Raw genomic sequence first — 72,089 nt, forward strand, 5'->3', positions numbered from 1 at the left:
GATCACAAAGCGAGTGTGAATAACCATGCAAACTTACATGGTGCCCTCACATGTTACGGTCACCTATTCGATGTGCCGGTAAACCACACACGTTGCACCGAACTATGACAAACATTGAGTCACCCTTTGCTACCTTTGCTTAGAACCATTTAGTGTGCCGGTAAACCACACACGCTCCACCAATGTCTTCGCAAGGGCACAAAGTGTAATTTCATGGAATTGCATCAATTCACTTTTGCCTAAAGTAACTAAGATCGGGAATTTTATAAAACATTTAGTTACTTTTATACTTCATTATACTTATAATGGAAGGTTTCTGTCCTATCCTACCCGTTCGGCTAACGACCCTCCACTAGTCAAGAGTGCGGTGGGTAAGAGTGGATACCCATTTAACCACCATTTTATAGGCAATTTCCTTAAACAACCCTTATAGACTAGCTTCGTAAATGAGGCCTACTAACGGTAAGACTGACTTTTACTCATTCATGTTAGACTTTTAATGTTATATATAGTATAGGGTGTATTTTACACTTTTAAAATACTAGGTTGTCAAATTTAACAATTATACATTTAATTCAATTAAATTGTAAACCAAAACTTTTATGGATTTATTAAACCTCTTTTAATTATATACCTTAATTAATTAATAAAACCATAAGGGTGTGATTTGAACTTTTCAAAACAATACTAGGGTTTTAGAATTTAACATTTCTAAATTAAACTTTTAATCAACTTCTAAATTCCAAAACTTGAGGGCAAGTTTTGAAACATTTCAAAACATTTAGGTTTAGAATTTAAATATACATCAAAATTAAACTTTTAATCAAAATTTAAATTCCAAAACTTGAGGGCAAGTTTTGAAACATTTCAAAACATTAAGGTTTCAACTATTTAAATTTCAAAACTAAACTTTTGAGTTAAATTTAAACTATAAAACCTAAAGGGGAAAATTGAAACTTTTCATAACACAAGTATCAAATAACAAATAATATAAATTAAACAATTAATTTCCTCATTATCTATATTTGACCTAATTTCAATTTCTTGCAAAATAAGTTACCCAATTAATACAAATAACCAACTTTAATCACATAAGGAAGTTATTATCTAATTAATTGGTAATTATCTTGTGTTTTATCAAGGATATACTCAAAAATATGAATAAAATCGGATTTTAATCATCTAAAATAGATAAGGCAAGTATCCAAGAGAAAAACAGCAAGAAATCCCGAAATCCCCTCTTTCTGACGCTCGAACTCGCCGAGTACCCATATGGACTTGCTGAGTAGGGGCCTACTCGCCGAGTCCACAATGGGACTCGCCGAGTCCATCAGGCAGTTCCACAAAAATCGAATTTTTTCAACTTGAACAAACATACAATGCATCAATACAATAGAAACCAATCAAGGTTCTGATACCACTGATGGGTTTTAGCCATAAGAACATCCTATGTGCTCATACAAACTCTAATGTTTGGATCTAGGTTTCTCTATTGTACATGCGATTTATCCAAGACTATAAACCCTAGATCTAGCATATGATAATCAATATAACATATAATTAGGGTTTAGATCATACCTTGATTGTTATGTAGCAATAACAATCTCAAATCCTCCTTGTAATGACTTTAGAAAGCTTAGAGTCACAAATGTCACTCCTCTAATGGTTCACAAACACCAAGAGCAAGAGGATGAAGAAGAGAAGAGAAGGAGGCTCTCAAAAACGTGTGGAAACCCTAGAAAGAAGCTTATTCACGTTTTTAGGGCATAAGGGCTCTATATATAGTGATGCTATTAGGGTTATCTAACAAGGAAACCCTAATTAGGATACTTAAGCCCTAAGCAACCCATAGACTCCTTTCCTTAAAGGCCTTGGACGATTTCTAATGGGTTTCCCCATAGAATTCGTCCAACCTTATAATATAAGGCAATCCATAGCCCAATTGCAATTATCTTATAATTACAATTCCAGTCCCTTAAGTTTAATTAATCTCTTTTAGTCACAAACTTAATTCTTATTAATTCTTGACTAATATTAATTAAACAATATGATTTCTCCTTTAATATATTATTCCCATAATATATTAATAAATCATATTTAATCCTTTTTCTTCATAATTCGTCCTATCAAGTTGCTTTGGTGAAGGCAACCCAAAAGGACCATGCACCATTGGGTCAAGTACATACCAAAATAGTTATGGACTTAGACACTAATCCAACAGTAACACCTAAGTGAAGCATTTTAACACATTTAGAACAACATAAATCCATTACCTTGCATGGGATAGTTGGGTAGGGCCAATCAACTATTACAAGAAGAGCTTATTATAGTAAATTAAGAACATTAGGTTCTGAATATGTAACATTGTTTTGTATATTGATCACATTATTTTTGGTAAAAAAAATCCTTCAAAGGTTTCCTGGTAATGATCATTAGAAAGTACAAAACATGTCAAATAACATTTTAACATCATTACATAAGTTATTTCATATGCTATTTTGAGAGCATCTAAATGGTGTGTAAGCTACTAAAATGAATAAAGATTTTGAATAAATTGGGCTAGTCAAAACTTGGTTTTTCTTTTTCTTTTTCGGTTATCATATCAGGATTTTATCATTTTCCAAAAAGATTTCTCCACATATGTTCATCAAGGTAGACATTCAAGGGATTTACCTATAGTTAAAGAATTCCAAGAAAAGTTATTTTTAAATGTACGATGCTATTAATGATTTTTTTTTGCAAAGTTCAACGCTATTGATGAAATTCTCTTCCAGAACACTGTCCTACAAATGAGCTTCAATGTAGGAAAACATGAAATGTTTCAATATCATCTAAAAATAATCCAAAATAATATTTTTTTTAAAGTACAATGTCGTTAATGAACTTTTTTTTTGCAAAATTTAATACTAAAAACAAATTTTTCCTAGAAAATTGTCATATTAATGACCTACTAATTAACATTTAAATTTATATATTTCATAAATAGTTCACTTGTGAACAAAAGTACATAAATGGTCCATATTTGAAATGTTTTTTTACATAAAAGAAAATGAAAATGTACTTTCCATTAACAAAATATTTTCAAAAAAAAATCCTATTAATGAGCTCTAATATTCATAAAAATAAAACTTTTCTAGATTAGCCAAAAAGAACATGAAAACAATCCTTTTTTGAAACCACGATGCTATTAATGAATTTTTTTGCAAAGTTTAATGCTATTAATGAATTGTTTTTTTTTCCAGAAAAAAAATCCTTTAAATGGTCTTCAATACAAAAAAATGTAACCTTCCATATCAACTAAAAATAATCCAAAAAAATTATTTTTTAAGAATACGATGCTATATATGAATTTTTTTTTCAAAGTTCAATACTAAAATCAATTTTTTTCTAGAAAATGTCATAATATAAAGTTAAAAGAGCATATTATAAAATACTTATCGATCTACATGAGCAAGAATTAAACATTTTCATCAATACCCAATAAGGCATATAAATCATGCTTATTTTGTAATGAATTTCAACGCCCTACAATATGGAATTCTCTTAGTGGCAACATTCCAGAACTTAGACCACATTAGATAATCAATATGAATAGAAGCTGCAATAAAAAATAATAATTGTCACCATCTTATATAAATATTATAGATTATTGGGGTGTTAGATAGCGTAATAACTTGCCAGCAAAAAAATACCAACACCTTGTAGACATCACATGTACAACATTTAATAAAAATACAAAAAATGTTATAAAAATTAAACTATACTTATGATATATCTTCTACGGTACGTATGATTATTGAAATTAATGCCAACAAAAATCTTCAATATTTAAGTGGCTCTAAATACAACTACCCTCCGGTTTTAGGGCCCTTGACTTCACCTCACTCCCAAGTAGAAACAATCTCTCAAATACTCTAAAAAACCTGAAAGATTAAAATATACATAGAAAAAGATGAAAAGGGTAAAATAAACTTTCAAATATAACAATAATCTTTTATAGACATACTACAAACAAGCTAGAAACATGCAAATAGAGACGAAAGAACATCATAATTAGATTAACACCATACACTGTAACATCCCAAAAATACAGTCTGAAAATTTCGTTTTAAAATAGTAATAAAACCATGTTCATCAATCGTCATATAAGAATCATAAAGAATGTATCTCAAAATATCTTAACAATTGTCAAATATATCAGAGTATAAACATCCCAGGCTGAACAAATGGTGTGTGCACTGCAATCTTCCCGAGCTCCTCTTTTAAAAACTGAGTACCTGAAACCAAAACTAAAACTGTAATCACGAAGCTTAGTGAGCTCCCCTAAACTACCACATACCAAGCAATAACATATAAAGCACATACTGGGCCCTGCCCACTGCATCGGACCGCAGTCCGGGCTAACTGGGGCCTTGCCCCCTCCATCGAACCAAAGTCCGAAGCTGACTGACTGGGACCTTGTCCCCTACATCGGACCGAAGTCCAAAGCTGACTGACTGGGACCTTGTCCCCTACATCGGACCGAAGTCTGAAGCTGACTGACTGAACACAGCATAGCATAACATATCAATTAGCATAAACACATAAATCATGTCTGAGCCACGGAGGCGTCAAACATACTAACTATTGCATTGGAACGAAGTCCAAAAACTACGGCTAACTGAACGGGCCGACATTGTGGCCTTAGACCCGTTCCTACTGGAAGGAAACTCACCTCACACTGCTGAAGTCTCGTAGACACAATCTCACACTGCTGAAGTCCTGCAGACTCCACCCCAGCTGCTGGTTGACAGATTCCCGAACTGTCAACACCAAATAACACCCAATTAATAATTGGGTTCTAACACATAACTAAATAAAAAGAATACATGCTTTAGATAATTACTACATTACCCCTAGCTTGGCTTACCCAAGCCCAAGGCCCAATCCATAGGCCCAAAGTCAATTAGGGATCAAAGCCCAACATATGGCCCAATTTTCCAAATTGGGCCAAAATCTCTACATGGACTTCCCTTAAGGCCCAATTGATCAGTCCAGTCCAACATGTATCATTTTAGGGCCCAATATCATACAACCATCTATGGCCCAATTTTCCAAATTGGGCCCAATCCTACATTTGGGCCTTACCTTAAAGCCCAACTAATTACTCTAGTATTATTCTCGGATGGCCCAACACAAAGCCCAAGTGAAATTAGGGTTTCACATCAAATGATAACTAGGGTTAAGTGTTTCTTACTTAACCCACTAAGGACTTAACATACTAAGGACTTAATCCATTAAGGACTTAATCCATTAAGGACTTAATCCATTAAGTCCTTTATTGCTTAGATTAATGTCTGCCAAAGGTTATTATTTAATATTCACTTATTAAATAATTTTCGTGTGCGTGCTGATAATCTCTCAAATATTAGTATTCTCTTAATTAGCCCATTAAGGACTTAATCCATTAAGTCCTTTAATCTACTAGATAAATGGCATGGAATAATTTGGGCTTAATTCACAATCAAATCCCAATGGCCCACAAGTGGCCCAATTAGTCTAAGGCCCAAAACTCACAATTAGGGTTCTCTACCCAAACATGGTCCAAAAGGCCCAAAACCAATCTCTAAGCCCATTAGGGTTTGCTAGCGGGGCACCACCCACTATACCACGGGTAGTGGTGGTCAATGGCGGTTCGAGGCGACGGCCACCACCTTACGGTGGTGGTTACTACTATTTTTATTATTAATCAAATTAATTACAATTACAATGTTTGATCAAAACATAACCACACACACTAACACGCTAACTAACACACACACAACCACACCATGGTGGCCGGCGGTGGCTTGTGGTGGCGGCGGCTTTTCCCAAGGATTCCAACTAAGCAAGGCGCACACAACACACACTACCACAGAAAACACACCCATACATAAGTCTTGCTCGGAGCAGGAGCACCTCCCTCTCTTGGTGAAGTTTGGCAGCAGCTCCCGGCGACAGCCACCATGGTTGGCTGCCATGGTGGTCTTCAAGCATTTCCAGCCACCCTTTCACCCACACACTCCCATGGTGATGACGGAATACGCACAAACATCACATTCTTGGCTGAAAAACAGAAACACACGCATCACTGCCATCCTATGGCTGGAACACACACACGACAGCCACTCATATGGTGGTTTGCGGCGACCCGGAATAGGTATCATCGGAATGCGATAGCCATCGGGCAGAGATGGCGACGCACATGAGGAAAATGGTAGAAGAATGAGAGAGGGGAAAAAGGTTCACCATTACCGTAGAAGGAAGATGCACAACGGCCCTGACGTCGGCCTTTACTCCCGTATTCGCCGGCAACAAGGTTGTGACGACATCTCGATGGTGAGGCAGCAACCGGCGGTCGACGGAACTCTATCTGATCGGAACGCAAGAGGGGAAAACGGGATGATTGCGGCTGGAGGAGTGGAGAGATAAGGTTGGCGGCCGCTTCCATCGTTTAGGGTTGAAGATGCAATGTGGGGGGAAGGGATACGGGTATATATCCCGTGTCTCTTTCAAAATTATGCACAATATACACTTCTGGTCCCTCCTTCCCGATTTCTTATCAATATGAGGCTACAATTTACCTTTTAAACCCTGATCCCATAAATTCCTTTCATATCAGGTCCCTAAATTGCAATCAACCCCTTAAGCCTTCAAATATCTTCAATTTAAGTCCATAAATTACCAAACGCACCCTGACTTCTATAATTATGACTTTTAACTCCTCGAAACTAACGCCTCGCTCAAATATTATTCTTTTTAGGGCTTCTATACATTTATTTATTTATTTTATAAACGGGGTGTTACATACACCCATTTAGTCTTATCTTTCTTCTTCCCTTATAGGAGTTTATAAAACATTTTATATTGTATGATGGATTTCTGAATTACTTTTTTGAGATATGTGAGGCTGCAAAGAATGGAACAACAAAGAAATGGAATGGATATGTAATCATAAAAGCAAGATAATAGAATAAGTAATTCCATTCAAGAAACATGTTTGTGAGGCATGGAATGGAACATAATGAAAATTTTGTACGACTTTTATGTTATATATTGCAATTTAAATTATAAAGATAATCCTTCACATATATCTTTGTTTAGTTATTATTATGTAATTAAAAATGATTTATATTGCAACTTTTATACTAATATCTTCTCTTATACTGAGAAAACCTTGATACTCACAATGTTCCCAACTCTATTTTCAAGAGTGTATGGTGTACCCATTTATCCTTGAGAAAGTAAACTCAATAAGAAGATTCAAACCAGTTAAACGAAAGAATAAGGTTGTGAAAGGTTTTTACTATGCTTCTCGGCTTGCCCACACAACGAAAGTTAACCAAAAAAATCCTGCTAATTAACCAAAATTAATCAATCCCAAACATTTTCCAATAAGATTTACTGATGTAATCTATTTCCATGGTATACTAAAACTTTGTCTTTTTCTTTGCTATTGAGTCTAAAAGATGTTTTATTATAATATTAAAAAAGTATAGGTGAATAACTTATTTATGAGAGCCCAATTTGTATCTTTAAAATATGTTTTTTACAATAAATCAAAACACATATCACCACTGGGTTTTGTTGAGTTGTATAATATGTGGATCACTCACTAGTGACTAAATGCATATACAAAAATGTAAAAATAAAAAAGAAAATTGACATATACAAATTCACTACCTAGTGCACATATCTTCAAAATTGAAACAATGCATGAGAGGTAGCGGTGTTGCTGTGTCCATCCTTTTGCTCTCTAGATACCTATAACTTAAAAAATCAAAATCAATAATACCGATCATAAGAACAAAAATCGAAGTAGATTCAAAAAATGTAACCATTATGCATTTAAACTTAAATCGAAAGGTTTTATAGATTGGAACTTCATTGTTGAAACAAAATAAAAGAAACATAATCTAAAACGTACCAAAATCGATCTAAACTACAATCAAATTAAAGTAGAATCCAAAGAAATTTATCTCCATATCATTCCTCCTTCTTTCATGATGATCGAACACAAGACTGGTCTACACTGATCGAAGCTCACATATATTTTATTTCTTCTTTCCCCATTTTCTTTCCCACTACAAAACTTAGGTTAGATAAATTATGTAAAGAAAAAAGAGAGAGATGGTAGGGGTATTGGTAATAAGGGATGGGGCGAGACATTTTTCATTTTATTTTTGGTGAGATTTAATTGTTATTAATAAAATTCCCAATTTAATTTATTTTATTTTTCGTGAGATTTAATTGTCATTAATAGAATTCCTAATTTAATTCATTTTATTTTTGGTGAGAGTTAATTTTCATTAATAGACTTTCTAATTTAAAACGTAATATATGTTTTATAAAATTTGTGGACAAAAATAAAAGGGTTGACAAAGATGATGTCAGCAAATAATTCAATGGTAGAAAATATAAGATTGAAATGCAATCAATGTCCCTGATTTTCTTCAATTTAGAATTAAAAGTTCTTTTTTAATAATACTAGATTATAACCCGCGTTAAACGCGGAAGAACGTATAAAAAAATCATATAAAGTTATAAAAAGTCGACACAATAAAAAAAATGATAAAATAACCTAAAAAAATTAATATCATTAAACAAAATAAAACATGAGTTGAAGATTAAAATATATTTCTACTTGGCACAGTCATTATCTCAAAATCTAATTGAAATGAAAATACTTCTTGAGAAACGATGTGCCGGAACAACATACTTAATCGTATTTCCTTTAGACAATAAGATGTAAACCATATATGATGGATGAGTGATCTTGTGCATCATTACTTTTATTGCTTGAAGTGTAATCCATTATTGATTTGATAAATTGAAGTGATTTGATAAGTCGAACTGACAATTAGTAAACAAAACATCATGTAATAGCTGTCTTTCAATGTGTGTCAAGTAAAAAAATTGATATTGTATACACAAAAAGAATAAAATCACTAACCTTGTGTATTTCTCGGTATCTTGATTCCGATATTAGAGAGCTTTGATGCTCACAGTGAATAACAGTAATCGTTAAGGAAGTCATATACAATATATACAACAGAAGTTTAAAGACAATTTTGGAAATTATTACCCGTATATTATAGATGTCAACAAAATTGTTTTTATACTTAATTTCAAAGGATGCATAAATAGATTATATATTATTTACTATTAAATCAACCTAAAAGTATAATAAGATCATACCAAAATATTTTAAAATCATATCAAAATTAATCCGATTCTTATAACATAATATTTAAAAAAATCATAATCATCTCTAATATATAAAAATGATATTTTCGTAATTAGTATCAAATCCAAAGATAATTAACTTCGATGTTGTTAAAATTAATTAAAATTGAAATTTAATATACATCTAAAAAATTATACCAAAAATATTCAACATCATACCAAAATTAATAAAGATTTTATAATATTTTCATTAAAATAAAAAAAATGATATCATACCATATTTAGATAGAATCTTAACATATCTTTCAAATTATAATTAAATAATATCGATAAAATAAAAGTTATATCATTTAAAAATTCGTTTTTCTAAATGGTAATAAAATTTTAAAATAACCAATAGATTAAACGTAATTTCATATTTAGTTATAACTAATTGTAATAACTAAGTTTACACCAAAATTCTAATTTGACACTATGTTTATTTTTATCTCAAATTTGACACTGCGTTTTTCAATTTTTTTACAATTCTGACCACTTGACCGTTCAACCCGATTGGCTGCTGACGTGGCATGATAACGTGACAAGTTGACATGACATGTCAAAATTGAATTTACTTCCCACAAAAGACACTAATTTATTGTTTTTTTTTTTGAAATTTTGACACTAAATGTTTTTTTTTTTCCAGTTTTGACACTCTGCATTTTTGTTCCAAATCGAACATCATTTTATCCAATTTTATTCAATGTTGACCATTTTCCATTTGAAATCATATAAATATATTTTTATTACATTTTAAACCATATAAATATATATTTTTTGTTTAAAACCCACATTTTTATTTAAATAAAAGTTTTTTTCTATTATTATTTTTACATTCAAAGCATAATGTTATGCATAAATATACATTACTTATATCATGAGAACCAAACTAACCATAAGCTTCGAATAAAATGCAAAATTTTCACAGGTTGCAAACCTGACATCTGGGCCTTGATCGAATAGCCAAATAGGTAAAAATGTCTCTAATCATATTTTTATAATTTTAGATTAAAACCTTTTGCTATTTCAGATTAACAAAAATAATTCATTGAAGATCGAATCTCGCACAAACCAAAAAATAAAACTTTTTGTTTTTATAAAGACGTATACACAAATAGCATAGTACTTTGCTATAAATAAAAAAAAATGAAAAAAAAAACTATAAACCATACACTTGCACCAAAAGCCAAGAAAATTATCAAATTTTCACAAAGGAATCTGAAACTAACCAAATCAGTCAGCAAAAATGACCTAAAACAAAGGATTAATGTGTGTTATTGTATAAAAATTAACGAAAATGTCCGTATACTGTTTCCTAATAGATCGATATACTCCATCATAATCAGTTTATGCCATAATTCTATTGCAAATCGAATGACAAGAAACAAATAAATGTTCCTAATTCTCAATAAATAATAAGGAATAAGAGCTGATTAACGATTTTCAATAAATAATTAGAAAATAGGAGGTGTGATTTTATATTAAATTCAAATAATTGTCAAAAATAGATGAATTAGATGCATATTTAATGAGATTTGATTAAATGATGGTTTTGAACATTATAAGGGTCAACGATTTTAAATGATTTAAAGATATTATTTCCTTAATAAACATTTTAATCATAAATGTCGGAATCCAAAAAAAATAATTATTTCCTTAATCAACATTTGAAAGGATTTAAAAAAATCCTATTAACATTGATGACATCATCAAATTGATCTAAGGGTGGAAAACTATAAGGAAAAGCTAATCAACGGACCTGATTTTTTAAGACGATGTAATGAGGTTTCTTTAGAGATTTAAGGACAAGTAAGACAGCTGAAATATCAAAGTTCTAACATCATACATACAACGTAAGACAATTATCTACCGTCTAAAGATATATAAGAACATCTTTATTTATTATAAGCAACTTAATTATGCTCATTTTATACTATAAGCTTTGTTTATTTTTATTAATTTGGCACGTTATACAAGACTACCTGCTGTGAATGCAAACCACTGGTTATTACCCATAGTTCGCAACTTGTTTAATACCATACACCAAGGATACACCAAGGGGTTCCAAATTTCCAATGGTAAAGAAAAGACACGTAAACTTATCAGAAACCACAAACTCACACCCATTAATATCGACGTGCATCAACACACACCTTACCCCACTCCAAAAGGATTCTTCTATTCCCACATAAATCTTTATGGTCTTCTCCAAGACAACGAATGCATCACCAATTAAGAGTAGTATTTCTTGGAAAAACAAGCACATATTCTTCTGCATTTTGTTCATGATAAGTCATTGAAACCGAAAAGATCTTCAAGATTTCATCGTTTCAATGGATGCCCACAAACAACCTAATCTTGAGACCACCCACAACCACCACCACCTCATTCGCCGTAACCGTAACCCTAGTGTATCATCAACATCTTCTCAAGATCTCAAGAGAACCCATGAAGAGTTCATCAAGAATCTTGAAGGAGCTTGCGATGACAACCATAAAGTGATCACAAAAACGTCTTTGTTGGCGGCCGAAGAAGAAGGTAATCACAAGGCGGAGAGAAGTACCACGCCACCACCACCACCACAACAACAACAACAACCAGAAGCGTCAATGGTGGTGGAGGAGGAGAGTGGAAGAGAAAGACTAAAGAGACATCGGGTCGAGATGTCGGGTCGGGTGTGGATACCGGACATATGGGGGCAAGAGGATCTGCTGAAGAAATGGATAGATTGCACAGTGTTCGATTCGTCTCTAGAGAAGAATAGCGTTATGTCAGCCAGGGAAGCTCTGATTCAAGAAGGAAGATCAACTCTAAGGATAGAGAATAGTTGTTAATTAATATTTAATTAACAATTTATGTTGGGCACTTGGCCATGTATAATTGGTTTGGGAGTCAAACGGATTTTGAGGCTTGCCTTTTGGATACTGGTCGAAAATCGAAAATATTATCATTCAATTACAGAATTACTTGAAGTCTTGACTCTTGAATGATATTTGTTCTTGAGAGAAACAAATATCAAAGAAGTTTTGTAACATCTTAAAATTTTGGTTTTATTGTAATAAGTATTATTTTAATAATAAATAAAAAGGAAAACAAGATGACAACAATTTAACATTTTCAAATTTTATTTATTACATTTATTAACTTTTAAATATAAATAAAATATGATTCTAGCCCCTTAGTCAATATAATTGCAATTATCCATCAAATAAAAAATCTTTCATTCGTTTAGACAAAATGAGTTCTTACTTTGGAGAGGAAAGGAGATGACTGAGAGGGAGAAAGATTTTATTTTGTTTTTAATTAAAGGAGAAAGGAAAGGAAAGGGAAGAAATGGATTGGGAGGGGGAGGGAAGAAGAAAAAATTGATATTCATGAATTTGCCCCGCCTCTATAGCAACCATGAATTTTTCCCGATATAAATTCTATTCTTTTGGTTTCATCCATGAATTTGCCCCAATTGATATTCAACTCTTTTGAAATCTCTAACTATTTCTCTCTCGATGAAATTAGATTTCAAGTAAATTGCACGTTGAATCAGGCTTGAGCATCAATACATTTATACCACATATTTGACAATACATTGGTTTTCTAGCAGGTTTTGAGCATAATAGTTTTTATTGGTGTAATGGTTTTTGGTAGTGATGTTCGATGGAAATGGTGGTGGTCGCTGACGGAGGTGGTTGTGGTCGATGGCAAAGATGGTGGTGGTGGTGGTGGTCGATGGCTTGTAACCGGTGGTGGGATCATATATATAATTAAACAGTTTTATGATAAGTTAATAATAAATAAATCTAAAATAAATTAAAAAAGATATTTAAAAGCAATGTAGTTTTTTTTTAATCTGACAATGATGAAAATCAAAACAAAACACTAAGACAGTGCGAGTGCCAAAAAAAAAAGTTAGGGACTGAATATGCAATTTTAACTAAACAATGACAATTTCAGTATTTTACGTTAATTTAAATGACTACTAATTTTAAAATTTTGGTTGTTTTCAAAAAATATTTGAGTTGCATCAATGCTTGATGAAAAGTTGTTTCAAATTACCTTTTGAATTTTGATATACACTTCTAGGAAAAGTTACAGTTATCGATAGTTAATTTTGTGAGTTGTCAATTATCCTTAATTTCAAAACTTATTAGTTGCAAGTATACTCACCATCTTCATCTAGTGAGTATACAATCTTCAAATCTCCATCCTGAGTGACTTGATATATATTTTTACAAATAAACAAAATGAGTTCATCCTAACAATGTATAACATCTTATTGGTAAGATTATGTTATAAATTTGTTAACAGATCTTTTGATTTGGTTCGTTTGGTAGCTATCAAGACGGGTTTAGCATAAAGTCAGATATATTTATATCTCTAATCGCATTGAATAGATAATGTTAATGAGATAGTTGATGACAGTTATATGAGACACTTCGAGGGTTGCTAAGTTAGAAATGTTAATTGGGTGCAATTTTGGAGCAAAGTAAAAAAATAAAAGTTGAGGGACTAAAGTTGCCAATTGGTGAAGGTTTTACATATTTAAACCTTAACCTTAATTTTTTTTTTACCTCATTTGGGACCTTTTTACCATGGATAACAGAGGTAAATCGATTTTGATGAGAGAATTCGAGTTTGAGAAGAGTAATGAAGTTCTATTGGAGTTCTAACACCTAAAAAAAACTTGAGGTAGTAAATGTCATTTAAATTAAAGATTTAGGGTATCTTCTTAAATATGAATTTTAGATTGAAGATTAGTATAGAATTATGATTTTACACATTGCACGTTGTGGCGGCAGTAATGTATTTAAGAAGTAGTGGAAAATAAGTTACTACATGTGGAACATGAATTTAAAAAGACTTGATCCGACAAACCATAATAGTATGAGGCCAAAACCATGTCAAACAAAGAGAATAAAACCGTATTATATATGACATATATAAGTAAATAATATTTTTTAAGTTAACGAATGGAAGTTCAAATAATTAAAAACGTATCATATGTGATCTGGCTTACACGTATAAAAATAAGCATGGAAAAAAAAAAATTCATTTAAATATAGACGAACTCGAATTTATATCCTAACAGATACATTAATTTTTTTTTAAATAAACGAACTAAAATTCTAAATTTACGCCGAAACAATTTATGCCGAAACATTGACCACCTCTAATTTATACCGACACATATGAAAGGTTAGAAAAATCAAAGGGGTGATAACTATAGGAAAATCAGATTATACATATTATGAGGATAAAACAAAAGTTTAGAAAATAAAAATGATGAAATTGACATTTTCTAAAGTTCAAATAAAGGGGTGAATATGATATTTTAAAAGGTGAAGGGTTGAAAATGTTATTTACTAAAGTACGAGGATAATAGCAATAGAAACTTAGTAGGAGGATTTAAATTACCAAAAGCTAAAAATGATTAAAGAGTGAAAATGAAAAATAAGAAAAGTTGAAAGTAGTAAAAAGAAACGAAACCTTCTAGGGGGACCTAAATTGCCAAAAATTAAAAATGATTGAAGAGTTAAAATAGTCAAAAGTAGAATGGAAAAGTAGAATGGGGTAAAAGCAAAGTGGCCACCGACTTTGGTATTTAGAATAGATATAATTCGATGATTCTATTACTAATCTACAGATGAACACTCATTTGAATTTGAGTTTATGAGGTTTCAATGGAGTTTCTAACCCAAGATTTGGTGTAAGTTTGATTTAATCCATTAGATGAAACAATTTATGTTATTGGTCGAGCTCAAAATCGTTAATTATAATTATATTAGAATATGTTAAATTCAAATGTTAGTTTCTTCAGTCGAGGTAAATGAATATTTATCAAGTTTGAAGTGGATTTTTGAAATATAAAATGATCGAATATTCATTTAATTAGTTAATTATTGATTTAAAGATCTTGATTAAGTTGAATTACAGTAATGACTTAGATTTGCAATTAATTTAATGAAAGCAACTCCTAGACACAATTTTGAAGATTTGAAAATCAAACATGAAAATTAGAAGTTGGAAGTTTTAGATTTGTGATTTAATAATCTTAACGATGTTAATTAGGTTGTAATGTTATGTTTGAACAAAGTTTTGAAACCTATTTACTTAAATAAAAAATATTCTAATCTACTCCAAAGCCAAGAAAAGATGACAACACCCAAGAATTACATTAAAATTACTAATAAAATATAAGAAGCTTTACACAAATTCTCAAAATGTAAAACTCAGATTCAAGATATTCAGTTCTTAGATCATGTAATCAACAAATTCAAATCTGGTTTTTCAGGTTCGAAAAATATATCTGTTTATTGGCATATACCAAAAATACCGACAAAATCTGGTTATGAGGTTAATCAAGACACTAAAGATGAAATTTTAAGGAGTCTAGTTGCTGAAAAGAGTGTTGGGCAAATATGTAATTTAAGAAAAATAGTTTCCTTGACAAGAATGTTACAGTGTTCAAAAGTCAAAACGATTCCAACTTCCAGATCTTAATAGTCCCATCATCACTTGCTGAAGCAAGAAGCCTATCCCCCTGCAAAATACAATAAAACTATTAATGTAATACAAAGAAATGAAAGTATGTTGCTATAAATATAATTAAAAAAACAAAAAACAAAAAACAAAAGTAGGTTGCTATTTCTTGACTTACAGTAGAGCTCCATTGCACGGAATTTATGTCCATATCATGAGCCTTTTCCTTCTTGAGAAGCAACTTATACAAAGCTCCATCCACCTTAACAACCAAAAATCAATCCCGTTATGTAACCAGTACACAGTATACAGTACACAGTAACACAGGTAACCTACCGAATGATCTTGAGACTGTGCAAATAAGCGTATGGCGTCATCAGCAGCTCCAGTAGCTATTATCCCTTCCTTTGACCAATGGACAGAGAAAATTGTCCGATCATGATAACCAGACATCGTGCAAACATGTCTCCTGTCAAATACTTTTTATTTATTTATTTAACAAAATACATAACAGGAAATCATTTAAAAAAATTATTCTTACCAAGATGCATTGCCATCACCAGATTGCAAACTTATAATATCCACATCCCACACCTTAATGGTCAGATCATCACTGAAAATTTCACCAAAATTATTTTTTAAGTTATTTTAAATAGTTATATTAGCAATTAAATACTAGTATTACTAATTTACTATACCTGCATGTAACCATTTTATCTCCAGTGCTATTAAAAGATAACGCCCATACTGTAGATGAGTGTCCACTGAAAATCATTTGTAACTAATTCATTAAATTCAAGCATTCATCAAAATGTTAACAGAAAGAGAAGAGTGTTACCTACCTGTTTGATTCGCCTAAAGTCTGCACACAATGCCAATCATCACTATCACCATCATCTGCCCAAACCTGAAAACAACAAAATAATAGAATATCATGTGAATTTGTTTTGAATTATTTGTATGGAATTAAATAATGTTTACCTTAATGGTGTTATCGTAGCTACAAGAGAATAAAACATCAACAGTTGGATGCCACTGAACCATTTTAACATCTTGTGTATGTCCTTGAAGAACAGAGACACAGTCATATTCATTTCCTGGTAAAACTTCCCAAATCCAAACACATTTGTCTCGACTACAAGTTGCTAGAAGAGAACCAGATGCATTCCATGACACACTTTTCACTTCATTTTCATGCCCCTATACGATACTCATTCTCATATATAAGATAAACATTTGGTAGATAAGTAACATAAACAGATTATGAACAGCATCAGAATGATGAGGTGAGTACTGAGTAGTACCTCTAAAGTGGATACACATTCAAAGTCACTTCCATTCTGTTCCCAAATAGCGGTAGTGGCATCAAAACTTGCAGTTGCTAATTGTTTACCAGATGGCGACCAAGCACATGATCTAACTGTTCGACTATGCGTGTCTTCTAATACTGCCTAAACAAAATTCAAACATCACCCATTGAACATTTCTGTATCTTAAGTTGAAGCCCTAATTTTGTACAAATTTGAAAATTTTCAATCAAACCTTGCAATCAAAGGAAGTAGAGGAAGGGCTCCGTTGTTGCCAGATTCGAATAGTCTTATCCCCGCTACAAGAAGCGAGGACAGCAGGTACACCGTCGGCTCCAGTAGCCGGATTCCAAGCTAGACCCCATACCCTATCAGTATGACCTTCAAGCCTTTGAACTTCGGTAAGTTTTAAGCTCTCTTCTTCGAGTAAAGTCATGGCAGAAGTAGAGTCGAAACCGGTGTTCGGCGGTTGACGAATGAAGTTGAAGGTGAGATCCGCAGAGCGTTGGCCGGTGGTTTTGGTGAACACCGGAACTCTCGAGTCTTGACAGGGAGCGTGTGGCGGCTTCGTGTCTTTTCCGATATTCCAAATCGGCACACAGTTTTAAGCGTATCTTTCCCGAAGAAAATCAAAAAGTAGTTTGACTCAAAATAAGCAATTCTCGTGACAATTTGGAATCACGAGTTAGTTTTAGGCCCTATTAGGTAATAGACCTTTTTTTTAAAAAAAAAAAAAAATCTAAAATAATTTTAAAGTTATTTTAAATAGTTTTTGAAAACTTTTTAATTGTTATATAATTAGTTTTGTAAAACATAACTTTAACAAAAAATAATTGTAGAAATTTATTCAGCACTTTCCATCATTTAGTAAAACAAATTTGCTATCATAACCATCTTATATGCAGAATGTTTGCTATCAGATATATTTCACAAAAAAAAAAATGTCCATAAATATATAGTTAATTTTTCGGACTTTGTTCTTAAAAAAAATCTATTGCAAATTATTCTTTATTTTGAAGTTGCATAACAATTTTGGTACTTCTACCTAGAAGTGTTTTTTGAATAGATCTGTTCGATCCGATTAAATGAATCCGAATTGATTTTGATTTTTAAAAAGTAGAATTAAATATTCTAGACTAAATTCAAAATCATATCTGAATCAACCGAATTACTATTCGATGGTACAACATTTACAATTCAATTTTCAAAAAAGCCTCATTTTAAAAAATATATAATTTAAATATTAGCTAATTGTATACAATAAACAAAAACAAAAATATTTATTTGTAAGTTAAAATTTGTAAACAACCGCTAAGAAATCTATTTTTATAATTTAATATCTTATAGTTAAAACTTTCAAGAAGAAATACATATTATAATTTTTATTGGGTTTGACTTTCTAATCTATTTAAAAAATAAATTAGTAAATTAATAAAGTATTCAAGATATAGAATAAAAATAGAAATAAAAAATGCCAATAAACAATGGTTATTCAAGTTTTTTGAACTATTCAGTTATTATTTTATAAATAAAAATCAATCTAAAATCCAAATAATAATTCTATTTTATTGAAAATAAATCAAAAAATCTAAATATTAGAGCCAAATAGATGAAATTGACAATTCGATTTTATCCAAATCAAAATCGGACCCATGAGTCCATGAAAGCCACGACCAACTTTCAAAATTTTTATTTTTTGCCATTATTTATTTATTTTTTTCTCAAACTTGGTCTAAATTTTCTTTATAAAATTTTTTCTTTTATTTTTTTGTGTTTTTTTTTAAACTTAGTTTATTTTGATAAATAAAATTTCAACTTCTTTTACATCTTTCTTTACAACTGTATTTTTACATATTCTAATTTAGATTCACTATAACCACGCATGTGTTTGTGGTTGTGTGTATGCAAGTGACTCGTCTGTGTGACTTTGTCCTGTGTGTGACAAAAACATAAAGTATATTATTATTTATGTTTTTAGGACATACTCTCTCTCTCTCTCTCTCTAACATAGTCAGTTTTCACAAAAGTATTGATTAAAGCGTGCGGGCTTAAAGCCCTCATCCTACACGTTTTCAAATCAATATTTGTTTGAGATCTAATAGCCGCCGCCAACTTACAAAAATCTAGAAATTTACAGATTTTGTCAAGTGCCATATTGATTACAAAAACATAGAGATCATATATGTGTGATACTAGAAAAGAAGCAATTTATTCATGTTCCCCATATTGAAATTTGGACATACAAAGAATGCAAGTGTTAAACACTAAGGCGCTGCTAAAAAGTGTAAACAGAACGAGCTTACAAATAATAGTATTCCATAAACAGTATTACATCAAAAGTGTGACCAATAAGTAAGTCCTATTGGTTGTGTTGTGGTGTCTGTGTTGAATGAATCTGTATGTATACAGACAGAAGAGAAGTAAATTTGGATAGGTCATTTTGTTCCCCATAAACTATTTTACCATGAATGAACTTTTACAGCTACAACCACCAACAGCACTTGGATTTTCAGCTACCTGCACATGAAAATTAGAAACGAAGCTTCTTACAAATCCTAATGTCATTTTTTAGCAGATTACTAATCTAATTTGTGGATTTTTTTAAAAAAAAATGTACAATGTTGTAATTGGAAGAAATGAAAGTAGGATGATGATATGATAAAGAAATGAAGTTACCTGAAATCCAGCACGGATGAGCTCTTCAACATAATCAACAGTTGCACCTTTTACAAACCCTAATGATATTGTGTCAACCACCAATTTAACACCATCCCTCTCAAATATCCTATAAAAATTCAAACTAATACTTAGAAGACTCTAGTCAACATACATAACTTTACATAATAAATCATGATTATTTTAGCAAACCTGTCATCATTGTTGGGTTTCTCTTCAAGAGCAAAGTTGTATTGAAAACCAGAACAACCACCTGCTTCTATGCTTAATCGAAGCAGTTTCTCCTTAGCTTCATCAGCCTGCAACTCTTTCATCCTCTGCATGGTTTAAAACAACATCAAATGGACTCCCCAATCAAACTTTATGACATCTATTTTTTTTTATACAAGACCACAATCTTCTAATATGAAAGTTTACCTTAAATCTTATTTCATAAACCTTCTATCAAATACACAACTTTTTAATTTCCACCTTCCTTTGCAATTAAACTCTTAAAACATGTTTATGACATCATCTGAAACATGTTTACAACATTCATACATCCCTTTTCACTCAAAACTCAAACTAGGCATAAAAATTTCAGTTTCCAAATTCAAACTGAATGTAGAATTCTTATTTTGTCCCAACACTGGATTCCTTCCTTATTTTTAATTTCTAATCACTTTAACAAATCCATAATGTTTCCATAAACGTGATACAAGTTTCCAATTTCAAAACTTTTAAGTATTTGCAAACTCCACCATTTAGCTTATTGTTGAATTTTTGTCAATTTTCTGTCAAACGATCAGACTTTGCAGATTCACTCATTTTTGAGGTCCAACCCTGATTACATGTTTATTACTTACAGAAACTTGCTTCCAAATTCCGTTATCTTTCATAGTTTATAAGATTTGCACAGAAACCTCATTTTCAAACTTAGATTGAACGTCATGCACCTACTTCTTACAATTTCATGTATTTTTTTTTAACAAAACCTCTACACGTGTTTTATAAACATGGTTAGTAAGTTTATGCATAAAATTCCCAAAAAAAACCAAAGAAAAAGATTTTGTAAAAACTTATACAAACAAATATGAAAGGTTGTTTGGCTGATTAAAACACTTCCATATACCTTAAATTAGCATATGTATCAGCTTTCATGCTTTGATTTTGCTTTAATCTCAAAATTGTATGTTTTACACAAAATCATGTTTTGCTTTCCTTTTCGGATTCTGCTTCAAGATCAAATGATATAATTCATACGCTATCAAAGTTCCTAAACCTATTACACCTACATATAGTTAACATGTTAAACATGAAGAACATGCCTTGACTTTCTACAAAAGTCAAAGTTGTCCCTTTTATAGGAGGAGATTGCCAAACCATTTCAACCACCATACCTCCATTTTCATCATCACTACACCTTATCATTTTCCCGTATATATCCTCATTTCGAGTCCTATCCACCCTTTTGTGGTCCTAGATATCTATATCCACCTCCATACTCGAGTTCTAACTACTCATAGTATATTGAGATGTTGTTGGCAGAGATAGGTTACAATACCCTTTAAACACTCTTAAAGATGAACTTACAAAGTAAACTCTGTCCAAAGGCATGGGATAAAAACATGCTTAATGTGGGCATTATGTAGCAGCTTCAAGCAATTGAGCCCATGAGGTTTCTAAACAACAAGCACATGCTTATATATGTACAACCACATGAACATGGTGTCATTCCAGATAGGATTTATAGTATATACATGATAGCCTAAAAAGCTAAAACATGTCACGTTTTAAGCATTGCTATGGACTCTACTTGGATTGAGAAGATAGTCTTCCTCTCTCATCTTCAAAATCAATACGAATTTTTTAGGTTGTGGATGAAAACTAGATTACCACATTCAATTTGACAACAATAACAATTTTTCTACTTTAAAAAATGAAACTTGAACTTTAAATTTGGGATTCCCACCAGCAAGCAGATAACAAAATCGACCTCACAAAAACTACTTATCCAAACAAGATAGTTCCTTACTAGGTTATATCCGATTTCCTGGTCATCCGACGAAGCAAATAAATTTTCTGCGTTCTAATTGGGTTGCATCTCGATTAGAGAATTTTTCAATATTTTAGACAATCACTACCGTGTTTCAGAAAAATTAATAGCATGAATAAATCGTTGATATGTAAAGTTTCTACAGATCAATATACACAAACAAAGAGGATAAAGAAAGTACCCGGACGCAATTATCAGACAAGTAAACCGAATCTTGTACGGTAGGAGATGGAGAAGACGATTGAGGCTCTTTAGCGAGAACTGATGACGACGTCGAGCTAAGAAGTCTCGAGTTATGTCGAATTCGAGCTGCGAAAATTGGTGCCACCCGCTGAATCAACGACCTCGACGACTGCATAATTGGATTATTTCTCCTTAAATAACGTTCAGAGAAACATCAGAGGGCTTTGCGAATTGAAGAAGATTTAAGCGCAAATCGCTTGAATTTGACCGGAACGATAGGGACTCGATAAAGCTGGTGATGTTCGATTTTGTTTTCTCGCCCCGCAGTTGTTCGAAGAAATGCTTCTTTAGAAAATTGGTCGTTTGTATTGAAAGGCTGCGTGCCTCTTGTTAGACACGATCGCGTTGAGGCCACGAGCTCATGATCCACGTTAATATACTTTAAGCGTGTTTTTGAAGTTAAGAGAAAAGGACACAAAATAAAATTAAAAAGAATTGTAAGTTGAAATCTCTTACTTAAACAAACAAAAATAAAATTAGAATGATATGAAAGAGTTCTATTTCGTGTCAAGTTTGGGTTAAAATAATAATTAAGTTGAAAAAGTTTGACTATAACATTACATATATAATTTCGTGTCAACTAGTTTACTTAAACATGTTGAAACTTTTTTATTTAAATTCGTTTATTTTGTGTATGTTTTTCTGAGTTAGCGGATTTAGGTTTAAGTTTTAGACATTGTAAATGTATCGTGTGGTATGGTGCTCAGACACTAAACGGATTAAAAAAGTTTGATTATAATCTTATATGGAGTATTTAATTTCCGTGGCATGTCATGATAGCTTGTTTACTTAAAGTAGTTGAAATCTTTCATCAAAACACATTTATTTCGTCTTGGATTTGTAAGTTATGTCAGGTTTTACCGATTTTATTTATAACTAGGTTTTAACCGTTTTTTGATAACTTATTTGATAATACATGTAGAAGATGAGTCTTGCTAATCTAGTGACTCATTCAATACACTGGACTACATTCAGTCCTTATAGTTTAACATATTAACTATTTATAACTAAAAGAAGGCCAAAAACTATTTAAGAATCAAGCCAGCAAACACTAAGAATTTATAAGTCTTTACCTCTTATATAACTACCTCCCTTATTCCATGCATTTTGACATCTTTAGTCCTATTATATACTATAATTTTGAGATGATATGTTTACTCATTCAAAATGCTAGACTACGTTTAGTCCTTGGTTATTAAAATCATTAAATTAGAAGAAAAACAATAGAGTTATCAAACATTTTATTCATGTTATTTTATAAATCAGTGGTTAGATTTTATGATTTTGTGTCTAAACATGACCCAACATTTTATGGTTATTTGTCATGAAATACGGCTAGAATCAACTTCTATTTATCAAAATGTCTCAATTTTATTTTGTTCATATAAAAATGTAATAAATAAAGTTTGTATGTTATAGTTTAAATAAAATTTTGTAAAAACTAAAAAGAGAAGCAAAAGTCAAAATGGACTCAAACCCTCCCTGAAACCATCTCTAGGGCCAGGTTCATCTTCGGATACCAAACAGGGATACGTTCGTATCTTTTATTTATTGATTTGTGATACATCCTTCTGATCCCCAACAAGATAACCAAATCCCCAAATATCACTAAAACTAGGGTTCTCGGCTCTGAATAAGATTTCAATGGGTTCTATTGTGAAATCAGAGGAGGAATGGCGTGCAGTTCTCTCCCCTGAACAGTTCCGCATCCTTCGCAACAAAGGAACCGAGTAAGTGTACTACTTGATCCATTGAATTCTTTCTATATTAGATGTTCAGATTCCTAAACAGCAATAATGTTTTATCAATTTCTGTAGCAGAACTGATCATTTAAACTATTGCACTTAAATTTAACAAGAATTTGGTTGCATTTCGGTAACATGTCTACACTCCACAATCGACTTAACATTATTGCATTCTTAGCAAACGGTTTTGATTAATTTTCTCGCCTGTGATTACTGATTACGAAAGATCATCAACTTGACTCCAAAATTCTAATTTGGGGCTTCTCTACTTCATACATTCTAGAATCTCCATAACCTTAGTTGCAATTTAGCAGATAATTTGTATGATTTTATCAGTTGCATTTCTGAGAATTGGTCGAATTGACTCCAAAATTCAATCTAGGGCTTCTCTATTGCTTATGGTGATCAGCAGATTTGGAAATTAGAGCTGCATATACATACTTTTCAAAATAACAGTAAACTAATGTCAGTTTTGGATTGAGCTGATTGTTTGTATCTCAAACGTTGGAAATGGATGCATAAGATAGTTCAAGTCTTACATTTGTTGGTTAAACATGTGTTGCAGTGTTGACTACCCTTCTTATTGATCTTAAATGATCTTGGAAATATAATCTTATATAGCTCTGATTGCCTTTGAACTCCAAAAGTCTTTAGGCCTTGTTCTTTGCCAGACTTTAAGTCGAAAAGAAACACTCATCTGTAGCTTAACAGTTAAGTCTATTAAGTAAAAAAGAAACAACACCCTCTAGAGTCTAGGATATGATGATTGAAAGAGACCATATGGTAATTTTCATGAAATTTTTGGGTTTTATTTACAGGCCGAAAGGCACAGGTGAATATGATAAATTTTTTGTTGATGGGACATACACATGTGCTGGTTGTGGAACACCGCTCTATAAATCAACCACCAAATTCAACTCTGGCTGCGGTTGGCCTGCTTTCTATGAGGGTCTCCCTGGAGCAATCATGCGCACTGTGAGACTGACTCTTTACTCTTACAGAAATTTTGAATTTTTGTGTCATTGACGCCAGTATCAGTCTTTTTTAAAAAGTTTTAAAATTTGTTAATTTTTCAGCCGGACCCAGATGGTAGGAGGATTGAAATTACTTGTACAGCTTGTGGAGGGCATTTAGGTCATGTGTTTAAAGGGGAGGGATTCAAGACACCCACAGATGAAAGACATTGTGTTAATAGTATCTCCATCAAGTTTGCCTCGGAATCATAATGGCGAAAAGTGATCCTTTTTAGGGTTTGGCTTGCTTTGTGTTTTTGTATGTGGAAAACTGCTATGGCTTCTTAAATTGCTCCATGCGAAAAGCTTTGTAATAATTTTAAGGGAGAATTGCGTATATACCCTTGTTAAACGACTAAATATCGTATTTGTCCGACTTAAATTTTAAATATCATATTTGTCCTTTTTAATGTTTTAAAATATCGGATTTGCCCAAATCTATTTTTTAAACAGTTTTTATTATTTAATAATCTCTTTTTGTATTTTAAAATAATTAAAAATAATAAAAATCACTAATCAGACGATAATACCCCTGGCTTGTAAATCAAAAGAATACCTTATTCCTGCAACTAGCAACTGGACGATCAACATAACCTTGATGTGACATTTTTCTGCCGTAGACTACATTATCACTGTATTTTCTTATACCCTTCTTCTCGCCAGGTTGTTGTTCCAATCGCTACATTATTAGGTAAAGTTTGTGTTTTTATTTGTTAATTGAATATTCAATTCGTGATTAGAAGTATGCATAGCTTCAAATTTTTTGAGAATAAGCAATCAAAATGAAATATAAGTTCATGCCTTGTGATAAGATTCACAAGCCTGAAGTCGTGGGTTTCCTTACTAAACAAGATCAGGTAACCACAAGTCGATCCAAAACAGATCCTACAAGTTTTAAAACACGTGGTATAAGAGAAAATGAGAAAGGGAAAGTAGAGAGAGATTATGAAGTGAGTTAGTGAAACCAATCAACCAACCCGTTGAAGCGGGAGTGGTATCGTCGGTAACTTTATTGCTAATTAAGATTTTACCTTCAATTGTTTTGTATTTTTTTAATTAACCGGATTGAGTGGGTTCAAAAAGATAGGGTTTCCGTGTGTTGTGGGTTGGGAAATATGAAAAAATAATAATAAAAGAGAAAAAGTGATGTGACAGTGGGTTCAGTGGGTTGGGAGGGAATGACTCCCTCTCCCTAAAGCACAATACATAGGAACTTGAAAACACACTACTAGAAAAACAGTCTTTTACGACGCGCAAACCACGACGCTCATTGATTTATGTTACGCAAAAGAGAGTGACATTAAAAAAGTGTCATCTCTTCAAAAAATTGAAGGATTTACGTCACGCATTACTACGTGCCATTAAATTGGTGTCTCATGTAAAAAAACTTAAAAACACGGAGGGCACTTTATTTAAAACGTGCGTCCTCTGTGAATGTCGCTTTATGTTTTTTAATTAAAATGCGTATTCTTGAGGAGATCCTCTTAAAATTCTAAAATTTTTAAATACCCTGCTTCAGATCTCCCTTCGTTCTCTTCTTCTCTTCTCTCAGCAAACCCTAATCACAATACCATCTCTGCTATAAACCTCGACAACTCATATAATTGTTCTATAATTTTTTTCTTAAAAACTCGCGTTCATTCCTGAAGATCACAAAATCGAGACCAGCAACTAGGGATTTTGTATGTGCTCCCAAAGACGAACGTTGTAGAGCTAGCAATTAGGGTTCTGCGAATCCTCATGCTTACAACCGGAGATATAGTGTTCCTCATCCTCTCCTCTTCCCTTCTACCCTACTTTCCGACAATATAATTGTTAAGAATCATTTTGGGTTTGTTAATTGGTAAGAAACATTTTGTCCAAAAAAATTAAAACCCCTTTTTCGATCGATCCTCTCTCAGTATCCCTTGTTCCCTCTACTGATACCTCTAACCAAACCCTTAGCATCCCAAAACAACCCTAAAGCCCCCCACACGATAACTAGGGTTTTTTCACGTCAACATTCTCCAGACGATCGAGCTAGAGTACGACTGCAACACTTCATCTCACCGGCCTGCGGCCTCATCAGGCCCGCCTCACTTCACCGGCGATTGTGACTCATCAGCGTCACCGTCTCGGAGACTGCGTCCCGACCCTATTTTGGTCGAATCCCTTGCCTCTGATACCTTATTTGCCTCTGATACCTTATTTAGTTGAGGGCGGCGACAGTGAACGAAGTCGAGGGCGGTGATGTTCGTTGGAGACTCACTTGGAAGAAAGCAATTAACAGGAGTCGCTGATATGTATAACGTCGTCGGCCATACCACAGTCCACCACCAAGATAAGTATCAATGATCCTATCTCCACACTTAAGTTTTTGGTAAAGCATTTACATATTTTCACTCCTCTTTAGTAGTTCCTAAAAATCGTTTACATCATTGAGACATATTTCTTTTTTAGATCCTCATATCTTATGTGGGTTTTGTAGTTGGATGTTATTGGAATCCATGAACAACAGTTCTTTGATGATTTGTATGATTTTTGTTGTAAAGGTGCTAATAATGATGGAAAACGGTCATACTTGCAAGTGTTGATGGTCATTACTTAAGGTATATAACTAATTTCCATAGCTAAATCATTTATCATGTATTTTGTTACCTGAATCGCCAAATCTTATGTCATTAACTCATTTTTTATAAAATTGTTTTAAACACTATCAACAATTCACTAATTCTGTCTAACTGTATTGTCACTAGGAATACAGGTGTTTGTCATTACTGTTGAATCTGGAATGCAAGAAATGGGTGTAAATTGTGGTGTTTTGATGATGACGAGTGAGGTGGGCTGGTTAGTATTAATACCCCTTTTTGCCTTATTAGTAGAGTATTTTTTTCTGGTCAATTTATGGTCAATGCTGGAACTGATGCATGAGTTGCTACAGAAATGGTGATTACAAATACTACAATCGAATTCAATTTCCACAATTGGGGAACATTCTTTGGAGAGAGAGAGAGAGAGAGAGAGAGAGAGAGAGAGAGAGAGCGAGAGAGCTTCTGTGAACAAAATAGAAGGTAATTATCATTTGATTTTTCTTCTTCTTTTTGCTTCTCAACAGCTTAAGACACACACTAACAAGAGAAACAAAACTATTTTTTTTCCTTACTTACATCTTCCTTATTGATCTAGATTATGTTATCTACTTGTTGGTGGGATTTCTATCAGTTTCAATTTTAACTTAAGGTGAATTGATCAAGTGCACATGAGATGTTTGATGAAATGCTCGAGTGAGTGTAGGCAATAATTTCTTTCATCTTTTGGCTGTGTAAAGATAGAGGTGGTAAGATGGGTAAGGATGGGACTAGTAATGTTTCATATACCTTGAATTGTAGACTTTTGTTTGGTGAATCACCATCAAATGGTTTTAACTACCAAATATTTGTCCATGCTGAAGGAGCATTGAAAGTATAATTGTTGTATTTCAGATGCAACCATTCCTATTTATCAATTTATTCTTTTTCTAAGTGCTCCTTATCATACAGGTCCTCTGCATCATTGATTCTAGTTATCATATATTTGATGATATAAAAATCTCACGTTCTCCACGGTTAATCGATAAAAGAGAATATGACCAAAAGCAAGAAATTTGTGTTCTTTACAAAGAAAGATTATTAGTTTCCGTACCCTTCATTGGAATTTCTGTTATGAGCTCTCAACTACCACTACTTTATAAACATGTAAATGAATATCCTTAATTGTTTATGAACTACTAACAATTTCCTTTGTTTTAGAATCACAGACTTTCATCTTGAGCTTGAGCAAGATGTGATTTTAAGTCTGTCTAAGTTGTTTAAAGCAGTATCCTCAAGGTTTCATAGCAGAGGAACGCCACATATACTCTTGACTGGCTTCATGCCAATCTTTGTGAGCCTAATATGAAGGTACTGGATGCATCCTGGTACATGCCTGATGAACAAAGAAATCCACTTCAAGAGTATCAAGTGCATATTTTTTCTTTCTGAACTTCTGTATGTGGCATTTTATCGAACACTTGTATGATCACTTGCTGATATTATTCAAACGGGGTATTAACAGGTTGCACACATTCCTGGTGCTCTTTTCTTTGATGTAGATGGGATATTTGATCGCACTATTAATGTGAGACACTTATCATTCAATCCTTTCTGTGTTTTTCTTTTGAAGTAAAACTGAAAATATGGAACCTTTAATTCAGCTGCCACACATGTTGCCATCTGAAGAAGCATTTGTTGCTGCTGTTTCTGCTCTTGGTATTGAAAACAAAGATGGAGTTGTTGTTTATGATGGTAAGGGGATCTTCAGTGCTGTTCGTGTCTGGTGGTAAGTTTCATTTCCTTAAAATTATGAGGGCATTTTTGTCTTTTACCTTCAACTTCTGAGGTAAATTTTCTAACTAATACAAAAATGTGTACATCTCTTTCATGATATTCCTTTTGGCAGAAACCTGAGAGAAGGTTGTTAATATCTGTCCATGTTAAAGGAACATTGAAGGTATAATCGTTGATTCATATTTATCACTTTATTCCTTTTCTAAGTGCTACATTTGTTTTTTTTTCCACATCATACAGGTTCTCAGCATCTTTGATTCAAGTTATCATATCTTCAATGATATAAAAATCTCGTGTTCTCCTAGGTTAACTTAATCCTGAAATAGCAGAACTTAAAGAAAGGCTTGTAGCCAGTAGGGCTACCCGAGTAGAGGTTTGCTAATAGTTTTACTTGGAGTTATTTAAAAAATAATATATATATATATATATATATATATATATATATATATATGTGTGTGTGTGTGTGTGTGTGTGTACTGATTATTTTTATGGATTGGTAGATTGAAACAAGAAGAACAGAGCTTGAGACGAATCTATCAACAAATCTTTTTAGATGGAGACAAGAACTGGAGGCAGTTCAACAGTCAACATTCTTGTACATTAGTTACAATTTCAAGTTCAATCTGGCTGGCTGGTTGGGAGTTGAGGAGATTGGTTTGTACAATTTCAAACCAAGTGTACGACCTGCGCCTCTTGAAGTTCATATACAGGAAAGTCAACTTTCTTTTCCATATGTATAAAAGTCTCAAATACAGAAGAAAATTTCAATTATTAATAATTAATCATTTCAATTTACAAGGGTACCCAAGGAAATTCTTCTGTCTAAGAATGAATAGCATGAATAAGGCAACCTCTGCTGCCATATTTACACACTCACCAACAAAACAGTTTTAATTTTTGTTTCATCTCGTCGGCAGACAAGGCTCACTGCATTCGAACTCATTCACATATTTTAAGTAATTTTTTAGAAATGACAGCTCGTGTAGATACTATTTTATTCATTAAATTTATATTTTATTTTCTTTTGCAAGGCAGTTTCTTTCCATGCCCGAAGAGGCTTTACAGATGATTGTTTTTCAGGACACTGATCAGAATCTTAGTCACACTCTACAATTCGGTTTCGGATTACATCATGCAGGATTAAACAACAAAGATAGATCTTTTGTTGAGGAAATTTTTGCAAACAACAAGATTCAGGTAGGGCTTTTACTACTTTTTGAAAAATATCGTCAGTACCCTTGATTGACCTGTGCTGTAAATAAATTATATGAACGTGAGTAAATGACCATTTTACCCTTCTGTCAATGGAAGTTGATAGCCATACCTCTATATTTATCCCTACTTCTCGTGATCTCTTGAACAACATATTTACTCTTACTATATCATCACCTAATTGCTTATGAAATATCATTTTATTTCTATTTTTATATTAGATCATATTATTTTGCTTATTCAATATGTGGAGGTCTAGTTTAACGAGTATCAGTTTATCAAAGAGGTTAATTATTGGATCAATAATATAAGTATACCATTTTATTATTTATTATGCACAAAAAATATAAATATATAGAAAGAACTTTTTTACTAAGTTTACAAATAATAATGTTTGAAATAAAGTTTCATAAAACAATAAGTAACGATAACTTATGAATAGTTTGAAAATTACTTCAAAATAACCTTGTGATTATTTACAAAAAGAATACAGGGGAGGTGGCATATAGATTTTTTCTATATTATTCTACATATTTTTATTTATTTATTTAAGGTGATGGCAATCAATGAGTCATCGAGGCTGTGTGCTTCAATTACAACGGAAAATGTTCATCACATTCTTCCCCCTTCTACTTCTGACAACTTTTGTGCTATGAAAAGGAAGATATGATATTTTTCTCATATTATCATGTTGTCTTTTCAAATGTTTTTGAGAAATGCTTAACTTATGGAAGCCCAGATGAATGCCAACTTCTTGTAAATGAAATGCTTGGTTCCACTGATGAAAATGAGCCATTACAGGTCAGCAACTCTCTCTCTTTTTTTTTTTTTTGTAAAAATAAAAAACACATTAATTGTCTTTTTGGTAACTGAGTTTGTTGTAATGCAAAACAAAACTATAGACAATGATGAAAGATCCTTTTGGAAATTACGTTGTCCAGAAGGTTCTAGAAACTTGTGATGACCAGACACGCGAACTTATCCTCTATATTCTTGATATTTTCCCACTTTTTAAATCTTTTATCAAATTCTCACTTTTGGATACAGAGCTTGATGAGAGAATGTGTGACCTAAATCTTTTATCAAATTCTCACTTTTGGAGGTGGCCATAAGAAAAGGTAAGCAAAGGGTAATTTGGTATTTGTTGCTGTTATTGTATATTACAATACTTCCATGTATATATGTATAAAGTTTGTACTTATTCAGATTTGCCTTTTACCATTGATTTCCTTATTGAGGCATTGTACTTTGAAAATGTTAATTCTTACCTTTTGTCCATGTAGGATCCACCAGGAACAGGAAAAACACAAACAATTCTTGGGCTTCTTAGTGCCATATTACATACCAACTTAGTCTCTTAACTTTGTAAGACATTGATTACTTGAGGGTATTTTTAGTAACATTGTAAGAGATTGATTACTTGAGGGTACTTATGGTATATAATGTTATATTCTTTTGTTAACATGGTCCTTAGTGCAATGAATTATCTTTATTGTTTATGGTATTTTATTTTGTATTATGAGACTTTTATTGTGTTATTTAATTTGAAAATTAGTAAATCTATCAAAAAAGTATTTTATTTCTATTATGAGAAATTAAATGCAAATCTAATTTAAAAATTAATAAATATATAATTTTTTTTAAACATTTAAATTTACGATACGCAAAAATGTGTGTCATTTTCATTTATGACATGGCCTTTCTTGACAGAGGCTTTCTTGATACGCATTGCGTGTCATTAACACGCGCGTCGTAAGGTTACGACACGCGAATGCGAGTCGTCTTCCTTTATGACAGGGCCTTCCTTGATACGCATTGCGTGTCGTAAACGCGCGTCGTAATTGCGCGTCGTAAATGAGCGTCGTAAATGCGCGTCGTCTCTCTTTATGACAGGGCCTTCCTTGACGCGCATTTGCGCGTCGTCTGAGCCTTTTACGACGCGCAATGAGCGTCGTAAAAGGCTGTTTTTCTAGTAGTGACATCATTTGCATTTCAATTATGCATCAAAACTTGAAATCGACACCACTGTATGGTAACTTGTGGTAGAAATGAAAATTAGAAGCGAAGAACCAAAATTAAGCCTATTATTTGGATTCATGACCTAAACGAGGGGCATGTATGGAAAGGGAATTGTTAAATTAAGACAGTGGTTTCAAGAATTTGAGATTCTAAACACGTAAGTATTGATTCAATTGCCAAAAAGAAAGGGATATAAGTAAAGGTTGTAATTACCTGGTTAACAATTGCAAGAAGGAACCAGCTGCAATTGAAGGAAGCAACGAAAGGTAAAAACGAGAATGTCGAGCAATGAACGTACACCAACGATCATGAGGAAGACAACTTGAGGAAGACGACCATAGCATAAAACCTCGTTTGAAAGATTTTGATTTACAAAGTAAGGGTATTATGGTCGATTTAGACATTTTCTTAAATTAAAATGATTTTAAAATGTAATAAAAGCTTATTAAATAATAAAAATTATTTAAAATATAGATTTGGCAAATCTGATATTTTAAAATATTAAGAATGACAAATATGATATTTAGAGCTTAAGTTGGACGAATACGATATTTAGTCGTTTAATCTTTGTTTTTTAAGGGCTTCATTTTGGCATTCAAACTATTAACTTTTAACTTAAACGATGATTATGCAAATAGCAAACCCAGTCGATGAGGATGTTAGGTTTGTTGCTCGTGATGATATAATCTTGTTGCAATGAATAAAGCAGATTCCAAAAGCATGAACAATTAGTAAATCCCAGGCAACAACTGCTAAAATCTAAATTTGTTTTCTTTTTAACATGACAAAGTGTCCAAATTAAGAGGGTGCTTGGGATTTAAAGGGTGTTTGGAATTTTATTTTAAAGTTAAAAATGACTTTTTATCTAAAATGACTTATTGACTTATCAATGTGGAAAAATGAGATTTAAAAAAAAAAGTGTTTGAATTAGCTTTTTACTAACAAAAAATCAATAAATTAAAAAATGTTTGGCTAACTTATTGACTTTTGCTTGTTTTTTATTTTAATAAGTTACAAGTCATTCCAAAAAGTTGTAAATTATAACTTCATCAAAACTCATTTTAAAGGCTAAACCAAAAGTTGTTTTAAAAGTTTTATTAAGCATCCAAACATTTTTTTTAACTTATTGACTTTTCAAAAAGTCAATAACTTAAAAATAAGTTTCTAAATGAAATCTCAAACACCCTCTTAATCTAAAAACAATTTATTGGCTTTTTGAAAAGTAAACAAATCAAAAAAATGTTTGATAAACAGAAAATGATTTTTAAAAAAACTTCTTCTTAACCCTTCAAAAAAGAGATTTTAAAAAGTTAGAATTAGTAATTTTTTTTATGGCTTTTTGAGTTGTAAAAATCAATATCAATATTATCTTATAAAACCCTTAAACTAAGACAAACATTTTTTAGAAAAACAAATTATTGATTTTATCTCACTATAAAAACTAATCAAAACATATTTTTTTTTCTAATAAGTCTTGTTATATAAACGTCATTTTGAACATCAAACATTAGGAAAATTTGAAGACAAATATGGAATGAAACTTGAGTTTGAAAAAAAAACAACAAAATTTGAAAACACGCAAGAATAGATAGCTTTGTTGTATCGAAAACAATCTAATTCTTATTTTAGTATTCAACAATAGAATAGTAACAACTAGGTGTGAGATTCATGTATTACATGAGTTTATTTTAAAAAAATTAAATATAAAATTTTAACAATTTGAAAAGTTTGAATTTATAAGAAAAATGAGAATTTTTTTTGAATTATTAAAATTAATGAGGTTTTAATGTATTGAATACATTACATATATAAACCTTTCTAATAAATACCTTACATATATATATTACCTTACATATTAAATGTATAATTTTAATTTAATAAAATGAAAAATACAATAAAATGACAAGTGGAAAATAGAAAATTTAAAAATTTTAGAAAATGACATGTGTCCAAATGAAGACATGTGGCAAAAAACCTTTATTTATTATAGTAGAAGATATAGAAACTAGGGATGAGCAAACGGACCGGGAAACCGGCCGGAACCGGTCCCGGAACCGGAACCCGATGGAACCGGTCGGGCCGGGACCGGTACTGTAATTTTATGAATTTTTGGAACCGGGACCCGGTAAGAACCGGTCCTTGGAACCGGGCCAAAACCGGGAACCGGACCGGATAGTCTTTACAAAACACCCCATGCCTTTGTCGCTTGCACACTTCTACTTTGGACATAAAAAAAAGCGATCATGTAAGGATTTGAGAATCCATCGTTTTGTTGTTCGGGTTTTGCATTGTTGTTCGGGTTCTCCATTGTTGAATGAAGGATTTGAGATTGAAAACCATTTCATGATCTCGTTTTAAAGTTTTCCATTCGGTTACAATTTCAGGTGCATTTGTAAGTGTTTGCACTTCATTACAATTTATAGCTTCCCCTAATTCCTGAATTTACATGAAGTATTAAAAAGTGTTGAACTTTATTGATATTTAAAGAAAGAATGTGATTGTGTAGTTTTACCTCTTTTAGCAATTCGAAAGAATAGGCTGTTTTAGCATTTTGACATTTTTGCACCCATGTTTCTTCAAGCCAAAAAGAGTCTATGAATCGTTGTAATATCATCTGGGAAAGAAATTTGAAATATTTATATATCAACTTTTTTATATTATATGTAAAGTTTAACTCTACTTATATGAAATACTAAAAGAACTTGTTTAAGGGTATGCATATACATGAACTAATCCATGAAGTTCTCTCATATATAATCTTCACATGTGTTTAATGTAACTTTGAAACTCAAATAAATCTCCCAAAGACCGGACCCGGAATCGGAAAACCGTAAGCCCAAAATACATTGCTATTTCTCGAAGGCCGGTTCCAAAACCGAAAAACCGGACCCGGAATCGGAACCGGTAGAACCGCCGGGCCGGTTCGGTTCTTGATTTTGGCCGAAGCCGGTTCCCGGACCGGTTCCGGTTCCGGCCGGTTCGGTCCTTTTGCTCATGCCTAATAGAAACAAATAGCCCAAAGCCTAAAGCCATTGTAATCTGGGCTTTTGGGCTCTTTTATATTAAAAGTTTGTGGGCCCGTTTAATTGATTAGGGCTTCAAAGCCTACTATCCATCAAACGCCTGTTCGCCTTTAGCTTGGATTCCATTGTCGCCGGCGACGTCTCTCCGTCTCGCTTTCTGATCTTCAACAGTTAACGGGTAAGTTTTTTTTTTCAGCACCTACCTCATATTTCTAGTTTCTTGTTCGATCAAGCCTTTATTTCAATTTTTTTGAGACCGATAAGGAATAGAGTATACGAATAAGTAGATTTTGTCTGGGAAGATGGTTAGTGCTACATCCTTCCAATTGCATGTTCAAAATTGGCAAATCGGAGTCAAATGAATTACTCTTACACAGATGCTTTTGGTTTCAGATAGAGAACTTAACAGTATTTCAGTCTGTAATGATAAGATTTCAGTATGCATGTGTCTTATAGTTTCCGATCATCATCTTGCCGATGCAGGAGTGCTTAGTTGAATCATTGTTTGGAAAATATGCGACTTCAGAGCCTTCATTACAGTTCAACCTGGTTGCAACTCAATTCCTCCGATAGAGTACTCAAGTCTTCAATTTACACATCACCCAGGAAGCAGAAATTTGTGGCAGCATCTTCATCTAGCTCAAGTACGTTTATTTCCACTATTTTCCCTACTCATATATCTGATCATACATGCTCATGTTTGTGAGTAGATGAGAATACACACATAAACATGCAACTAGATACATGTTTGTTTCTCTTGATTTGTACCTCAATATAGAAAGTTCATTTTTTTTGGTGACAGAACCTCAACAACTATCAATCAAGTGCAATGTGAAGTTTCGCCCTTGCATTGATATACACAAGGTTTGTAATTGTTGATATTTTCTTTTTGCTTATACTTGTTGTCATCTTTGCATTTGTGTATCTTATTGCTTCATGTGGTGGTTTCAGGGGAAAGTAAAGCAAATTGTGGGATCTACCCTTTCAGACTTAAAGGAAAGTGATTCAAGTCTAGTAACAAATTTTGAATCAGATAAATCAGCTGCAGAATATGCCACCCTTTACAAAGAAGATGGATTACAAGGAGGTCATGTAATCATGCTTGGAGCTGACCCTTTGAGCAATAAATCAGCCATTGAAGCACTACACGCTTACCCTGGTAAAACACTTGTCATTTATTTTACCTTTTTTTAGACATTCTTGATGTTTGATAATATGTCTGAACTTACAGATTGTTGATTTGAGGAGTAGGTGGTTTGCAAGTAGGAGGTGGTATTAATTCAGGAAACGCCTTGAGTTACATAGAGGAAGGAGCCAGCCACATCATCATCACATCTGTATGTTTTTCTCTTCCCATATTTCAATTTTCAAAAAAAAAAATCTAAAAACTTAATTGCAGTATGTATTCAACAATGGAGAAATGGATCTTGAGAGGCTTAAAGGACTTGTTGACATTGTTGGAAAAGAAAGGCTTGTCTTGGACCTTAGTTGCAGGAAGAAGGTATTTGTTATTTATTATTAGTTCGTTACTATCTTTTATTATTGTCTATATATTTATTTAAAATTATTATTATTATTATTATTATTATTTCAGGATGGTAGATATGCGATTGTGACAGATAGATGGCAGAAATTTAGCGATGTGTTTCTTGATGAAATGACATTGAATTTTCTTTCGGCTTATGCTGATGAGTTTCTTGTACATGGTGTTGATGTTGAAGGGAAAAAGTACGTTTCTATTAATGTCATATTTGTTTTTATTAATGACCAATTTGTTGAATTTGTGTTACTTATTTATTTATTGCAGATTGGGAATCGATGAAGAGCTTGTAACACTGCTTGGGAAGTATTCACCAGTGAGTAGAAAGAAGAAACTGTTGAATATTAAATGCTTTTATGATTCAGAAAATTACAATGAATAATTAAATTATATATACAGTAATAATGTTTAATTAATGGTTTGATGTTTCAGATTCCAGTTACGTATGCTGGTGGGGTGACAGTGATGGAGGATTTGGAGAGGATAAAAGTAGCAGGAATGGGACGTGTGGATGTTACAGTGGGGAGTGCTTTGGATATTTTTGGTGGTGATTTGGGTTATAAGGATGTTGTAGCTTGGCATTCCCAGCAAGAGGCACTTACAGTGTAGTTTGTTTTGTGTATTTTTTTTTTTTTTTTTTAATCGAAGAATAGAGAATGCTGATTTGAATGTGACTCTCTCTGTTGTAGTTGTTACTCGATATATTAATAATTTGCATGACATTTGAAACGTTATTTGTCATCACCCTGCAGGTGGGTTGAATTTGATGAAATTGAAATACAGTAAAACCCGACTTAAAAGGTCATAGTGTTGAAAAATGAAAACTGAAACAGTTTCAGAATTGTCAAATGACAAAGATGCGGAAAGTTAATACTTGTAAAGTTAAGATAAAAGGCTCGAAAGTTGTTTCATATTCATATTCATTGAATTGTGATTACAAATGATTTAAAGTGCTATGAAACTTCTAAAGGTGCTCTAAGCACTCTAAAGATGCTCTTGGATGTTACAAAGTTAAAGGCTCTCAAATTCTCTTTAGAAAATTGTGGAGATGAATGAGCAATCGAGCAACTAGGGAATGAGAAACTTTATAATAAGTGTAAGGGCCTTATTTATAGGACTTGGAAAAACCCATGACATGGTTTGACCAATCAGGTCTTGAACCTGTAAGCTTTGTTTGTTTAGAAAGCTTTGCTAGACTTGAAAACTTAAGTCATCAACCACTTAGACATTCTTCAAGCCTGAAATATTTTGATAATTTTTGTTAGGCAAATATAATTAAATTTTCAACTTATTTAAAGTGACAATCACATAAAAATATTTCCAACATAATTTAATATTATACAATTTGATCATTTTTGTAACGAAAATATTTCTTAAGAATTATCAATAAAAGAGGGAAAGTAACAAACTTTTGCATTTATACACATCTAGTCATATATTGTTTTTATACATATTTTGACCAATCTTCCACACCCTACTAAATGACAAGAGCCCTGAGGCTGGACGGAGTGGGAGCGAGAAAGGGGTGAGAGAAGCTTCCCTCACTCTTGAACACCACTCCGTGGGCGAGGGAAAGAACCGCGGAAAAAGAGGTGGGGGGAGGGGGTGCCGCACTCTCTCTCTTCATGTTATTGGAAAGTTTTGTTTTGTTTTTTTTTTCTTTTTATCTTTTTTAATATTTATAAAATTATATACCTACTATAAAAATATAAAAAATATATCAAAATTCATGGTTTTTGATTCCCTACCAAATGAGTATAATATATGTATGAAATATATTTAAAAAAAAAGTGAGGGAAGGGCTTCTCATCCATTCCTTGGCTTTTAGACGAGGGAAAGGAAAGTGAGAGAAAGAGGGGTATGGCCCACCAAAAGTGAGGGAAACTTCCCTCCCACACCCTCCGGTCTGATGAGGTAACAATCGTTAGACTCATGCTTATGGACAAACGACAAGCTGGCAATCCTAAAGAACACCCTCACATGCATTCTCAAGGTGAGGGCCCGATTCTAAAAGGATGCAATCGATGCCAACAATTGAGTCATACTCGTTTAAACTATCAAGCTCATATACCAACCGAATCACTAAAGTCGAAGGTCTCAAGTAAGGACAGTAAGAATATGGCTAAGGCTAACGTTGTGTACAAGAATTCAGAAATCCTAATTGAAGGTTATTATTACACGTTTGATTTAAATGAATGAATTTTTAATTGCATACTAAGCTATTTTATCAAATCGTTCATTGTATTATATGAAATTGTAGAGTCGCCTAATTAATTAACTAGTACAATCATTTACACCATAAATTTTTGAACATAATTTAACCAATTTGTACAAATAACTACTTAATTCTAACATCTTCAAACAAGTTATGCAAAACAAGTAGAATCATGAGAATCTCAACTGCTTGTTGGTATATCCAAGTAGTATATTTCCAACCCGTAAGCTATCTTTTTCATTTTTTTTAATGGAAACTTGGACAAAACCAACTTGGAATAAATTACAACATACAAGCTCTTAGTTCTCAATGAAAGAAATCAAAATTTCGAACTAACTTCAAGATTTTGAAATAGTTCTTAGTAAGATTTCCGAACTAGTTTTTGGTAACATTTTTGAACTCATCCTTGGTTACATTTTCGAACTATTTCTTCTTAATATTTTCAAATTGCATCGTTAGAAGATTATTGAACAAAATGGTATGAACATAATACCTTGTTTATGTACAACCCAAAATCAACCTTTTATATAAGAATTCCATTTTTAGTATTTAAAAAATAATGCTACATTTTGGAAAACCATTTTTGAAATCCATAGATAATTTTTGAAATTTCATTTCAGATGGACTATGTAAAATTTGTTTTGGAAAAAGAGTCACAAATGTCAATAGTCCTGGAAAATGTGTTGTGTTGTGTCAGATTTGCGTCTAGCTGAAACATTGAACGGGTTCAAAAAGCTTGACTCTAACCCGACCCGTTTATCATGTTGTGTCGAGTCAATCTATTTATTTTCGTGTTAGGTTGCGAATTAAGGTTAGAACTTGTAAATATGTTTCATGTCAGGTTGAAAATATTTAACAAGTTGAAAGAGTAGGAGTTAGAAGGCAAAAAGAAAAGAAAAATGAAAAACATAAATGAATAGGAGTTGGGAGGCGGAAAGACGAAATTCATAGTATATAAAGGATACAACGGAAAGTTGGAGTTGGGAGTGCAAATGTTCAAGTTCGCGAGAAGGAGGGAGTAGTCGAGTGGACCCGTAGAGTATTGAAAATAAACGAAATTCAGAAAATAAAATTTTGATCTAGCTGTTTAAGTCATTCCACGTTACAAAGCGACCAAACCCAAATATTTTCTTGTATATAAGATTTTGGTTTTGGTCTTACCAAGTTATCTAAGTAATTAAAAAACAAATTTGTATATAAATGAATATGTAATTTTCAAGGGGGAAATTCTCGATCTTTAACATGTATAATTCCTATGTCATGACGTATCCGCCCGTATAATTAAACCAGATTGGAATTGATTACTCAAAATGGCTTATTTTATATCATGTTACTTACTCTGTCAGTTTTTACCGCTTTTAACAAGGAAATTGTCAGAAAAATATCAATATTTTCAGAAAAGTTTCACTTTAGTCAAAAAAAAAAAAAATTGAACATAAAAGTCCAAATTATTTCATTTTGGCCAAAATTAACAAATATACTTTTTTTAACAGAAAATAACATATTATCTTGTAAAATCAAATAATTGGAATTTTTCTATTTCATTTTTTTTTGGATTAGAGTAAAACTTTTTCAAAAATATTATTTCTTTTTTATAATTTCCGTTAACATCCATACCTCTTGTTTTGTTATATTTGTTCAAGAAAAGATCGTTGATGGTAGCGGTTGTAGTTTGTCGACGTTTATTAATTTATTTTATTGGAATGAGTGGAACTGAAGGCCAAAGTAACTACCATCAGACTCACCACTACCAACTGAAATTCAAATAACTCCAAGGCAACAATGTCTCGATCAATTTACCCTTCTACTGTAACCCTAGTCCCCAAATCAATGGCCACCGAAAGACCACCATCATCCGTCGTCGCAACAAGAAGAACCACCGCTGCTAACAATATGTCTGCTCTTGAAGCTCGAGTATCTCTTATATTCGCTCTCGCCTCCCAAACTACTTCCGTCTCTCAACGACGTAGATGTCTTCAATTCCCCCCTATTCTTTACACTTTCCTATTTTGATTATACTCGGTAATTTGATATGTAACCGTACGTTTAATGAATTTGTTGTAGTTTTGGCGGATTTGGCGACAGAGACGGCCAAATATGTGTTTCCGAAGAGGTTCGAGAGTCGGAATTTGGAAGAAGCTTTGATGTCAGGTTTGTGTAATCTAAAGGAACCAATTTAGACGTTTTTCTTCTTCTTTTCTTACTTTAGGGTTTCTATTTCTGCAATTTTGTGTTTCCAGTTCCCGACCTGGAAACCGTGAGGTTCAAAGTTTTGACCAGAAACGATCAGTATGAGATCAGAGAACTCGAGGTATTGCTTAATCTCCTTATAAACAAGTTTTTTTTTTCATGTTCCTCCTGGTAACTCTGATTTTGGCTTTCAATCAGCCTTACTTTGTAGCTGAGACAACTATGCCTGGAAAATATGGATTCGATCTAAATGGTGCATCTCAATCGTTCAATGTACTAGCTGAATACCTATTTGGTAAGGTATTCAATCTCTCCTTACAGATTTCTTGATACAAATAAACTTTAGGAACATCAACATACTACAATACAATTATCTTTTTATATCGTTCTTGATCCGTATATGTTCTTCCAGAATACATTAAACGAAACAATGGAGATGACAACCCCTGTTCTTACACGAAAAACACAATCTAAAGGTGTGGCAATGGATATGACTACCCCTGTGATAACAAAGAAGGTAGGTCAATACCTCCATTACAATCTACATGTTTATAGAATATAGAGTTTATATATAGAATCTTCTCTTATCTTTGTTATTTACCATTTTCGGATAATATTCAGCTGGAAGATGAAGATAAATGGAAGATGTCATTTGTGATGCCTTCAAAATATGGTTCCAAGTTGCCACTGCCTAAAAACTCTGCTGTAACTATCCAAGAGGTACCAGGTAGAACTGTGGCTGTTGTTGCCTTTTCAGGTGAGTGATTCCTTTCATTGATTATATTCTAAAAGAAAGACGAAATTAGCCTATTTTGATTAAAAGAAAATGTACATTTATGAAAAATATGGCATTCTGAAATCTCAATTCAGGGTTTGTGAGTGATGAAGATGTTATACGCCGGGAATCAGCACTCAGGAACAGCCTAAAGAATGATAGTCAATACAAAGTAAAAAGTGGAGCATCTGTGGAGGTTGCACAGGTAATTAAATTATATAAATGATCTTAAAAGAATAAAAAATAAATTCAAGCATAAATAATTAATAAGAAGTGTTTATGTATTATATTCAGTATAACCCACCATTTACACTTCCATTTACACGGCGTAATGAGATTTCCCTAGAAGTGGAAAGGAAACAAGAGTAGCAAGCACACAGATGTATCATGTATGTGTTTCCTGATTCCTATGTTACACAGACAAAACTAGTTAATTACATGTTGATATACATAGTATGATAAGGTGTGTTCATATGTGTTGGCTGTATATAACTTACAGAAATTTGGTAATACCTGTTGAGGAGGAGGTTGTAATTTGTAAGCATCTTAATTCACTTTAGTCGACTTTCCACTTGTTTGGCCTGTTTCATCTTTAACTATGATTATAAATGTTGGCCATTTGATCCATTAGAAATATAAACTAGACAAAATTTAAAAAACGGTCCCTCTGTTTTTCGAAAAGTAGCAAGGTGAGGACAACTTTCAAAAACGCTCCGAATGTGGCCCTGTGGTTTCAAAAAGTTGCAACTTTGGTGCTTTTTAGCGTTCCGTTAGTGAAGTTGGATTAAGTATACATGAAATGACAAATTTACTCCTTTTATAAAAGTCAACACACCCTCACCCCTTTACTCTCTCCTCTTCTCCCCTTATGAATGGTGGTTAAAGATGGTGGTGATGGGTGGCGGTGGCTGAAGGCAATGATGGTGGTGGTGGTGGTCAGGCTGAAAGTGGTGGTGGTCAAAAAAGGACCAACTTGCCACTTTTTAAAAAGCATAGGAACCGAGTATATTGCTCATTTTTTTAAAAGTAACATCAACAGTAAGACAAAATGTTATGCCATTTTTTGAAACAGCATGGGCATTTTTTAAGGGTTCTGAAAGTTAGTCTCACTTTGACACTTGAAACCATAGGACCATTTTTGAAATTTTGTCTATAAAACTATAGGCCAAACCAGCCAATTTTTGGTACTTGAAGGAGCCAAACACATTAGATCGTTTCTAGTTATTCACCAAATTAAAGCAACAAGAAGCAATCAAACTTTCTGATTTTGTTAAAAACTAATTCAAATTGAAAAATTAAATATATTACTATATTTTCTTTCTACTTATTTTCTTACTCACGCCAAGACAAATGTTATATTTAGATAAAATTAAAAACATTTTAAAATATTTGTCAATATGGATAAAAAGATAAGTAATAAGAAATAGAAAGATATTTAATTTCTCAAAATTTACATTTATTTTCTATTAGATACTGTACTATACTCACGATATTGACTAAAAACCGATGAGTGCACTTGTAGCTTCACTTTAACGGCTTCTTTGATCTTTTCAAACCTATCATAACTACTAGATGAGGCCCATTATTAATTGTTACTATCTTTAATTTCATATCGACATGAGTGATGAATGACAACACTAACACAATTACTTATTGGTTGCAGGACTCAATTGCATTATCCAGTCAATTTGGATTATACCACAAAGTGTATATATATATATATATATATATATATATATATATATATATATATATATATATATATATATATATATATATATATATATATATATATATATATATATATATATATATATATATATATATATATATATAGGGGCGGCTCAATAAGTTTGGGGGCTCTAAGCAAACCAAAAATTTGGGGCCCTTTGAACTATTCACAATTCACAAAGTAATAAAGTATAACTGAAATTATAAAATACCATTGAAGTGTAATAGCGAACTTTAGTTTGAGAAAGATCATAAATTTTTCAACAATGGACTAATGGAGTTTACCTTCAGTGATAGATAATCAGATGAGTAGATGGCAGATAATCGATCTTTGAATCTTTCCTTCAGAGTTCAGATGATCAGATTGTGATTGTTTTGATTTTTGAACAATGAAGCTTACATACAAAAGTACAAATCATGAGAAGGAGTTATCAGAATATCAGTTATGTTGTTATGGAGAAGCCGACTAGCCGATAATGGAAAAGGAGCCTAGAATCGTAATCGCTAATCAGAGATTCAGAGTCCGAGAATGGAGAAGAAAATTAACAGAATTTTTGAGCCGTGTGTGAAGGCTAGCTATCCAGATTCATTGATTTAATATGGACGTTAGAGGTAATATGTATTTGGTATTTGATTAAGTGGGGGCCCTAAGCCCTATCTTTGTTGAGATACAAATAAAGCCGGCCCTATATATATATATATATATATATATATATATATATATATATATATATATATATATATATATATATATAGTGCGGACATGTGTCGACAGTTACATTGTATGAGAATAACTAAGAGAATGTGTTGATGGTAATGTGAATACATTCAACCTTATATAACTAGTGTCATTATAAGATATTTTCACTAATTAAATCGTCTATAAGAGTAGTAGTATGGACATTTTTTTTATGATTTCAATTATGTCAGAATGTGATTTTGATAATTGTATTTTGTAAAAATAAGAACGAGTGAATAAGGATGTGTGAGAACAAGAATGAATGAGAATTAGTAAGAGTGCATGGTTGCATGATAATGACAATAGTTATGTGTATTTAAACATATTCACATTACCAAACAACTTATTCTCTTAATCATTTTCACATAATAGCATTATTCATACATGTTCGCACAATAGATGTCCTTCACATTTAAACCTAGTTCTCATACGAATAGGGTAAGAGGGAGGTATGATTAGATAATTGTACCTATATTCAAGAGAGACAACTTCGATAACAAATGACCTCATTGCTTAAACTTTAATCTCTGTCTCATTCTTCTTCTTCATTGGCCAATATTCTAATCAATATATCATAAATGGTCTAACTGTGACCCTGTAAAATGCAAGAAATAACAACATACCTCTGTTGTTTTGTTTATTACATCTTATTTTTGTTTTTTCTTTTTACAACATTGTATTTTAAAAAATCTACCCGGTTATAGTAATTTCATCAAAATACATAGTAATTATTACTAATACTAGGTAGATTTTTCAAAGTAATAGATTTTTTTTAAGTAGGATATTATAATTATAATACATAAATAAATGAAACTACAAATCTTACTAATTGAGACCATCTTGACCAAGGGGAACTTCCAAAATTCTAGTCACATAAAAAATAACCGATTTTTGTTATTACATGTATCATATTATTTCCGTAAAATTCTTTCACCTAGCAAGTAATATGTTTACTAGAGAATTAAAGTGAAACAAATAAATCACATGATTGAACTAAATATATTAACTTACAAGCTTTCATGTTATTACAATTCATGCTGATCAAGTTTCACTGTATCTTTTATGCTCACTGACTACATATTCTTTGTATGTTGAATCTATGGAGGTATTATAACTCATAAAAAAACTAGTTTAATTCAGGTATGCTATCTAAAACAGGCTTCCATCTTCCACGATTTCTATCATCTTCATCATCATCATCATCATCAATCACATCAAATCTTTCTTTTTTCATATGTGAAACCAGTTCACCTACTGAAACACCTCCTTTTCTCAACATCACCTCCAACTCTTGCTTACTTATCACCACCTTAATCCTCACAACTCCATTATCTCTCTCTGATTCTGCCTTTATTACCGGAATTGCCACTGGATAAAGCACAACTGGTACGACTGGATGAGCTTTCATGGGTTCTTTATGTTTACTGATTTCCCAATCTGCTTGCATGACCTTGTTTTGTCGAATGATGCAGTTCCCCATTTTTGCTTGTTTTTTTGGTTTCTTTTAGTTGTTGAGTAAGGTTGTATGGATTATGTTTGTGGTGTATTTATAGAAATAAAGTATGAGGCTGCCCTTGTACTTTTTGATTATTACAAAAATACCATGTTGCACTTTGGACCCCACTTAGAATCTTTGTTGGTGCTTTGTGTTTGATCTTCTCATAATGACCTCTTAAATTCAATTTTTACGGTTGCTTTATTCAAATATTTTACTGGAGCTAATGCAATATCATATACAATTACTGTTAGATTGATAATGCTCACTTATTTCCGATTACAAATATATGAGTAATAATAATAATTTTATAATTCTAAAAAAATAAAATTAAACCATGTAATTGTCACGTGACTGCCACATGGACCAACATATGCCAAGTTGCATGTCACACATAAACTGCTAAACCTGCATCCTACTATAACATATGATAATGGTCTAATTTTTACACTTTTTGAGCTTTTATAGTTGAAATGATGATTCTAAAAGAGTTTGATGGTCAGTCCTACTATAACATACGATAATGGTCGGATGCATCAAAAATCGTATGTTTGTGGTCTAATTTTTATACTTTTTGAATTTTTATAGTTGAAATGGTGATTCTAAAAGAGTTTGATGGTCAATTTTATTACTAACCCTAGATGTTATTACTTGTTTAGTTGTTTTCATGATATTGGTAATGAAAGTGGGTTATTGACGTACACCAAGGTCAGAGTGATAAATAAGTTAGGATCGTGTAGGACCACTAAAGCTTTCAACCAAGTGGTTGACTCTATATCACTTGCTACATTTGCACACTTTGACTATTTTAATATCTCCATTTGGGCAAATAGGCAATAACATCAAAAACGTGTATTGTGGGACTCTCTGTTCCTTGTTGATGCTAGCTACCTTTAAATGGGGGTTATGGTCTACCAAATGAGCATAAAAGCGTAGGATATGAATAGGGGAAAGTTGGCATGCTAAACGAGAATTTTTGAAACACTTATGATGGAATGAATATGATTGCGATTGCAACTTATATACCATCCACTTCATGGGGGCATGAATATGGATTCCATAGGGTGTTTGTGGTAAGTGATGTATTCTTGACGTATGTAATGATGTAAGTAATATATATGAATATATGAGGGTATTTGTAGGAAGCTTCACTTTGTAAGGATAATTATATATTTGATAAGCCACAAAGAATGTATCCCATTTATTCATTGTGTAACTTGAACTTTTAAAGGGAGGGGAGGGGACCATGAATCATGACTTATTTATGTGTAATTTGGATTATTAGATTTTCTTTAATACTTGGTTGAATTAAACCTCAAACCAATCATATTATATTCCTGCTAATGAAAATTTTAATTTATACAATAGAAATATACATATGAAATAGTAGTTTAATCGAAGATTTTTTGGTTAATATCATAATAAAAAAATTTGATTTTCTGTTTTTTTTTTCTTGTTTAAATCTATTTTCTATTGATTTTCTAATAAATCATCACAAATTTGTATTTTTTTCGTTCTTATCATTTTGAACAGGTTTACCAGTATTGACAATTATTTTTCGGAAAAAATCTACATTTTTAAAAGAAACTCATTGTACTTCATAAACGTTTTCGTTTTGATCTTTTTTTATTTCTTTGTGGCTCATAATTGTTATTGTTTCTATTGTTGTTGTGGTTTTCATTTTTCAACATTGAAACTTGAAGAAACATTAAAGCAATTTCAGATCAATGAAAAAAAATATATTTTTTCTTGTTATTATTGGAAAATTAATTTTATTAATTTCCAAAAATGGATTTTCTCCATTTTGAGCACAAATTTAATACTCTAAATATAATCAAAACGAGTTATTGATTATATATTTGTGTTCTCCTCCATGATATCTACGTTTCGATATATCACACGTCCAAAACGGATTAAAAATGAATGAGAAATTACTTGTCAAAGTAAGACAATTGAAGAGAAGATAAATGAGTTAAGGCTCTCTCTTGCGCGCGCACGCAGGGGGGTGCAAATGCGGGCTATTGAACTTGTGTGCGAGCGCGCATCCTGCTGACTCGAATACAGCACTGGTCGACCAGAAAAGTTCAAGGACCTTTTTGTATTTTTTCTTTTTGGTTAACTGTTACAAAAACGAATTAAGAGCTATTAATCATAGATTTCGGTTTTGATTCTTTGATTAGTTCTCTTATTTAATTGTGACAGTTACGATTCCGTTTTAATGATATCGATTACAGTGGGTATTATAAATACAATCCCTATGTGACTAGTTAAACACACCGAATGAAACGAAATCAATATCTTCCTCTCTAACGCTTCTGCTTCATCTTTTCTCTCTTGCTGCAACCAATGTATAATCCGGGTCAAGTGAGGGTTAGGACAATCTAGAAGAATTGTTTTCCACTGTTGTATCCAGGGAAACAAACACCCATATATGGCGAATTTGTTTTAAGGAAACTGTGTTAAACACAGGCCTCAGTCAAGAACTTTATGCTTTTGTTCTTTCGTACAATTTTGGGTTATATTTTCCTAACAATTATTTGTTGGTAAAATGTATATCAAAATTATATAGAAAAACAGTTCACAAACTATGAGTTGTAAATCTAATTTCATTTTAATGTAAATATTCATAATAATCTTATTAGATTTCTTTGAGATTTAATATTTTCATGTCAATACTCGTATAAAAAATAACGAAGAACATCTAGTCTTCAAATTAACATATGTAGAGCATTTAGTCTTCAAATTAGCAGGCAAATAACCATTTGTAATACGATTACATTTAAGCTATCAAAGAACATTCAATCTCCAAATTAACTTACATTAAACCATTTTTGACGGAGCTTTATACCTCCATCCAATTTAGAATATATATAACCTTCATCTTCCAAATTAGCAAGCACAAATACAAACAAACTTCCATCTTCTTCCACCAACAAAACATAGGAATTAAGAGTTAAAACAAAAAAAAGTTGTCGAATAAAAATCACAAGAAGTTTAAACATTTAAAACAACAAAAATTCATAAATTTTTTACAATCATAGTTTTCAAAACATTTTCAAACATCAGAGTCTCCCAAAATCATAAGTCAGTGGATGTGTATGGTCAATGCATTCGTCTTTTCGTGGCCATCCAAACTACCTGAAACATAACCCAAAATTGTAAGTCAACACTTAGTGAGTCCCCCCAAAGTACCAATACATAAACATATAACATATACAATAACAGCATGCTGGGTCCAATCAACCATCAGGTTGGAATACCATAGACACAATCAACCATCAGGTTGGAATGCCAATATACAATGAGTCCTGTCATCCTCATGATGGAATACCCGGGCCCAATCAACCATCGGGTTGGTATGTTCCCGGCCTGTTGGCTTACGCGCAAAGCAATAAAGCCTCAACCACCAACCAAATATGTGTACATATAACAGATAAACATATAAACAGTCTACAGATAGTCAGGCAGATCTACAGATCACCAAGCATAACATCATCCTATATACCAAGATACAGATCTAACAGATCACTATAGCACTATAACATACTATGACATAATAAGATATCAAATCCAAAGGGTCGGCTGAAACATCCCAAAAATACAATCCAAAATTTTCAGTTTAAATCATTAAGAAAACCATAATTATCAAATCATCACATAAAAATCATAAGTCATTGTTTCTCGAAATATCATAGACATCTGTCAAATATATCAAATGATAAACATCCTAGGCTAATCAAATGGTGTGTACACTGCAATCATCCCGAGCTCTTCCCCTTGCTACCGGAAGTACCTGAAACCAAAACTGAAAACTGTAAGCACGAAGCTTAGTGAATCTCCCTGAACTACCACATACCATACAAATAATCATGCTACTAGGAGATACAGGCCCCGCCCACACTCAGCTAACTAGGAGATACGAGCCTCGCCTACACTCCGTTGTCTAGGAGATACAGACCCCGCCCACACTCCGCTGACTATGAGATACGAACCTCGTCCACTTTCGGCTAACTACAAGACACGGGCCCTGCCCACACTCGATTGACTATGAAATACGGGCCCTGTCCACACTCGGCTAACTATAAGATACAGGCCCGCCCACACTCGACTAACTATGAGATATGGGCCCCGCCCACACTCAACTACTGAACATACATACAAGTATCACATAAACAACTAGTATAGACAAATCTATCCATCAGTCCTATATACATACTCAAATCATGCTATAAGATACAAGCCCCACCCACACTCAACTATCTATGAGATACGGGACCCGCCCACACTCACATTCCTAACAACACATACAAGTATGACACAGACAACAAGTATATCAATCCAACAATCTGACTGATATCTATACTCAGGTAATAATGAGATACAGGCTCCGCCCACCCTCTGTGTTCCTATCAAGAACATATAAACTACACGGGCCGACATTGGTGCCTTCGACCCGTTCAAAATAGGAGGAAACTCACCTCGCACTGCAGACGATCCTTGGCTGCTGGTTGCCGGCTCACAGATTCCTGAACTGTCAACATCAAATAAACCCAATTAACAATCGGGTTCCAATGCATAACCATAAGTACACACTTGGGGTAAAAGGACCATTTACCCCTAACATATCTTGGTCCAAGACCAAGGCCCAACTCATACTCTAAAGTCCCAAAAGTCAAATAATCAACCAAGGCCTAATTATGGCCCAAGTTTCCAAATTGGGCCCAAACCCCTTACATGGTCCTTACCTTAAGGCCCGTATCAAATATAATAGTCCATATACTTGTTCTCAGATGGCCCAACAAGAATCCAAACACCAAAGCCCAAAAGAAAGGCCCAACTTGAATCCCAATCATAATTAGGGTTTTCATATAAAATAACGAGTAGGGTTAAGTGTTCTTACTTAACCCATTATGGACTTAACCCATTAAGTCCATCACTCTACTAGACCATTCTTAAAATGTAGCCGGACATAATTCAAAATTCCAGTCTAATAGTCCAAACGCGGGTCCCGGCATATCCCAAACTATCATTTCCAAAATTAGGGTTTTCTAAACCCTAATTAGGGTTACCAACCAAAACACAAGTCAATGAAGTCCAAGATCAAGCTATTGGGCCGATTCGGATTTCATTATGTCGAGCACCACCCACTGCCACCTCAGGCGGTGGTGGTCAACGGCGGCTCACGGCGGCAGCCACTACCTTACGGTGGTGGTGGTTTTCCTTGACTTTTCTCCGGCCAAATCACCTAATCAACAACCCCAACATAAAGGAAACATACTCACACACACCAAACAGCACACATACAGCCACCCATGCGTTGGCAGGCGGCAACAAGCGGTGGCAGCCACCACCTCATGGTGGTGGCAGTGGGTTTCTAGCCAAATAACACACATATAATCTCCATACATGTAACAATCAACAAGTACACGCGAATATACAACCATACAACCACCGCCTAGGCGGCAGGCATCACCGGAAAAACACACACAGCGGCCCCACAGCCACGGGCGTCGGCAGTGACGCTTTCGACGTCGTACGCACAAAAAAGAACGACAGAGAGAGAGAGGGGAAAGATGGGTTGTGGGTGAACTTACCAAGTGTTTCCGGTGGCACACGACCCACACACGACAAACACCGCTTCGAACTCCCTTGGCGGTTCTCCGGTTGCCCATAACATCCGGTAGCAAGGCATGAGGTGGTGGCGCTTCGATGGCGAGGTGGCAGCAAAAATGGTGGCGCTCGGCCTTGGCTTGCAGGTGGCGCTGAGAAGGCTTCCAAGGTGGTGGCGAATGAAAGAAACGAGTTGGGTTTAGGGTTTTGTATCTCCACAACGAGAGGGAAAAGAGATACAGGGTTAATCCCGTGTTTCATTTCAAACCTTTGCCCATTTTTCCAAAATCAGCACTTCCGCTCAAGATCTTTTTCAATTTAAATCCAAACTTACCAAACAACCCCTGCCCTCAGAATTCTTTACAAACTAAATCCGGAATTTACCCTTTAGCCCTTGCTTCCCAAAAATCTATTCAACACAAGTCCAAATGATACCATTTAAACCATAAATTCCTAAATTTATAACATTTTACTCCCAAGGCTGACATTAATAAACTATTATGGATTTAGGGCCTCAATAAAATAATATGAAATATACTTCTCATCCCGGGGTTTATTTATTTATTTATTTTATTTAATCTTATTTATTTAAATTCCAAAATAGCATGTTACATCAGCCTTGCTGCGTTCGACCCGCAAGTACAGTGAGGAAAACTCACCTCACATACTAGGAAAAATTTGATAAGGTCTTGACTCTGAATCTCAGCTCTAATCGACACATATTCCAACCAAATGGCCAATATCAATCAAAATCCCAAAATACCCTGACGGTCATACTTGGTTAAAGTCAAAGTCAAAGTGGTCAAATCAGTTAAGTCAACTGAGTCAACTCAGAGTGAGTACGCGAGGCGTACTCCCTATGTACGTTGGGCGTACATGCATGTTGACCACCATCGAGGTGGCTGACCTCGTACGTTGGGCATACTCCAAGTACGCGAGGCATACTTCAAGAAGTCCCAAAAACTGATTAAGTGCTTAATGGTTTAAGCACTCACGTCCAATTTTCAGTTCAATGGCTAAAATACCCTCAAGAGTCATAAAGTTTCCAACTTTATGACTCTGCTTGTCCATTAAGTGCTTAAATCAACCTCTTAATCCACTAAGACCTTCTAAATGATGCATGGAGCAAAACCAACCACTTGGAATCCATTTTTACGACTGAAGACCCTTCCAAGGGTCCGAAAGGACAACTCAATGGGTCAAGAACATGTTATGTTCATGAAGCATCATTTTGGGACCAAAAAGTGACTTAAGAGAGCAAAAACCTAGATCTACAAGATGAAGTGGGAAAGATGCAAGCTTTATACCTTCAAGATGTTGCAAACCAAGAAGAAATCCCAGATCCAAAGTGCTCTCAACTCCAAGATCTTCTCACCACCTTCTTCTCTCTTCAAGACCACTCCAAAACTCTCTTAAAGGCTTAAACTTTGCTCTCTCTTGCTCTAAGGTTGCTTGAGGGACGATATCACAGATGGAGGTTGGATAAGAAGAGGATATGAGTCCATAAGGTTGCTTAAATATGAGCCAAAGCTCTAAATTTAGGGTTTGCATGAAATCCATGTACTCCCTGAGTACTAAGGCGCGCCTTAGTACGCTTAGCGCACACACACATATGCACAACGTACTCATAAATTCCCATTTTTACCAAATTGCCACTGTGGGTCCTTTTTTCACACTTCCTTACACTTAGGGACCAAAATGCAATATAATTCATTTATATGGCCAAATTTAGAAGTACCTCATCATCGGGATGTTACATTTTTAAGTTATTATTATTTTTTATTGTTATCAATTAGGTTAGTTCTGGGGGTGAAATTTTTTGACCCAACTCGTAACCCGAAATTAAAATAAATAGGTTTGGGTTGAGATTTCTAACCCGTCAACCCACAAACCCGTTTATTTCATGGGTTGGGTTAGGTTGGCTATTTGGGTTCGCAGGTCAACCCGCCAATCCAACTATATATATTATATTTAAAAAAATTAAAATTCTATTTATGATTTAATGGAATATACGACACAATTTCACTTTGTATGAATGTTTTCGATTTCATTTGGATGTTTATGAGTTTATGACTTTATGTTGATTTTTTTTTAATTATTGAGTTATTATGTTAGATTTGTATTTATTTGTTCATCTCATTCTAATAAATATAAAATATTAATTATTAATTAATTTAGAGGCGTGTATAATTCATATAAATTTAACATGTAAAAAGTTACCTGAAATGAACCACTTACATGTGAACCCGCGAACACATATATTTAAACGGGTTATATGAGTTTGGTTGAATTGATATTTCCAACCCGTCAACCCATATATTAAATGCGTTGGGTTGAATCAATCTATTCTGAACTGCCAACTCGTGAGCTGTCAACCCGAATCCAATCTAATTATCAGACCTAGTTAGTACCACCTTACACTTGCTAGATTGACATAACAAAATACTTTTATTTTCTAAATTTTACTATGTCCAACAAATTATAGTATTCTTTTATATAAGTTTAAACCAAATAGTTATTGTGTCTATAAAATATTAATTAAATTTAATAACTATAATTAGTTATCCGTGCACTGTTACAATTTATTGTTTACTTTAAACAATTGATCAATAATAAAACCAATCATAGCTATATTATTATTATATTTGAGTCTTATTAATTACAAATAAATTATTATATTACGAAAATATGTTTTTTCTAGAATTTGACTGATAAGTTTATTAGGATTTACGTTTGATACTTTGTTACAATATTTTATTACTATCATTTGATTTGGTGTCGATACAAATTATTATTTTCTCAATAACTTTCTTAAACCCATAATACACGTACGTTTCTCAAAATTTAAATATTTTTGTGAAGAATATAACATAACAATCAAGATAAAAATTAACACTCTTTCCTATTAGTTGGACGGTCGTTCAGTCAAATAAATCATGATAATGCTAATTAAATTGCTAGAAATTTGTAAGAAATTATTTTCTTTTGCAATATTTGTATTTAATTAGCATGCAAACTGTGATTTTTATCTTATTTATTTTATTTTTTTTCCTTTCCTTTTCTTTGGTTGCACGCCATGGGAGATCTGCGGTTCTCGTGCACATGAAATTGTGTAGGATAGAAGTTAGTCAAATGTTTCGGCACGCATGCTTATTGTTGCATCTGGAATTTGTTCATAGTAAATTATCATTATGTAACTAATTCTTTTATTTCTTTTAATTTATAGATTGCCCGGTTCATTGACAACTTATATTGGAAATTGTATTTCCTTGATTTTAATATCATGTCATACTATCATATATGAAGACATGATTCATATGTTGATGTTTCTATAAGTAAAAACCAGGACTTTTGTATGTTTGAAACTTACAAAAGTGTGATTATCAAGAGTTAAAGGGGGAAAACTTAGTGATCCAACATGTAAGGGGCTATATGGTAAATCCAGGTAGTTAGAGGGGTCAATATGTAATATTCCAAGAAAGTGGGGTGGTCAATATTCCATTATCCTCAATCTGTTTGATATTGGATTTGGATGGCTGGAATCCATGGTGGGGTTGTTTTAGATTGAGTTAGCCTTTTCATAATTCTTGTCAATATAAATTCCCTCTCTTTTAGATATACAAAAAGGAAAGAGAGACAAAAAAACATAATCAAACAAATATTAATATAAGACTTTGTCATGATCCTTTAAAGATCTTGTGTTCAAATTCATATGTTAGGCTAACAAATATTTCATTTTATCAAATATGATTTTCGTATTCTTTCATAAAACCCTTATGTTTCAAGAAATGAACTTTGGTACTTGGACCTTATATAGTTATATATCTGGATTAGCTGTATTGAAACACTATTTGCATGATCTTGGTGACAACTAATCACTGTCAAAATTTCGTATATCATATAATCATATTAGAAGAGAAAAGACTAGAAACTCTTTTGTCATCATATCTTGGTTATTATTATGAAAAGGGATATAATAAATATGATCAATATTGTGACATATTTATGACAATTACATTTTATGATGACATCACATCATTTTGCCATAATATACATTTTTAATCCATGGTTGCCATTTGAAACCCAACTTGCCTGTATATGAAATGAAGCACAAATGCACAATCCACGCCTTTTAATCTTTTAAAGACTAAGGAAAGCTTCATGCCATTTTCCTTGTTAATTTTTAACAAAAAAGTAAGAATTTTTTTTTGTACAACCTACCATTTGAATGGCACACAACCCGTCTTAATGCCTACGTGGGCATAATCAATAAGATAAAGACAAAGATAAACAAAAGTATTACGTAGTTATTTTCTATAATTTAGGCAATATTTTATAAGATTTTGTGCATTAACTAGACTTCCATTACAGTACGAACAAACAATATATATTAGAATTGTTGGTTTCGGTTTATTTATACAAAATGAGTTGCTATTAGGACTGTTCACTATTTGAATAAAACCGAATTGTCCAATTGGACAATTTGGATTAGACTATTTGGTTCGGATATTCGGATTTTTGGATTGGTTTTTAGCAAAACCGAATTATTATTTTGGATTTCGGATTGGTTTTGGTTTATAAAATAAAAACCGAATAGTCCAAAAAACCGAATTACAATTTATTATTTTGTTCTTTTTAATAGATATCTTTAATAAATTATAAACTTACTAAATTATTTTTTTTAATATATTAAAATTTTTCATCTATTATAATACTATAATATGTACTTCTTATCAAAAAAAATTGTCTATAAAATAGTAAACTATAATATATTTTTCTTGATAGTTATTTATAAATTTTAGTTCACAACTAAATAAACAATATTTTTTAGTTTATATTATAGAGTAAGTTAATACTAAAGTTATATATTTGTTGAAATGTCTTGATTCTTGAAAATCGAATTGTAAAAAACCGATCCAACCGAATTATAATTTGGTTGGATCGGATCAGATTTGAATTTAGTTTGGACTATATGGATCTACGTTTTGAAAACCAAAATTAATTTGGATTCACTTGATCGGATTGGATTAAACCGATCCATCTAAATGAACACTCCTAATTGCTATCGATTATAAATAATACATAAACAGTTACTATGCAAATGAGCCTTTTGGAGTAATTGGATCAAAAATACGTTAATTGCTATTTCCCTGAAATTGTTATTTCGCTAGTTTTTTGCTAATTTTTTAATAAAAATTCAATTGCTCGACAAAAGAAATAATAATAAAAAAAACAATGCAAATAATCCGAAAATTGGGCCTCAAATCCATATACAGTCACACACCCGACACATCCTCACGGGTCACCGCCGGCCTTGGTTGGAATACTTACAATCTTATATCTTTTTTTTTTCACATTAAATAATTTAATCATATAACCTTGTAGGCTGTAGCTTGTTTCATGGTTAGGAAAGGATATTTTTATTATTTTATATGTTATAGAAATAGTCCCCCACTTTTTGCCACCCCCACTACAAAAAAAGTTCTAAAAAGGTTGTTAAATTTCTCTTACGAAAAAAAGTCATTTTTCATTGTGTAGAAATATATGTATATATTAGATTATATGTCGTAAATATTAAATACAGAATAATTTTTTATTAATATAACTGAACAGACTTCTAAAAGTATAAGATTTTAATTAAAATCTTTATTTTAGAAAATAATATTATAATTGAAGATAACTTTTAACGTTTAAGTTTTAACAAGGGAAAAAAAATTAAAAACACACTATTATAATACAAATAATTCAAAATAAGATGCTACAAATCCGTAATAGTATTATATTATATTTTGTAGGCAACATGTTATTTAACTTATCGACACCATAAACCAAATGACTTTGGTTATCATTAGTTTTCCAACTTGATTTTAACAGTTTCTAGATTGGGTAGGAAGAACTCATACAAAAGAAAAGAAAAAACTCCAATTAGAAAAAATAACATTATTTTATAAAAAGCGTCTCCGTCTTCTTTTGCCACCCCCACTCCATAAAAGTGTTTGAAAGAAAGATGGTTGATTTTCTGATTGACAAAAGTTTCCAACAATCCATTGTTACTGATATATTATAGTTGGTTGCATGAATTTAATAGATATTTGTAATGTAATATATTATTTATTTTCCGCTTATACATTTCATTTGTCTAAACAAACAAGAAGCATTTTCTAACACTGAAAAGAAATCAAAAATATTTTTACAGATTTTTAACATATATTTAAAAATAACACGATAGAATGATACTTTATTAAACCTTAAGAACAAAACTATTTACTTATTTAATTAAGAGAAGTTACTTGTACATAATATTTTTATCCATGCGCACAACATTGATATGCATTTTATGCATGTCTACAACCCCTTTAAATCATAAATTAATCATAAATTCTTTGTATGTAGATAAAAAGTGTTATATAAACATCACTTCCCATTGAATTATAAATTTATCCAAATACAACGAACTACTAAGATGTTATTTAGATTTATTTATTTCCATGGTCTAATAAAACATGTTTAGAAACTAGAATTGAGATTATCGGATAATTATTTTTAGATTATGAATGATTTAAACTGTGAATATGCAGTTTATTATTAATGCTTAACCATTCATCTATTTATGTATGAACATGTTTGTGCAACAAAGTTAACAAACATATACAAACTTATTTTGTAAACAAAAAAGAATATACATAAACATATGTTATATGTTCCTTCATATGTACATTTAAACTTAAACACACAAAAAGAAAAACAAACATTATTCATGTTTGTTGGTTCATTTACAATCTTAATTGCTTGATATCTCAACGATGACCAAGTCCATTTAAAATTCTATTGTCAATCTCAACATCTGAACAAACTCATGTGGTCAATTCATCACTCACACTCTGGAGTGATGGTTCACTACTGCTCTTGCCCTACTAGCAGTAGTAATCGGTTCAAGTCTGTCAACAATCAACTGACATCTGAGCGACACATGTGCTATTGAATTTTGTCTTCGTTGTCCTAAAAGGGGACATCCAACTTCCATAAGGTCTTTTATTAAGAGCTCCTAAGGCGAAGACCCCACTCATAATTTATGAAGACATGAACCTGGAAACGGATCATTTGCACCCACGTTCTGACCAGTTCTTTACACTCTATAGTTATCTTGAATCCCAATGACCTAATGAACTTGCACTACATCCCCTTTGATCCATTGTGCTAATCCTACATGCTGATCCGATAGTTGATATCCCAAACAAAATCCTCAATCTTCCTCTAAGTATGGCTCTCGGTATGCAAAATGGTGTATAGAGATTCTCAAGACCATCATGTAGAAAAGTCAATTTCTAGGTGGAGACATAGATAGACCAGACATAGTGTCTCATACACAAACATAAAATCATAAACACATTTCATAAGAGCACGAAGGAACTGATTACAACACAAACCTGTGATGTCAGCTGATGGAACTCGGATCCCCTCAGCCTGGGACTGCAACGCTCGACTCCTCCCCACAGGAACCTCCACCCTGTCCTCGCGACCATCAATAATCCTTATATTGGCTGGAGCATGTGTCCTCACTACTCCTCTCATCAAATTCGGACAATCAACCTTCTTGTGGCTCACTTGGTTGCAGTGAAAACATATCAAAACCATTTCTCGAGGACAATCTTTACTAAAATGACCCATATGTTCGCAACTGAAACATCCCCTCCCTGTCTCCCGACAGCATCTCAATGGGTCCTCCCACACTTAGCATAACGTCCCCGTCCATGCTGGCCTCCCAAACGCAAATCTTGAGTCATAGGCCTCTTCGTCTGGCCCACTGCGGTATGAATCTGTTATGCCTTTCTCTTCTCGAGGTACTCCAGATCAATCTCCTGCTCACGAGCTCTAGTAATCACATCATTCAAGGTTTTTCACCATGGCATGCTCACAAACTCCCTTGCCAATGGCTGCACTACGATAGTTGGCACATCCTCCGCCCTAACTCGGGTCACAAACTCTTCCCAAGACATAGTCTCCAACTCAGTAAGTGTAATAGATTGTTCAGTCAATTCCTAACAACTCCTTGCCACATAATGCAAGAGATCCAAGGCAAACCGAACCTTGGCTCCTATGGGATAGGGACTATTCGGAAGGCACCTTCTGTCACAACTGAAAATTTTGTGTCATGTAATCTATACACTCAAGCTAATGTGAATCAAAAACTTAAGAACATGTGTAACACCTATGATTATGACTTCAAAAACTTCAATCAAATACATCATACAAGTACTACAAATAGTCATCAAACGACTAGAGACCCTAGAAGCCCTTGTTTAAGTCCACTTTGGACTAGGACTTCCGTATTGGATCCAAATGGACCAATAAGCTTCCAATTAGACTATCATGGGCTTAGAACCCTAATTTGGGATCTAATTGGACCCACACTAATTTATTTCAACATTTTGGGTCATGTTGGGCCTAGAATGAAATGAATTAAAAGCCTTGATACGTGAATAACCTAAACTAGTCCAATAAAAATATAAAAATCCTACCACATTCCTTTAGACTTAAAACATACCCAAGATTAACTCTAATATTGGGCTTAGGGACAAAGGCCCAAATTTTTCCTTTTCCCTTCCAAATTCTCGGCCCAATGCCCAAGCCCAAGAGGAAATGGAAGAGTTGACTTAATGCATGCCACCTCATTATTAACCAAAGGGTATCTATGCATGGAACTCATACTTCCAAGCACATATCACTTCAAAATCACTTCTCTTCTCTCCTCTCTCTCTCACTCTCGGCCACATCTCAAACACACACACATTTCACAAACTCTCTCAAGAACACTCAAGAAAATCTCTCCTTTCCTCTCCATAATTTTGAGATTCTAAGAAGCTTTCAAGAGGATCTTTCAAGCTAATCACCATCTTAGGTAAGTATTTACTTATATACATGATCTAGCTATTTCATTCCATCAAAAACCTCTTCTAAATCTATTCCAACTTGTGATCATACACCTTAGAAGTCACCAAACTCGATACCTACCAAGGAAAGGTGCTAAGGCCGAAAAATCACTTCATTTTCTTCCATCTTTTCCTCAAAAACCGAAAGCTTCAAACAAGGTGAGCTTCATACCCCCTATTTTCTGTTTTTATGAGTTTTGTGGGGGGGGGGGGGGGGGGGAATACAAGTGATAGTGTAGATCTATATGTGTTTTGTATGCCTTGTATGATTTCCATGCTTAAATGTGTGCTTTTGTGTGTTATAATGTTGGATCTAGCCATAAAACCCCTCAAAACCGAGATATACCTTATGTTAAATGATTTTAGCATCAAATATATTTCTACATACAAAGTGTTTCTAGAAAAATAGCTAAATGGCTTAGTAACAATTTCTTTGGGCTAAAAACACAATTTTTGGACCTAAAATGTGAAAAATACAAAATTAAGGGCCCAACTTGACATATCACGAATTCTGATGGATGAGGTGTGTCAAAACAGTTTCAATAAAACAATTTCTGGAAATATACTCATTTAGAGGATTAAAAACATAAATTTCAAGCTTAATGGGCTAAAAATGACATTTTCGGCCCAATGAGGCCCATTATGCGAGATTTTCTGTTTTGGAGGGCCAAAACTGTGTTTTTCTGTAAAACAGTGGACTATAAGTGTTCCAAGTCCTTTTCAAAGGTTTAAAATGCTTCTTAAATTTAAAAAGGACCAAAGTTGCAAAATTTTTACAATTTGGGCCAAAATTGTCAAAGTTGCGAGAAAGAAGGGCTATTACCGAGAAAACTACAATTTCAGGGACTTAAACTGTTTTCATTGAAAAATATGCTGAAAAATATCAATTTCAATAATTTTTGGTGTTAAAATGTCAAGAAAATTGACTTAAGGACCAAACCGGAAAGTATTTAAATAAAAGGGTTGAAAAAGTAAATTTTACAAACAATGAGGGGCTGAAAACAGAAAACTTTCAAGGCTAATTCAATACATGCAATTTGATCAAATAATGGCACCGCGACTATCGACGAGATACAATACACTACAATACCAAAAATCGTTGTGAAACGAATTGGTTCGGTCTCGAACCAATAAAAATCCGAAACTACTAACACGACGACACTACAACACTACGATTCATACAAGTAACGTTTGGGAATTCAATATACATGCGAGTGTGCACAGACGTCTACGCACCATCTTTGGGCCCCAAAAGTGTAAAATCTTGTTTATTGGGCCTAGCTAGCCCAATGACCTGATCTTAAGGCCCGAAGACCTCTATCTTACGAAGTGTTGGGTTTTACCGATCTAACACAACGTAAAAGGACTTTCAATGGCTTGCATACTACTGGTCCCCAAGGGTCCTTTGGTATTGCTAGTAAAGTCTACATTTCATGCGAGGTGGGTCTGGGACCCCTCGTACATTTTTTTTATCCCCAACCGGTTAATGGAGTCATCGAGGTCTTCGTGTCCTCTTTTTCTTCGGATGTGGGACTACACATAGTCAGGGCGGTTGGATAACGTGATTAGTACGGACGACGCCTACGGGATCGTTAGTATAGCTACAAACTGGTTGTTTGTGTAATGCGTGTTTGTAGCAATTAATCATGCTCAAAAATAATCCAACGTCGCCTGGGACTTACACTACACGCTATGCAATGGTTTCAATGTAACTTCATGGAATTCAAGGAATTAGGAAAACATCGGGTTTTCCTAGGGTTTTTCAATACATACAGATTCGAAATGCATACAACTTTAATGAACAATTTTTTTACAAGTATAGAAACAAACAAGCATACCTATGGATCTTCACAAACATTTTCAAAAGCTTTACTTTTCAGAAAATATCGGATTTTCTGGTGATTTTCAAACGATACGAAACATTGTTTTTCTTCAAATACTGCTTATGAACTCACCAACATTTCATATGTTGACGTTTTTCAAAATACTTGTATTCTCAGGGAACCAGTGAATCAAAGGAAATCATATTCAGTGATGGCTTGCAGTTTATTTATGTACGAATCAAACAATTTATTTTTGGGAATGTAATGTTTAAACAATGTATTTCATGTAATCTCTACTGGTTGTACTATATTAATGCATGGTGACGAATGTTGTTACGTTTCATATATATTCAATGTTATGGTATTCAATTGAGTCACGACAGCCCCCGAACGTTTCCGCCGCCTGGTTCGGGGGTGTGACACCTTCCATCCCCTCAATCCATAGCGAACTCAGAACCCTGATAGTCCTCCCACCAATTGGCTCATCACCAGAGCCTGAACCAAAACCTAAACCTTCTCCATGCGTGCTCATCACCATTATAGAAAGTAATCATACACATGATAATAACATACGCAAATAATCCTCATCCCACCGACTTCCTAGATTCTTCGTGACTCTCCTCAAGTCGAGTGTGGATTTTTTGAGATAAGGAGTTGGAAGAATGTCATGTCTCGTGTTGGAAATAGGTATGACGTCCCGTCACTGACAAGGATAGATGAAAAAATATGCGTATTAAAAACAATACGTAAATTACTTGTATCCTATGATAAGTAGTTTGTGGTTCCCGTGTCCATGAACCATCCCAAGTTGCTTGGATCTTGCAAATTTATGGTTTGAAAAGCATGAGGGTGTGAAGTATCCTGATCCGCTGATCTGTTATCACCATTAGGCCAGCTCGAATGAAAGGCAACAGGTTGTTAGACATGTTGTTGATGCTATTTATTCTGTCTTGGAGGACCAACATTATTAGGTTGTCGTTTAAGAGGTTGATTGAAGGCCCAAGCCTATTGTTAGTTAGGAGCAACGCATAGAGGGTAAACGGGATATTACGTTGCCTATGGAGGAACCATAATTTTCATCGCTGCTTATTTTGTTATGTTAACGGTCCGACTGACTCCGACCATTCCCATATCCATGTCGACGGTCATTCTATTTGCGATCTCCCCCACGTCAGTCTTGCGGCTGGTTACGCCGACGGTCATTGTCCCCACGATAATGGTTCAGTTGGCGAGGAGATTTATCGGTGCCAGAGTAAATGGTTGTTGGAGATGATTTGTGACCTCGTTGGTTAGCTTGGTGAGCACGATGTGGTCGAAGAAGTATGGTTTCTTCCAACAGTAGTATGGAACGCGCCTCGCTGAAGGTAGGAAGAAGACGATGATGATAAATGATTCCGAAAATCCTGAAGAACTTTTCACCCAAGCCATTTATCATATAAGTGACCAAGTTTTTCTTAGGAATGGTTCGACCAATGTTGGAGAGCTGATCGAACATAAGCTTGATCTTTTGATAGTAGGTTGCCACGGTGATATCACCAATGTCAAGAGCGAAGTTCTTGGTCAAGGTACATTGCACGTGCATCTTTATTGTCATGGAAGAGGTTTTGGAGTGTGTTCCAAACGTCCCAAGCCGAGTCATCTGGTTTGAGAACTGTGTTGAGTAAGGACTGAAAGAGAGTCCCGTGGAGCCACAACTTCAAGGGAACATCAAGCTTCTCCCATTGAGAAGTGATAGTGGTCAGTGAGGGATCTTGTATGGGATCTTGCAGGTCGAAACTGGCAAAGAAAGCTTGAAAGAGGGCGCTCCACGAATCGTAGTTCATGGATTCAAGGTCAAGGGTGACCAGAACATACGTGTGTATGGTAGTGATGTCAAATGGTTTCTCAGAGGAGTCTTTGTCGACGAAAGAAATTTAGGAGAATTAATCAAGGCTCTTATACCATAATACTCAAATGAAATCCCTTGCTTATTCTCATTACGGTTGGAAACTATATATTATTACAACAAATACAAATGGGTCGTAATGGAAAAGGGTCGAGCATATACAAGGCTATACAAAAAGGAATATAGTTATACATAAATATCTCCATGCTAATACATTCTACTATCAAAAAGTGTCTCTTATCGCAAAGATGTAGGGGTTGATTGGTGTATCTTCTTGATTTTATAGAAAACATATTTCGAAAATAGTTTAGTAGTATTTTGTATTAAATCAAAATACGGATGAGATGATACAATGAAGGTCAACTATTTTTACCAAATAATCTGAAACACTTTTGAAAAAGCACGGTTATTAACTATTTACAAACATGCACCTTTTTTTTTCCAAATTATTGAACTTTAGAGTTGATTAAATCGTTAATTTACTAGATGTCTAGACTCAACTTGACGTATGGATCCCCCAATATAACATGCTGGATTAGGGATGAGAAGGACCGGGGAACCGGCCGGAACCGGTCCCGGAACCGGAACCGGTCCCGGAACCGGCACCCGATGGAACCGGTCGGGCCGGGACCTATACTCTAATTTCGTGATTTTTTGGAACCGGGACCCGGTAAGAACCGGCTGTTGGAACCGGCCCAAAACCGGGAACCGGCCCGGCTAGAAAAAAACCCACTTGGTTGGCTGTCGCTTGGACTTCGTCTTGATGTAGTCGGACGTAACAAAAAAAAAATCCATCGTGAATTCAAGTTCAACTGTGAACCATTCTCCTGCCCTCACCTTTTATGCAACAACCCAACTTCTGTTTTCTTTCTTCAGCCTCCAATGTGGGATCAGGTTCACATCATCTATTGTAGTGTTCCATTAGTTCCCCTTTCCTCTGGGCAAAAGGCACAGCCAAATGGCAGTTATATAATTGCATTATTTCAATTGTGTCTGGGCCTGTTAGATCAATACGGTCTCTCCCTCTTAAGAGAATTGTAATCTTTGATTGTGGTAAATGGGAGAAGTCCATTCCAAAATTGAAGATTAAGACAAAGTTGATGCATGCTTCTGAATTACAATGTTTTCTTTGGATAAAATAAATAGTCATAATCAAATTCCACATAATATGCTTATTTGTTATGTAGTAGTATTACCGATGTCAAGTTATAGATGCAGTGTATAACAGGAACAGTAGTGCGATCAGGAAACGTGATAAAAGTGATCACCATCTTACTAATTGAGCAGGATCTGTTATACTATATATATGCCTTCCGAACACAGGAAAAGCTTGCTTCCTATCTTACTAATGAAAGGCCAATATATAAGTTTTAAACTTACATTGGAGCTACGGGTGTGCCAAGGCTAAAAAACAATTCCAACCTCTTCTTTGGAATGTTGGATCCTAGTTCGAATAAACTGATAGAAGTATTAGACATAACAAGGTAAGAAGTAAAGTCTTCCATTCAAAACTATTAAAAGTAGTTTTAGACTATTAAAAGTAGTTTTAGCCGGTTCCAAACTCGAAAAACCGGCAAAAACCGGACCCGGAACCGGAACCGGTAGAACTGGAACCGGTAGAACCGCCGGGCCGGTTCGGTTCTTCATTTTGGCCGAAGCCGGTTCCCCGGTCCGGTTCGGTTCAGTTCTTTTGCTCATCCCTATGCTGGATGATAAAATTAATAAATTAACTGGTTAGTGGACGGATGGACTGGACCAATGGTATTGGGCCTAACGAAAATGTTTGACATTTATTTTTGTTAGCAAACCAAATATACAATTTGCCAGGCTAAAACGAAAAAAGGCCCAGACTATTTTTGCGTTTCAACTTATAAATAGAAGTAATTAAAGAACAGTTAGATTAACCATCAGATAGTCGTTACTATAAAGATCTGATTGTTCATTTCATAGATAGATGTTCAATGGCATTCTCTATCATCGTACGCACTACATACATAAATATATACATACAAGTTAGGGATATTAACGACAAACAGTCATAGTAAAGATGTGAATCTTGTTTAAGGACAAAAGAATTAATATGGTTCATATGATACGATTTGGTCATTGTGCTATGTTTGCAGATAAACTAAAAATATTTTTTATTTATCCGGACGACACGGTCGTATGATTTACACATACAATATATAAAGAGAAAATTGGGCCTAATACAATAACCTGGATAAGCCCATAAACACCCCACAAGGAAACCTAACCAGACTAAACCCGGAGGCTTTAAAGACTAGAACCTCAGAGTTCACTTGGACACGTGGATTCTTACTTTACTTACAAATATAAAAATTATTTAATATTATTCAAGTAGGTGTTAGATCTATTTATTATATGTGTTTATTTTAAAAAAATTAAATATAAAATTTTAACAATTTGAAAATTTTGAATTTATAAGAAAAATAAAAAAAAAATTGAATTATTAAAATTAATGAGGCTTTAAATTATTGAATACATTACATATATAAACTCGTTCTAATAAATACCTTACATATATATTACCTTATATATTAAATGTGGAATTTTAATTTAATAAAATGAAAAATACAATGAAATGACAAGTAGAAAATAAAAAATTTAAAAATTTTATAAAATATCATGTGTCCAAATGAATGAGCAATCTATATACATGGATTTTGATTAGAACAGCAAATATATGCATTTTTATAAATTTCTTTCTTAGAGAATAACATGTTTTTAAATAGGAAAGTGATTCGTACAGTTAAATATAATATACCACTAGACCATAAAGCCTTCTATATGATTTAAAAAATAGATATATCTAAATTGATTAACCTAAAATGTGTAACAAAACTTTGACAAAACCTTATTTTTTATATTAATGAAAATTTTCCAAACATTTAGTTTTTAATTAATTAAAATCTACAATAGTTATAATTAACATAAAATTAAAAATATATGTTTAAGTTACAATGAAAATTAATTCATATAGTAATAAGACCAAAAACAAAAAAATTTAAATAAATTATTCTTAAATTAATTAACTATAATAATAGCTAAAAATAATTTTAAATAAAAACTTATATTAATTTCTGAAGTCATAACCCACTCCTAATAAGATTAAGATTATATGATCCTTAAACATATTGATCTAAATTAAAAAATCATAATAATAGTTAAAAACAACTCAGTGACGAAGTCGAGGTAAAAGTAAATGGATATCCCAACAAGTAAAGGGGTATCCCGATAGAAAAATTCGCGTAATATACAACAAGAAAACAAAATTCCGAAAAAAATTACCCCACTTAAATTTTTTTTAGGGGCATCCTAGGCTACCCCGAGATGTATACTAGATCCGCCTATGTATTTAGCAAAGTTCTAAATAACAATAAATGTGATTTTGCAGCAATGTCAAGTCTTAAACTTTTACGAGTTGTGGCGAACCACATCGTTTGTAAGATATGACTTAAGAAGATAATTTTGTATATAATTAATAATTTCATATATATATTTTCTACAATTATTTATTTTTATATCCATATATAACTTAAAACAACATTTATATATAATTAGTCCAATACCTAACATTTTAAATGATATTGCGGACTAGCATTACTATGACCTAGGCTCATTGGGAAATAGGTGTGGACTATTCAAATATTGGATTTGTTGAGGATAATGGTTTGGTTTAGGATATGTTAAAAATATCCACAATAGTTTAGCCTCGAGTCTTCTTTTTTTATATGTTTTTTTCAAAGAAAATATGTGTTAGTGTGTTAAACCTAAAAAGTAAAAGGGCACAAAATTAACTCCAAATACACCGTTACTTTGTACTTAAAAAAGTAATATAATTCAAGTAGGTTGAACCACATAGGCATGGATCAAATGTTTTTACCTCTTTGTGTAAAATATATGAGTTACAAAATAAAGGATTTGTTTGAACTTACAAAACTGAACACTAAACACATGCAATTAAAAATATGTAACTTAATAATAGAAGAGTTTTCATTATGTGGTATAGGGTTTTTGACTTAAAAGTTCTTAAGTTTGTCAATTTTTGTTGGTTTTGTCCCTGTGATGATTTTTTGTTTGTTAATATCCAAAAGATAAAACTGCAAAAATGGTCCTTGTGGTTTCTTATTTTATGTGGTTATGGTCCAAACGTTTGAAAAGTTGCAGATTTGGTCCTTTTCAACAAGTTTTGTTGTGGTTTTGGTCCCTCATCCGTTAAGTTCCTTAAAATGACAATTTTACCCCAGGGACCATTTTCACAGTTTTGTCTTTTACTATACTATAAGGACCATTTTTGCATATATTCTTTTTTATTTTAATAAAGTATTATATATTAATAGATATTATTTTTAATATATAATATTATATATTAATAAATATTTTTTATTGGATTATTAATTTATTTTAGTTGATTTTTTTTAAAAAAATTGTTGGAGTAATTCTTTTTTATTAAATTATTATATATCAATACATATAGTTTTTAATATATAATATTTATATCGTAATAAATATTATATTATTGGATTATTAATTTTTTTAGTTAATTTTTATAATTTTTAAACATTTTTCATTGTATTATTACGTTTAATTTATTATTTTCTTCATATACTAAATGTTGTTTTATTGGATTATTAATTTATTTTAGCTAATTATTTTTAATTTTTTTTTGTCGAAGTAATTCTTTTTTATTGAATTATTATGTATCGGTACATATAGTTTTTAATATATAATATTTATATCATAATAAATATTATATTATGGGATTATTACATATTACGAAACATTATTTTATTGGATTATTATTTTCTTTTAGTTGACTCTTTTTATAATTTCATTTAGTCGGAGCAATTCTTTTTTATTAGATTATTATATATCAACAAATATTATTTTTAATATATAATATTTACATCATAGTAAATAATACATTATTGGATTATTAATTATTGTAATTTTTTTTTGAATTATTAATTTATTGAAATATTACTTTTAATTTATTATTTTTTTAATATAATAAATATTATCTTATTGGATTATTATTTTATTTTGAATGTATACTATTAACTGTTTTTAAATTTATTAGTTTCACCACAAAGTCACCGAAATACGTAAAAGTGTCGATTATCATCGTCAAAAATTAGCAGGATCACCTCCAAACACCCTCATCGGAGGTTCCATAGATATTATACCCTATTCCACCCAGCGTTGTTGGTAGCCACCTGCGACAACCTCTTCATAATCCAATGGAATCCTTCATATCCCACATAATGCGCAACAAACCCCGATAACATTTATAATTGGTGGTGGTGATCGAGTGATGGTGGTGGTATTTTCCCAATGGTTTCTCATCATAAGCTAGATGAAATGAAAGTGTTTGGCAACGATCCTAACGATTTCGATGATGAGAGACCACGATTTTGCATATCCCATGACTTTGTGGTGGAACCAATAAAATTTACAAGAACTACTATTATAATCCGATAAAATAATATTTAATATATGAAGAAAATAATAAATTAAAAGTAATAATCCAACAAAAAGTAGTTTAAAAAAAACAAATTACAAAAATTAACTAGAAGATAATAATAATACAATAATATAATATTTATTATGATATAAATATTATATATTAAAAACTATATGTATTGATGTACAATAATTCAATAAAAAATAATTACGTCGATTTTTTTAAAAAGAATTAACTAAAATAAATTAATAATCCAATAAAACAATATTTAGTATATGAAAAAAATAATAAATTAAAAGAAATAAAAGAAATAATCCAATAAAAATAATTAAAAAAGAATTAAAAATATTAACTAAAAGAAATTAATAATCCAATAATATAATATTTATTATGATATAAATTATATATATTAAAAACTATATGTATTTATATATAATAGCTCAATAAAAAGAATTACTCAATAAAAAGAATTACTCAAACAAAAAAAATTTAAAAAAAAAATCAACTATAGTCGTTCCCCCAAAAAAAACAACTATAATAAACTAATAATCCCATAAAAAATTATTTATTAATATATAATATTATATATTAAAAATAATATTTATTAATATATAATACTTCAATAAAATGAAAAAGAACTTATGCAAAAATGGTCATTATGGTATGGTAAAAGACAAAACTGCGAAAATGGTCCCTAAGGGTAAAATTGTCATTTTAAAAAAGTTAACAGCCAACCAGTTAAACTTAACGGATGAGGGACCAAAACCACAATAAAACTTGTTGAAAATGACCAAATCTGCAACTTTTCAAACGTTTGGACCATAACTACATAAAATAAGAAACCATAGGGACCATTTTTGCAATTTTGTCTATCCAAAATTTGCAAAGTTTTTTTTTTTTTTTTTTTCTTCAGTTTTTTCCTTTTTACAAATCTTTGATGTTTTTACCCTAAATATGTTTTTCAAATTTGCAAGAAAACCCTCAAGTTTACAAATCTTTGATGTTTTACCTATGTTTTTCAAATTTACAAGAAAACCATCAAGTTTATAAATCTTATATGTTTTTATCCTAAGTATGTTTTCCAAATTTGACATTAAAGTCCTTACATTTGTTAAATTTTGTCGGTTTTGTCCCTAGACACCTACTATTATAGGTAGCAAGGGCAAAAATGAAAAAAACTTGGAAAATTTTGGGCATTAAAGAACAAAAAGTCGTCATAGGGACAAAGCCAACAAAATCTGACAAACTTAAGGACTTTTAAGTCAAAAGCCCGGTATACTAGAAGAGTTTTGATTATGCGGTATACTATGTGTCATGAATTCGATCACAGAATGAAGTTAAGTCAGAATATATTAAGTTAGTACTTGAAAACACTAACATGGTCTAACATTTTCCATTCATCAAAGTGTTTGATCAAAATAAGATCTTTGAACTAAACTTAGCCTTCTTAACCTAATTCAAACAAGTTCTTATAATTAGATTGAAACCATGTATTAATTTTAATGGTAACACCTCATTTTTACCGTTCCATATGATTCAATATAAACAAGTGTTTATAAAATTCTAAGTAGAAATATATTACTCTTTAGCCAAATAAATTATCATAAACATGTAGGAAACATAAATACGATTTCCGTAGATATATAAACGCTCAAATTTGACTTCGTATGAAGAAGTTATGATCCTTCGAAGTTTCGCGATTTAACCGTGCGACTCTACGGATCGTAAAAGGTGAATTTTTTATAAATCACTTTTTAGCCTAAGAGATCTAAACTAGATTCATAGTAGTCGTTAAACCGAGAGTATGCATATAAAGAACGTCGAAATCTGACATTTTGTGAAACGAAGTTTCAGCACATTAGTGCAGACCAAAAATCGAAATTCAAATAAGTTGATTGTTAACCGAAACAATCTAAACGATAATTGAAGGTATCACAAATATGAACCCGTCAATATAAAGATATTCGAGAATGGAGTCTGTATGTAGGAGTTATACTTTTTGCAACGATTTCAAACAACCTAAGCCTATTAAAAATTAAAATTTTTGATAGAGTGAGAATTAGTTGTTGAGGTCTAAAGGAAAGTTATAGATCTCGTCGAGAGCGCTTTGAGGATATAAAGAACGTCAAAATGGAGCTAGTATGAAGAAGTTACGCCATTTTGAAAATCTAAAGAGTCACGTGCGCGACGCGCTTGATGACCTGGCACCACGAGAGAGCGCCATATGGCCATGTCAGGCCAGCCCTTTTCTTCCGAGGCATGGTGGCATGGCTCCACAAGGTTGTGAGACGTGGCACCTTCTAGAAAAGGCATATATGGACCACCGATATCGCAACAC

At 32.7% G+C, this 72,089-nt stretch overlaps 5 protein-coding genes across 7 annotated transcripts; 3 read left to right on the plus strand and 2 right to left on the minus strand.

The window, feature by feature from the left end:
* Window positions 1–15,499: 15,499 nt before the first annotated feature.
* LOC111897090 (protein CIA1) lies at window positions 15,500–17,666 on the minus strand. The gene is made up of 9 exons (XM_023893060.3): window positions 17,260–17,666; window positions 17,022–17,168; window positions 16,699–16,917; window positions 16,560–16,624; window positions 16,416–16,481; window positions 16,259–16,330; window positions 16,054–16,186; window positions 15,896–15,979; window positions 15,500–15,778 (listed from the first exon to the last, which is right to left on the minus strand). The coding sequence occupies exons 1-9, from the start codon at window positions 17,458–17,460 to the stop codon at window positions 15,710–15,712; spliced, it is 1,056 nt and encodes a 351-aa protein (XP_023748828.1). The 5' UTR covers window positions 17,461–17,666; the 3' UTR covers window positions 15,500–15,709.
* A 1,548-nt stretch (window positions 17,667–19,214) lies between these two features.
* LOC111897089 (iron-sulfur assembly protein IscA-like 2, mitochondrial) lies at window positions 19,215–22,330 on the minus strand. Its single transcript, XM_023893059.3, has 4 exons — window positions 21,917–22,330; window positions 19,893–20,017; window positions 19,701–19,809; window positions 19,215–19,541 (listed from the first exon to the last, which is right to left on the minus strand). The coding sequence occupies exons 1-4, from the start codon at window positions 22,091–22,093 to the stop codon at window positions 19,479–19,481; spliced, it is 474 nt and encodes a 157-aa protein (XP_023748827.1). The 5' UTR covers window positions 22,094–22,330; the 3' UTR covers window positions 19,215–19,478.
* A 1,119-nt stretch (window positions 22,331–23,449) lies between these two features.
* LOC111897091 (peptide methionine sulfoxide reductase B5) lies at window positions 23,450–25,156 on the plus strand. Its single transcript, XM_023893061.3, has 3 exons — window positions 23,450–23,708; window positions 24,542–24,698; window positions 24,800–25,156. The coding sequence occupies exons 1-3, from the start codon at window positions 23,623–23,625 to the stop codon at window positions 24,947–24,949; spliced, it is 393 nt and encodes a 130-aa protein (XP_023748829.1). The 5' UTR covers window positions 23,450–23,622; the 3' UTR covers window positions 24,950–25,156.
* A 10,234-nt stretch (window positions 25,157–35,390) lies between these two features.
* LOC111897095 (1-(5-phosphoribosyl)-5-[(5-phosphoribosylamino)methylideneamino] imidazole-4-carboxamide isomerase, chloroplastic) lies at window positions 35,391–37,614 on the plus strand. The gene is made up of 9 exons (XM_023893065.3): window positions 35,391–35,511; window positions 35,817–35,977; window positions 36,136–36,197; window positions 36,285–36,492; window positions 36,585–36,670; window positions 36,733–36,834; window positions 36,928–37,061; window positions 37,141–37,189; window positions 37,306–37,614. Exons 2-9 carry the CDS (start codon window positions 35,848–35,850, stop codon window positions 37,480–37,482), a joined length of 948 nt encoding a protein of 315 aa, XP_023748833.1. The 5' UTR covers window positions 35,391–35,511; window positions 35,817–35,847; the 3' UTR covers window positions 37,483–37,614.
* A 3,097-nt stretch (window positions 37,615–40,711) lies between these two features.
* LOC111897088 (heme-binding-like protein At3g10130, chloroplastic) lies at window positions 40,712–43,761 on the plus strand. Of its 3 annotated transcripts, XM_052766880.1 has the most exons (9): window positions 40,712–41,060; window positions 41,153–41,239; window positions 41,329–41,399; window positions 41,477–41,578; window positions 41,691–41,795; window positions 41,900–42,035; window positions 42,149–42,258; window positions 42,348–42,442; window positions 43,717–43,761. In XM_052766880.1, exons 1-8 carry the CDS (start codon window positions 40,871–40,873, stop codon window positions 42,420–42,422), a joined length of 876 nt encoding a protein of 291 aa, XP_052622840.1. In that variant the 5' UTR covers window positions 40,712–40,870; the 3' UTR covers window positions 42,423–42,442; window positions 43,717–43,761. The 3 variants fall into 3 exon arrangements, with proteins under 3 accessions (XP_052622840.1, XP_023748825.1, XP_023748826.1); XM_023893057.3 differs by lacking the exon at window positions 43,717–43,761 and having other exon boundaries at window positions 40,716–41,060; window positions 42,348–42,635; XM_023893058.3 differs by lacking the exon at window positions 43,717–43,761 and having other exon boundaries at window positions 40,725–41,054; window positions 42,348–42,635.
* The last annotated feature ends 28,328 nt before the right edge of the window (window positions 43,762–72,089 follow it).

The sequence above is a fragment of the Lactuca sativa genome, chromosome 8 (genome assembly GCF_002870075.4).
Source record: "Lactuca sativa cultivar Salinas chromosome 8, Lsat_Salinas_v11, whole genome shotgun sequence".
NCBI classification, from domain to species: domain Eukaryota; kingdom Viridiplantae; phylum Streptophyta; class Magnoliopsida; order Asterales; family Asteraceae; genus Lactuca; species Lactuca sativa.

Excerpts from the sequence above, each read along its gene's own strand:
- LOC111897090 (XM_023893060.3), bottom strand. The coding sequence starts at position 17,460 with ATGACTTTACTCGAAGAAGAGAGCTTAAAACTTACCGAAGTTCAAAGG. Across the intron at positions 16,331-16,415 it reads GATAAAATGGTTACATGCAG|TGATGATCTGACCATTAAGG; the intron begins GTATAGTAAATT and ends TGAAATTTTCAG. Across the intron at positions 15,779-15,895 it reads CCGTGCAATGGAGCTCTACT|GGGGATAGGCTTCTTGCTTC; the intron begins GTAAGTCAAGAA and ends TGTATTTTGCAG.
- LOC111897095 (XM_023893065.3), top strand. The coding sequence starts at position 35,848 with ATGCGACTTCAGAGCCTTCATTACAGTTCAACCTGGTTGCAACTCAAT. Across the intron at positions 36,198-36,284 it reads CTTGCATTGATATACACAAG|GGGAAAGTAAAGCAAATTGT; the intron begins GTTTGTAATTGT and ends TGGTGGTTTCAG. Across the intron at positions 36,835-36,927 it reads ACCTTAGTTGCAGGAAGAAG|GATGGTAGATATGCGATTGT; the intron begins GTATTTGTTATT and ends TTATTATTTCAG.
- LOC111897089 (XM_023893059.3), bottom strand. The coding sequence starts at position 22,093 with ATGCAGTCGTCGAGGTCGTTGATTCAGCGGGTGGCACCAATTTTCGCA. Across the intron at positions 20,018-21,916 it reads TGTCTGATAATTGCGTCCGG|AGGATGAAAGAGTTGCAGGC; the intron begins GTACTTTCTTTA and ends TAAACCATGCAG. Across the intron at positions 19,810-19,892 it reads AAACCCAACAATGATGACAG|GATATTTGAGAGGGATGGTG; the intron begins GTTTGCTAAAAT and ends GAATTTTTATAG.
- LOC111897091 (XM_023893061.3), top strand. The coding sequence starts at position 23,623 with ATGGGTTCTATTGTGAAATCAGAGGAGGAATGGCGTGCAGTTCTCTCC. Across the intron at positions 23,709-24,541 it reads CTTCGCAACAAAGGAACCGA|GCCGAAAGGCACAGGTGAAT; the intron begins GTAAGTGTACTA and ends TTTTATTTACAG. Across the intron at positions 24,699-24,799 it reads CTGGAGCAATCATGCGCACT|CCGGACCCAGATGGTAGGAG; the intron begins GTGAGACTGACT and ends TTAATTTTTCAG.
- LOC111897088 (XM_052766880.1), top strand. The coding sequence starts at position 40,871 with ATGTCTCGATCAATTTACCCTTCTACTGTAACCCTAGTCCCCAAATCA. Across the intron at positions 41,240-41,328 it reads GGAAGAAGCTTTGATGTCAG|TTCCCGACCTGGAAACCGTG; the intron begins GTTTGTGTAATC and ends TTGTGTTTCCAG. Across the intron at positions 41,400-41,476 it reads ATGAGATCAGAGAACTCGAG|CCTTACTTTGTAGCTGAGAC; the intron begins GTATTGCTTAAT and ends GCTTTCAATCAG.